This window comes from Stegostoma tigrinum, chromosome 10 (assembly GCF_030684315.1).
Source record: "Stegostoma tigrinum isolate sSteTig4 chromosome 10, sSteTig4.hap1, whole genome shotgun sequence".
Lineage (NCBI taxonomy): Eukaryota > Metazoa > Chordata > Chondrichthyes > Orectolobiformes > Stegostomatidae > Stegostoma > Stegostoma tigrinum.
In genome coordinates this window covers 91,229,533-91,294,733 of record NC_081363.1, presented here as the reverse complement: position 1 = coordinate 91,294,733, position 65,201 = coordinate 91,229,533, and the positions used below count along the sequence as shown (strand labels likewise).

Genomic DNA, 65,201 nt, shown 5'->3' with positions numbered 1-65,201 from the left:
TTTGTCAAACATTAAGATTGACAAGTCGCCAGGCCCGGACCAGATTTGTCCTCGGCTGCTTTGGGAAGCGAGAAATGCAATTGCTTCGCCACTTGCGAAGATCTTTGCATCCTCGCTCTCCACTGGAGTCGTACCTGAGGAGAGAGGCAAATGTAATTCCTCTCTTCAAGAAAGGAAATAGGGAAATCCCCGGCAATTATAGACCAGTAAGTCTCACGTCTGTCGTCTGCAAGGTGTTAGAAAGGATTCTGAGGGATAAGATTTATGACCATCTGGAAGAACATGGCTTGATCAAATACAGTCAACACGGCTTTGTGAGGGCTAGGTCATGCCTTACAAACCTTATCGAGTTTTTTGAGGATGTGACTAGAAAAGTTGATGAGGGTCGAGCTGTGGATGTGGTGTATATGGACTTCAGTAAGGCATTTGATAAGGTTCCCCATGGTAGGCTCATTCAGAAGGTCAGGAGGAATGGCATACAGGGGAACTTAGCTGCTTGGATACAGAATTGGCTGGCCAACAGAAGACAGCGAGTGGTAGTAGAAGGAAAATATTCTGCCTGGAAGTCAGTGGTGAGTGGGGTTCCACAGGGCTCTGTCCTTGGGCCTCTACTGTTTGTAATTTTTATTAATGACTTGGATGAGGGGATTGAAGGATGGGTCAGCAAGTTTGCAGACGACACAAAGGTCGGAGGTGTCGTTGACAGTGTAGAGGGCTGTTGTAGGCTGCAGCGGGACATTGACAGGATGCAGAGATGGGCTGAGAGGTGGCAGATGGAGTTCAACCTGGATAAATGCGAGGTGATGCATTTTGGAAGGTAGAATTTGAAAGCTGAGTACAGGATTAAGGATAGGATTCTTGGCAGCGTGGAGGAACAGAGGGATCTTGGTGTGCAGATACATAGATCCCTTAAAGTGGCCACCCAAGTGGACAGGGTTGTTAAGAAAGCATATGGTGTTTTGGCTTTCATTAACAGGGGGATTGAGTTTAAGAGTCGTGAGATCTTGTTGCAGCTCTATAAAACTTTGGTTAGACCGCACTTGGAATACTGCGTCCAGTTCTGGGCACCCTATTATAGGAAAGATGTGGATGCTTTGGAGAGGGTTCAGAGGAGGTTTACCAGGATGCTGCCTGGACTGGAGGGCTTATCTTATGAAGAGAGGTTGACTGAGCTCGGTCTCTTTTCATTGGAGAAAAGGAGGAGGAGAGGGGACCTAATTGAGGTATACAAGATAATGAGAGGCATAGATAGAGTTGATAGCCAGAGACTATTTCCCAGGGCAGAAATGGCTAGCACGAGGGGTCATAGTTTTAAGCTGGTTGGTGGAAAGTATAGAGGGGATGTCAGAGGCAGGTTCTTTACGCAGAGAGTTGTGAGAGCATGGAATGCGTTGCCAGCAGCAGTTGTGGAAGCAAGGTCATTGGAGTCATTTAAGAGACTGCTGGACATGTATATGGTCACAGAAATTTGAGGGTGCATACATGAGGATCAATGGTCGGCACAACATTGTGGGCTGAAGGGCCTGTTCTGTGCTGTACTGTTCTATGTTCTATGTTCATGCATCTTTTCATTTACCCCTCAATTCTTTGCTGTTTCCCATTACCTAGTTTGACGGGATACCTTGATGGGTGGTGACTGTCTAGTAATATTATCGCTAGACTATTAATCTAGGGACCGAGGTAACATTGTGGGCGGGTTGAATTAAAACTCACTCAGAGATAGTAGGAACTGCTGATGCTGGAGAATCTGAGATAACAAGGTGTAGAACTGGATGAACACAGCAGGCCAGGCAGCATCAGAGGAGCAGGAAAGCTGACCTTTCGGGTCTGGACCCTTCCTCAGGAATCCAGAATTCAGAAATTCTGAAGAAGGATCCTGCATAAGACTCCAGACTTACAGCAGTGTGGCAATTAAGGAATGGACAATAAATTGTAGTCTAGCCAGTGATGTTCCGTTAATGAATATATATTTTAGAACTCCTCTGTCAAAGCCCTTTCTCACCCTGAGAAGACATGATGCAAATTAGAATGTCTTCCATCGTCAAAATGCCATAAAGAGGGAGAACAGCAATTTAAACCAAGGATTTGGCGTATTCTCAGAGTTTGAGGTACTGGAGATTCTGACTTTTTTTCCTCCTTCAGACATTCCAGTTAGAAAGTATTCTTTTATTTGAGTAATTTTAAAATGTTAAAACCATTCTTGGTGTTTCTTAATGGCACGAGTTAAAGCTCTCATCAAACAAATGCAGTGTTTTAAAAATGTTTAAAGATTCCATAGTAATATTTAATTCTAAAGTGTGAAAAGGGGAGAACCTCAGTATTATTAGAATACTTTCAGGATTACATTTACTCGAGAAGACACACAAAATGCAGGGAAAAAACTAATCGTTTCTGGTATAGTAGGAACTGCAGATGCTGGAGAATCTGAGATAATAAGGTGTAGAACTGGGTGAACACAGCAGGACTCAAACACGTGCCTGAGCCTTCAATTCAATATACAATCTGAAATGTTTGAAGTACAGTGTGGTTTGAAGAAGAAAATTGCTTGGTCGCACATATTAAGCATTTTAAAGAACATTCATCAACGTATGCCTTTCTCAGACCTTCCAGTTAACTTACTTCAATACAATTCTCCACATGTTCCGTTCGTGATAATGACATTTCTATCCAAAAAGAGAAAACTGTCTCCAATATAATGAAATAATAGGAACTGCAGATGCTGAAGAAGGGTCTAAACTCGAAACATCGGCTTTCCCGCTCCTCTGATTCTGCTTGGCCTGTTCTGTTCTGCCCATGGATAATGATGGGATAGTGTAGGGGGAGGGGCTTAGATTAGTTCACAGGTCGGCCAACATCGAGGGCTGAAGAGCCTGTTCTGTGCTGTATTGTTCTATGTTCTATGTTCTATCCAGCTCTACACCTTGTTATCTTTTAATAGTTTCTGGTGGTTTTTCCCCCTCCGAAATGAAGGTGTTCTGATGAAATGTGCCGTCCTTTTTACTTGCCAAGGATTGTCTCTATGACGTTGGATAGGACCTTAACCAAGCGTGCCTTATTTTTAACAATGCTGCTCTTACACCATTCGTACATCTCTGAGCCACTTTCTTGTTCCCTTTGTCACCACTTCCCTCACCAGCAGGTTCATTTATCAAATTATTCTTTACCAAAGTATTCTTTTGCAGCTAATTCCAACATGACACCACAACAAAACAAATTTTGCTTCCCGTCAGGTTTCTGAGAGGTAATTTTGTTACGCAGCAGCATATCAACGTCTCAAATATCCCCATATCTCATTTGTATCATGTTAAGATTTCAATACCATTCTGTTCATCAGAATGTTCATGTTGTCGGAGGACTGATAGAATTGGTCATTTTTCTCCTCCTCCTTCACAGTTCAAGGCTCCAACTATCGCTTACAGGTGATTCGCTGCTTGGCGTATACTTCAGCTAAGCTAATTTACTGTTCTCCCTGCTCACTGTCTCTTCTGCACTGGGGAGACAAACACAGACTGGGTGATAACTTTTTAGAACCTTGACTTAATTGCAAGCATGAACAGTAGCTTTGTTTCTCTCCCCTCACACTACTGTGTATTTCCAGGATATTGTGTTTATTTTTTAATTTCAGATTTTCACTACCTGTAGCATTCTATTTTTGCTCAGCAGATAACATGCAGGAAGATACAGAAAAGACAATGCCAGATTACCTGTTTTGATTCTGTGAGCTACAATTACAGTGTTTGAAGGTGAGGATGGAGCAGACAAGGAACGATGCAAGCCCTTCAAGAAGAATTAACTTGATTTTGACATATTAAAGAGCTTCAAAACATTTTGTCTTGAATAAACATCTGATGTAATTGATTCATCACTGAACTGTACTCTATTAACGGCAGCAGAAACAACCCAAATGAAAATAACCCAGTCCTGGATAAGATTAGCAGTAAACTCTCACCCAAATCTTACTCCTCGTTGAAAAATGCCTCTCCTCCATTGTTGTCAATTTCCTATTGGTTACAGAATGCAGTGAGATTTCTTGACCTATACACCAGGGAATTTGAACTACAGACTCGTAAATTGTTCCAAACATTGCATCTAGATTTTAGCTCAAACTTGTTACGTGTCTTCTTCCAACGCATCTGCTACACAAGATAGGTTTATCATCACCATCATTCTGGTACAAGGAAAGCACATGCAAGGTGCACTAATAACTATATCCCAGTGGCCCTGACCTCCCTAATCGTGAAATGATTCTGGAGGTCATGGTCTACATGAAAAATAGCTTCATAACCTGCCTTGATCCCCTGCAATATGCTGACAGATGGAACAGATCCATAGCAAACACCATTTCCCTCACCCTGCAATCATTCCTGGAAAATCTGGACTGCAAGGACAACTATGTCAGACTCATAGACTAAAACTCCACCTCCATCACCATAATACCACGAGGCATCTCAAATCTCCGTGACCTAGGTCTCATCTCTGCCCCCTGCAACTTGATCTTCAGCTTCCTGATCCACAGGCCACAATCAGTGAAGAAAGACAACGGCACCTACTCGATGATAAGACCCAGCACTGGAGCCCTACAAGGACATATTCTCAGCTCCATACACTACTCTTTGTACAACAACGATTGTGTCGCCAAATTTGAAATGAATGGCATCTACAAGTTTACTAATGATATCACCGTGATAGAATGGATCTCAGACAAAGGTGAGTCAGATGCAGAAAGTTGTTGCAATGCTTGGCGAAGTCGTAGAATGACAGCAACATCTCTTTCAATGTTGACAAAATAAAAGAACTGATCGTCGACTTCAGGAAGAAAGGAGAAGGATACTGCCCCATCTTCATCAATGGATCTGAGGTGGAGAGGGTGGAGAGTCTCACGTTCCTATCAGCGATGATAACCAACAGCCTATCCTGGACCTCCCATGTTTTTAGGACGTTCAAGAAGGCACAACAACCATTCTTCTTCCTCAGGCAGCTTAGGAAATTCGGCATGATCATAAGGACTCACACCAACCTTTACAGGTGCACCAGTGAAGTCCGAAGTAAGTGACTCCTGACACTGAGATCATGCCCTCTCTTCCTAAATTATTACACAAAGAGGAAACAACCACTCCACATTTTCTCTAAGAATTCCCCCTAAGAATATTAAATGTTTCAACATGGTCTTCTCTCATTATTTCAAAGTTCAATGAGGACTGGCCCGACCTACTCAATCTCTCATATGAAAATCCATCCATTCCCAAGACAACCCTGTGAACCTTTCTTGCACTGCCCAACTGCCAATACATCTTTCCTTTGTGTGGGTTCCAAAAGTGTTCACCATATTCTAGCTGTGAGATGTTAATGTGATAACATCCCATTGATTCCTATACTTCTATAAATTAAAGTCTTTTATCTACCTACATATAGGTATGCAGGCACTGCCCTGAAGCTTCCTGCCCAGCTAGGAATTCAGTGTAAAACTTTTGTAACTCCTTAGCTTCCCACACATCGGCATGCAGACACCGTCTTAAGCTTCCTGACTGAATAAAATTAGAATTAAACTGTTTCAAATAGGGTTAAGTGGGGAACATTTGTAAAGGTGTGAGACCTCTAAAGCATGTAACTTCTGTCGCTGACGAAGGGGCCAAGACACTGACTTTGTTCTGGCCAGACACACTGGCAACTTGAAATCACAATATGACCCCTTGAAATCGCCTCCGGCCATTAGCAGCCACTTCACTAGCAATCGATACTATATCCTGGTCTTTTATGTTGTTGATGTAATAACTGTTTGGTATTCTGTCTTTGCGTGTTGTAGTAATTGTTTTATGTATCATGCCATTGTAAATTGTGAAATCGTTTTATCTATCATGTGTTTTGTAAAGTATAAAAAGCGGGGAATGCCCGCTGCTCGGGGAGAATTACTTGCGAGACTCTGCACTCTGTGCCCGGTTGAGTACAGTGATTCTCCACAACTTGTACTTGCTTGGTAATAAAAGGATTTGTGTTTTTCTAAACAGGTCAGTGTGTCTTGTTGTTGCAGCAAGTCCGTGAGGGTCTCCGAAAATGAACCTGACAGCTGTACCTTGTATAATTACAGCAATCTCTCTCTACAGTTGTTGGTTGGTTCGCCGAGCTAAATGGTTTCCATGCAAACATTTCGGCCCACTTCCAGGTGACACGTTCGGTGCTGCTTAGCCTCCATTGAAGTGCTGTTGTTCTGTTTTGTTCTGAATTTGTACGGTCCGGTCGGATTTGGTGGGCAGTTCTATTTCCGATTTTGCTCCTTAATGGAGCATGTTTGTTTATGGTAATACCGGTTGAAAACCCCCAGGCTTCCAGAAATTCTCATGTTTGCCTTTGTTTTGCTTGCCCTAGTACCGTTAAGTTGTCCCAGTTAAACCGATGTCCTTCATTGTCGGATTGAATAGAAGAGAGGGAGAGCTGACCGGGCCGTTCTGCTGCGAGTTGCTGTCCGTGTTTCCTGGTGGCGAGTTTCCTGCCTGCCCTAAGTATCCTTTCTCCCAGTTGCTGTGTGGCATTTTGTATATCACATTTGTCGTGCTCATTGTAAATGTGGGGCCTTTCGTCTTTGAGAGTACAGATCTTCGCTAAAACATTAAATCCTTCTCTACTTTATCGTCCATTCTTTTTGAGATGCAGGTCACGTTTCATTTGACTTCACTATTGAACTCTGATGCTAACTTTTGTAATTCATGCAGGAGCACCTCAAAATCCCTGTCTGCCACGGATCTGTGCAGCTTTTTCCCATTAAAATTGTATCTCGCTTTTAAAAAAAACCCCAAGTGCATACCCTCAAATTTTGCCACATGATATTCCGTTTGCCAACTTTCTGTCACTCACAACCTGTTCATCTCCCCTGATAGACTCATTGTGCTATACTCATTATTTAGCTTCCCACTTATTTTTGCGTCATCCACAAAGTTGACAATGGTACATTCTCTTCTGTCATTTAAGGCATTGGCTATGTCTGTGGGGAAATAACTGAAATGAAGCGATATTGAAGCTTCCACGATTCACCCAACCCGCAAGAATTCTGAACTATGTTCCTGATTCTCTCGTGATGTGGCTTCGGCCAGAGTACGGTCCCTGGTCAAGAAATGATGTCTTATTTGTTTTGTGCATATTTTCTAAAGGAATGTGACTAACACAGTAGGGGGATTGAGTTTAAGAGTCGTGAGATCTTGTTGCAGCTCTATAAAACTTTGGTTAGACCGCACTTGGAATACTGCGTCCAGTTCTGGTCGCCCTATTATAGGAAAGAAGTGGATGCTTTGGAGAGGGTTCAGAGGAGGTTTATCAGGATGCTGCCTGGACTGGAGGGCTTATCTTATGAAGAGAGGTTGACTGAGCTCGGACTCTTTTCATTGGAGAAAAGGAGGAGGAGAGGGGACCTAATTGAGGTATACAAGATAATGAGAGGCATAGATAGAGTTGATAGCCAGAGACTATTTCCCAGGGCAGAAATGGCTAACACGAGGGGTCATAGTTTTAAGCTGGTTGGTGGAAAGTATAGAGGAGATGTCAGAGGTGGGTTCTTTACACAGAGAGTTGTGAGAGCACGGAATGAATTGCCATCAGCAGTTGTGGAAGCAAGGTCATTGGGGTCATTTAAGAGACTGCTGGACATGCATATGGTCACAGAAATTTGAGGGTGCATACATGAGGATCAATGGTGGGCACAACATCGTGGGCTGAAGGGCCTGTTCTGTGCTGTACTGTTCCATGTTCATGTTCTATGAAAGTTCACAGCAGTTCTCGCCGAGCCAGTGAAATGAGAGTTGAAATTTCACATTAGTGCTGGAGATTCAAGTCAGATTCAACAGGGATGAGAGGCTTAGGAGTGAAAGAGGAGGAAAAGAGAGGGACAAGAGAGTGTTGTAAAGCAGCACATGGGAATTGTAGAATGAGAAGGGGCTTGAAGTCTTAGTGTGAGTAGTAATTGGTCAGATCTTTCTGCCTGCTGAGTAAATGGACCCACAGAACAGCCCCGTTTATACAATTATAACTCGCTTCAAAGGAAACGTTGATGAATGTTACTGTCCCAAAATGGTTCAAACATTACCAAGTCAGGGGCATCTTTGGTTTCTGGGTTCTGGGTGATTGTTACTCCTGGGGCCTCTGTCACTCTGTGGATGTATATGTGTGATACCCTGTGCGGGTATCAATGACTTTCAGTTCCCCGTTTTTACAAATCCGAACTTTTCTCACGAGTTATAAGCCCGCATATTAAAATAAAAAGAACATACAGATTTGAAAGATAAAGGAGGGAATTTTTTTGTATTTCATTTTTGGAGACTATTCAGCTGCTCTGTCCCCATTTGATATGAAGTGTCGAATGATGGGAATTGTGACTGAACAGTTCCTGCAGTCAGTATTGGTCCAGGTGCCAGTTTGGTCCAGTTGTACCAAACCACTCCACTAATGTTGGCTGTTTAAGAGAGTATATACTCAATTATATTTATTTATATTGAAGTTAATTTACGTCGAAATAAATTTATATCAAGGAAGTGTAGAAATACATTCATTAAGAAGTGAACTTAATGGAGTTAACCATCAGATATAATACATTTGAGGAAAAGTTCAATGCATGGGTATTGATATACAGTTATAGAAATTAACCGGTTTAGATTGATCCCATTACAACGACTGATTCCTTTGTTTCTCTACCTTCAGAGGTGGATATACCTGCTGATCCAATCTCTCAGCCTCCATTGATATTAACTGTGTCAGAAGAGGTTTCCTGAGGTTAGATTGGAAGCACACAGCCCTGCATTATGCTATTGTACAGACAAAAAAAAGTGGAACAACCCCTGAGCTGATCATTAGCAAAGCTGTATGACTGGGAAAAAGGACGAAACAGGCTAATTCTACAATATTGGGTCATCTCAGTGCAAACAGTCTGAGTGTGGAGGACTGGGCGATCTATTACTGCACAGCGGAGCATCCATCAATTAAGAGTCACGAGCGCATTAAAAGAAACACCTCCATGAGTGGTGACATCTGTCTACATCAGTGCCTTTATTAGCAGGGGTGGTTTTAAAAGGGAGCCCACTGAGAATAAAGATTTACAGAGTCCTTTGTCCTTTCAAATCTTCACGACAGTACTGTACTGCACTGTACAGAAATAGATCGCTGACTCTCAAACTCGAGCATTAGTAACACCAAGAGTGCAAGACTTAAAGGCTAAATTGAACAGATCAATGATCCGGTCTCTAGAGGATGCATAGACCCGTCAAGGGTATTGTATTTAGCAAAGTAGGGATTTTCCCGCTACTGAAGTGGCATCGGCCGATGACGTTTAGTCTCCATTTGTAACAACCAGCGGCTCTGACGAATTTGATACCACTTCATTGCTAGTTGCATTTTTGGAAGTCTGTCCATGTACAGGAAAATCATAAACTTGATATGAAAGGTAAAGTCGCCACAGACTTAGTAAAACATAGGGTTGCTTTCTGATTACAGACTGACGACTTGTGGTTTTTGAACCCGAGGGTGTGAGAAAGACAGTCTTTCATGGTAATCCGAGTTAGAGCAAGATTTGGAAAGGAACTGTTGGCATCACTCTATATCACAAATGAGACATTCGGCCAAATGAACTAACCCACATATAAATTTAACATGTCAGAAAGTTCAGGCCAAGGCAAATTCCTGGAAAAGGCAGCGCTGATTTAACTGAGCTCTGCATTAGGTCGGCTGCCACCGCGAGACCAATGTCTGCGGCATTAGTGATCACAGTATTGGAGGAAGGGATGATGGGAACTGCAGATGCTGGAGAATTCCAAGATAATAAAATGTGAGGCTGGATGAACACAGCAGGCCAAGCAGCATCTCAGAAGCACAAAAGCTGACGTTTCGGGCCTAGACCCTTCATCAGAGAGGGGGATGGGGTGAGGGAACTGGAATAAATAGGGAGAGAGGGGGAGGCGGACTGAAGATGGAGAGTAAAGAAGATAGGTGGAGAGAGTATAGGTGGGGAGGTAGGGAGGGGATAGGTCAGTCCAGGGAAGACGGACAGGTCAAGGAGGTGGGATGGGGTTAGTAGGTAGATGGGGGTGTGGCTTGGCGTGGGAGGAAGGGATGGGTGAGAGGAAGAACCGGTTAGGGAGGCAGAGACAGGTTGGACTGGTTTTGGGATGCAGTGGGTGGGGGGGAAGAGCTGGGCTGGTTGTGTGGTGCAGTGGGGGGAGGGGACGAACTGGGCTGGTTTAGGGATGCAGTAGGGGAAGGGGAGATTTTGAAACTGGTGAAGTCCACATTGATACCATTAGGCTGCAGGGTTCCCAGGCGGAATATGAGTTGCTGTTCCTGCAACCTTCGGGTGGCATCATTGTGGCAGTGCAGGAGTCCCATGCTGGACATGTCATCTAGAGAATGGGAGGGGGAGTGGAAATGTTTTGCGACTGGGAGGTGCAGTTGTTTGTTGCGAACTGAGCGGAGGTGTTCTGCAAAGCGGTCTCCAAGCCTCTGCTTGGTTTCCCCAATGTAGAGGAAGCCGCACCGAGTACAGTGGATGCAGTATACCACATTGGCAGATGTGCAGGCGAACCTCTGCTTAATGTGGAATGTCATCTTGGGGCCTGAGATAGGGGTGAGGGAGGAGGTGTGGGGGCAAGTGTAGCATTTCCTGCGGTTGCAGGGGAAGGTGCCGGGTGTGGTGGGGTTGGAGGGCAGTATGGAGCGAACAAGGGAGTCACGGAGAGAGTGGTCTCTCTGGAAAGCAGACAGGGGTGGGGATGGAAAAATGTCTTGGGTGGTGGGGTCGGATTGTAAATGGTGAAAGTGTCGGAGGATGATGCGTTGTATCCGGAGATTGGTAGGGTGGTGTGTGAGAACGAGGGGGATCCTCTTAGGGCAGTTGTGGCGGGGGCGGGGTGTGAGGGATGTGTTGCGGGAAATACGGGAGACGCGGTCAAGGGCGTTCTCGATCACTGTGGGGGGAAAGTTGCGGTCCTTAAAGAACTTGGACATCTGGGATGTGCGGGAGTGGAATGTCTTATCGTGGGAGCAGATGCGGCGGAGGCGGAGGAATTGGGAATAGGGGATGGAATTTTTGCAGGCGGGTGGGTGGGAGGAGGTGTATTCTAGGTAGCTGTGGGAGTCGGTGGGCTTGAAATGGACATCAGTTACAAGCTGGTTGCCTGAGATGGAGACTGAGAGGTCCAGGAAGGTGAGGGATGTGCTGGAGATGGCCCAGGTGAACTGAAGGTTGGGGTGGAAGGTGTTGGTGAAGTGGATGAACTGTTCGAGCTCCTCTGGGGAGCAAGAGGCGGCGCCGATACAGTCATCAATGTACCGGAGGAAGAGGTGGGGTTTGGGGCCTGTGTAGGTGCGGAAGAGAGACTGTTCCACGTAACCTACAAAGAGGCAGGCATAGCTGGGGCCCATGCGGGTGCCCATGGCCACCCCCTTAGTCTGTAGGAAGTGGGAGGAGTCAAAAGTCAAAAGTTGGAGGAAGGGATCCCAGGTTATTTGCAAAGATGTGGAAAGACCGTCAGAAGACAAACTGCCTGGCAATGCACCACAAAATAGTTTATATTTATGAAATTAATTCTATTTTAGCGTAAAATCAAGTAACATAATTCTGCATTTGTCCCTAATGTATGTATACTTGTTAGGTGTTTTGTATTGTTTTGATATTTTACTGATAACTTTCACTCTGGTGATCTAATTGCGGTTAATTTTTCAATGCGATAGCACCCTTTGGACGATACTAGCTGAAACTCTCAGGCTGGGTTTTTGTGCAGGATCTGCTATGTCTCTGCTATACTGTAGGTTTCATGGCACAGACATACGCAGTACAATCGGAAAAAGCCCCAGCGATAGTCAAATGAACCGATTTGTCTTCTTTGTTGAAAACAAAACAGAACCTGTCTGGGAAATCTTTGAGCATATCACCCTAACTGTATATCATCAATATATGTCCCTGCTATTCCCGGGAAAATGAATGTACCAGAGCAAAGTTGGACTAACAGCTGCTGAGGAACTGCAGTTCATCACTGTGGTTTGTCCTTCTGGAACCATTAATTCAGAATGATCCTGGAACATCTCAGCTCTGCTATTAGACCCTGCAAAGAACATATCGAATCGATCAAAGATGTGGCATGAATATACTCAAAGACACAGAAACCGGTCCGTTAAAGATAGACTTAACAGGTAGCGTGATTGACCATGATTGACATAATCAGGAAAGAAAATTGGGTGAAAGAATATGGTCCGTGGTTTAGATCGCACGAATGACAGAACGCTTTAGTAAAAATGACATTTCCGATCTGAAATTTAAAAAAGCAAATTCAGGTGAAGGATAGATTTCAATTAATGGCACACTGAGGGGCGTATCCCAAGAAACAGGATTGGTTGGCCTCTCAGATCTGACGAGGGTTAGATGCCAGTCAGAGTTAGCTGCAGCTCAATAACCGTATCAGATTGCTTCTTTGTCTCCCCTGTCGGTATTTCTCCATGTCTCCTGCTCTCTTTTTGTCTTCGTTTCGATGCTAATTTTATTCTCAGGCCTTTGGCCTCTCTGCTTCTCCCAGTTGGAGGAAAGTGCAAATTGTTGTAAACCCAATACCTCCCACATTTGTATTTTATCGACTTCCCTAAACACAGTGCAGTTTTCATGGGAAGAGCTTTAATAGTCAAATTATAATAACCATTCCGTCAGTGGTCAAGTTTGAAACTCAAACAGCTAATTTGAAATCCCGTTGTATTTGGAGTTAGTGTGAATCAAATAGTGTAGTGATAATGTCTCTGGGCGATTAATCAGATTTCTTCGCTGGCTTTCTGGGACTTGGGTTTGAATGTCAGAGTTGGAATTTAGTGAAAATCTAAGATGAAAGAAAAATACATCCTAAGGGCAGCTATGTGATTGCTGTTGATTATCATCAAAATCTTTTTGATTAATATGTTTTCAGCGAAGGAAGTCCGCCATCCTACTACGGTTTGGAATACATGTGACGAGATGGCTTTCCGGTGTGAACCTGTTATACTTTGGTCAGAGTTTCATTTAAAGAGGGCGTACATATTCACTCTACATATGACGTGCCACATTGTTTTTTTTAGACTTTTCTTCCCTTCTAAGCATGCTTGCTTAATTTGATAGCATGGAGGATGTCTGTTTCTATCTCCCCTTTACTCACTGTCTTTCTGTTTGTATCCCTTGTTTCTCAGTCTCTACGATTCCACATTGCTGCATCTACGTCCCTGATTGAGATGAAGCAGAGTTTTCTGAAACCAATTCTTCTGCAGAGCTACAGACTGAAAATAAATTCACCAGTTTAACCATTTCACATTTGCAGTTGATTGCCATTTCCATGTATTATTGCACTCTCTTCGACACACGGTGTTAAAGTATGGTTTACTCTTGTTCAAAAACTGTCTTTGAATTGTACATAGCAGGCCTTGTTTTGTGGTGTTAAGTAGAATCGCAGACAGATGCACTTCCAATGTGCAAGACGTTGTCAGACGTTCAAAATCTTATAAGAGGAAGCCAAATTAACTTCACGTCAAATTATCTATCAACAGTTATCCAGAGTGTCCAGGCGGTGGTATGTATTTCTTTCGTTCTTTCCACCCGTCTGATTGACCCTGTTTACGAGACAACATGGTTTTTATTCTTCCCTGTCTCTTGCTCGGAGAACGTATTGATTTTGTTCCTGCGCCCCATTCATTAGTCGGAAAAATACAGTGGATTACTTGCAGGGCGGTGCATGTCTATTGCATCTCACATTCAGCTTCTATCAAGAGAGATATAAACACGTTTACCATCTCTTTACTCACAGAGTAGTAAGGGTATGAAATGCTTTGCCTGCAACGGTAGTAGTTTTGCCAACTTTAAGTACATTTAAGTCGTCATTGGACAAGCATATGGATGTATATGGAATAGTGTAGGTTAGATGGGCTTCAGATTGGTATGGCAGGTCGGCACAACATCGAGGGCCGAAGGGCCTGTACTGTGCTGTAATGTTCTATGTTCTAAACAGCGTTTAGTCCGAATATGACTGAACTTTCATCAATATCTATTCAAAAAGTAAAGCTATGGATGGGACCAGTTTGTTTTCAAATACAGTATCATGTGTCCGTAAGCATCCTGGGCCTGTGATGCTGCATAGCCATCGCAACTGCTGTTCTGTTCACTGGTAAATTGAAAAGTTATTTAACTCTGCATTTAATATCTACATCATGCATAATTTTCAAACGGAAAGCAGAAATATAATTAAGTCTATCCAAAATGAAGAAAACTCATTTGAATGCCTCTTCCATATTACACCGAAGGCCGCTTGGGGTCTTTAACGTGATTCCCACAGTCGCTGAGATTGAGAGGCCAGATATGGTAAAAGACAGGCAGACAAACCTCATTATACTAGGTTAGCAAGGTGTACGGCTGGATGAACACAGCAGGCCAAGCAGCATCAGAGGATCAGGAAAGCTGACGTTTCGGGTTTAGGCTCTTTTTTAGCATCTGCAGTTCCTACTGTCTCATTATACTGGGAATGGTTTTCTCTTGAATAGAAATGTCATTACGACGAACGGAATGTGTGGAGAATTGTATCGAAGTAAGTTAACTGGAAGGTCTGAGAAAGCCATAGGTTAATGAATTTTCATTAGGATGCTTAAAGTGTGAGACCAAGCCATTTTCTTCTTCAGTCCACACTGTACTTGATACATTTCAGTTTGTATATCGAATTGAAGGTTCAGAAACTTGTTTGAGATAAGATGTCAAAATGCAGGAGAGAAAAATGTTGCAACCTGAGATTTTTCTAATTATCTAAGCTCCTGCAGAACATGGCTGTTTCGCAAACAATGAGTGAAACCAACCTCAGGTATTGAAGAACATGATTTTGAATAGTGTTGTAAACCCACTGTTAAAACCAATGATCTTCCTGACATTTTTTAATACCAATGGTATGTCAGCCCGTCGGTAAATATTTTAAAGAAGGGTCACTGGATCTGAAATGTTGATTCTGCTTTTGCTTCACAAAGGTTACCAGACCTGCTGAGTTTCACCAGCAGTTTCTGTTTTGTTTCAGATCGCCTATCCCCAGTTCTTTGTTTTTTTTTTGCTTATTGGCAGCGGTTCTGTTGAAGGGAAATAAATACAGTGGACACAAGAATTTTGAAGGAAATGTATTTCGGCAAAGCTCAATCAATCAGCCGATCAGTCCTGCTAAAAGTCGCCAAAGCACAACTCACAGACTGCAGCGTCTGAAACTCACAGAAACGTAGAACTGGACTAACTCTGGGCAAAAGCTGCTCCTCTATTTTGCCCAAATGTCACAGCATTAAACTTATTTTGATCGCATCGTGTCCAGTTGATTCCCACTTCCTTGGTGATATCTTGTGCTTTTGTTTTTAAATTCTAAACATATCATGGTTTTATTAATTTCAGCAGAAAGTTTCTTAATAACAAAGAAATGCACAAACACAAGTGACAATGCTAAGTAGTTTTACTAAGAGCCATAAAGAAAAAAAACTAACACCTTAAGAGATGAACAACTTGTATGCGTGGGATAGGGAGGCAGGGGTGGCCTGCAATACGTGCAACAATTCACCTGCACCATTCGAACTAAACGTAAATTCTGTGAATTGTCGTTGGTTGTTGTTGTTCTTCGGGCGTGTGAAAAGGGGCAATATATAAAAGCAGAATCTATGAATTTTCAAACTCCAATTCTTCTGACTGTTACTTGCTTCGGTGTAAATCTCGTACAGCCTCAAAATTCACCATCAGCATCATCACAAAGCTTTTACTTTTTCTAATGCACACTGCAAACGACCCCTCTGTTAATCTGATTTCCTGATTTAGTCCATATCAGCAATGCGAAAAGTTCTCATCGTGTCCATCGGCGGACATTTCTCCGCACTGCTTATCTAGACTCAGTCTACGTGTATGTTACTTCAGTCTGAAGCTGATCATTGAATCAGAAATAAGTAGGACAGGAAAATCTTCAAAGTGCAACGTGGCAAAAATAAGAATAATAATCAGGTGAGGAGTTTCTGTCATGTAACTGAACGCTAATCTCTTCTGGAATTAATTTCTACGCACTGGGTGGCGCATCCGACCTGATTCATCCAGACATTTGTTGATTGGCTAAATTTAGATCTGAGATTCAGGCTCAAAATCGCTTCTGAGACGTTGCCAACACTTTCAGAAGATGGGCATCAAGATACCTCAAACTGTCAAAACGCAATAAAATGTATGGAATATATTCCATTGTTGAGGGATCCTGTGAGATGAGCTCAGGAAAGAGATGAAAGAGAAAGTACAAAGGTTTTTAATGTAGGATAATTAAGATCATTTCACCTGTGTTCTGTTGTAGCACTGGATTATTTAAATCCATATGTCTCGCTTCAATATAATGATTCTGGGAGACGTTCACTCCAAATAAAAACTGCCTATATGGAATACAATCTCACATGCACCAAACTGAATCAGTAATGGATTGCATGAATTTTTCGGTTCACTGGGGAATTTCCAATTAAACGTTCCAGATATTAATTAGCAGACAGCGACCATAGCTATTCCTCCTTTTATTCTGTCTTTTATTTCCCTCCTGAGCTCATCTTATATTAGCCCTCAATAATGGAATATATCCATACATTTCACTTTTTTGACAGTTTGAGGTATCTTGATGCCCATCTTCTGTAAGTGTTAGGCTTTAGTGAGGCACTTGGTAAAGTCCCATGTGGCAGATTGGTACAAAAACTAAAATCACATGGGGTTCTGGATAGGCTGACTAGACTGATACAAAACTTTCTTGGTCATAGAAGGTAGAGTTAGCGGTGGAATTGGTATTTTTCAGAATGGAGAATGATGACTAGTGGTGTTTCACCCGGATCAGTCTAAGATCTTCTGTTGTTTGTAGTATGTATAAATGGTCTGGAGGAAAATGTGCATCGTCTGATTAGCAAGTTTTCAGATGACACCGAGATTGGTGGAGTTGTGAAAGTGCCAACAGTTGTGAAAGGATACAACAGGATATAGATTGATTGACGACATGGGCACAGAAATGGCAGGTGGAGTTTTATCCAGACATATGTGAAGTGATGCATTTTCTAAGATTAAATTTAGGCATGAATTATACCGTACATGGCAGAACCCTTAGGAACATTAACATTCAGACTGATCTGAGCGTGCAGGCCCATAGTTCACTAAAAGTGGTAACACAGGTGGCCAAGGTGATTAAAAAGGCATATGGCATGCTGACCTTCATTAGCCGGGACATGGAATACAGAAGTTGGCAAACCATGTTGCAGCTATATAAAACCATCGTTAGGCCGAATTTGGCGTATTGTGTGCAGTTTTGGTCGCCACATTGCCAATAGGAAGCGCAAGCTTTGGATAGAGTACAGAGAAGGTTCACCAGGATGTTGCCTGATCTCGAGGGCATTGGCTATAAGAAAAGATTTAAAAGAGTAGGACTGTTTTCACTGGAAAGACGGCAGCTGAGATGAGACTTGACAGAGATCTACAAAATTATGAGGCATAGATACAGCGGATAGTCAGAGGCTTATTTTTCCCCCACCGTTGAAGTTTCAAATACAAGGGGGCACAGATACAAGGTAAAGGGGGGGCAGTTTTATTCTTTTATAATGCGGCACTGTTACTATCAGATATGACGTGGTGCTCAGTCACTTTCAATTCTCTCTTTATTACTGAGTTAAACAGTTCAGGTTTTGCAATGCCAATGTGACCATTGTGTGTTCTGAAGGCACTCATATATCTCGCTGTTTATTTCAGTCTACTTATGATTCCCTATGTGCTAAGTGTATGCCCAAAAGCAAAAAAAAACACTGATAGATGCAGTTACTGATTCATTCATTTACAAGTTTTCCATTTCTCTGTTGGTCCACTTTTATGGTGAACTGTGCTTCATGATAAGCACACACATACAATGATATACACCTACAAACTGTCAATTCTGATTTTAACCTATCGCAATATGCACAATATATCATCCTAACATTCGTGTCCTAATGTACAGCAGTCGCCTATTCCGGTAGAACTCAACATGGCCCATTTGTGTGCTTCTCTGTGGAGATTCAGCGAGATAGTGGACATATCATCACTGCTCTCCCTCTGGAATAGATATGATTCTTCCTCATCTGATGTTTCTCAATATCACGGTCACAATCTCTCTTCTATTTGCCTGCCCCCATTGATACCTCTTGATATCACTTCCTCTGCTGAGTCCCATTCCTATCCTCCTCTATTAGGATCTCTTTATGTTTAATCTATTCTCATCTTCAGTGTCTTCCTAGATTGTGGTTTATATATTATTTTGACTGCATATCTTTTGTGAGTGATGGGACAATGGAATCTAAACGGTGATTATTACTTCAAATGATCTTTTCAGTCCATCACATTGAAATAATTGTCATATGTTGCTGTGCCAAAACCCCCTTCTGCTGTCCGCCACCCTGACTGCAAACATTGATCCTATGTGTTTATGCCTGAAAAGCTCACAATAACTGGATGAGTAGAAGTAGCACCACACCACCCTCTCTATGATGCTAGCCTCATCCGCCCTCCAAAATTAGCCAATCAGTTATTTCAAATATTTCAGCTGTAAATTAATTAAAATTGTTCAGTAACATTAAAACATTACACAACAATACATTTTCAATAAATTAAATGCATGAACTAATCTGAAAAGTAAATAACTGCGAATGTGAGTGAGTTGGAAGAGACGATTTTAGGTTAAAGATAAAACCTTGGCACAATATTTACTGTCAGTGGCTCCACTTGCAAAGCCAAAGGTAGAGGATGGGGGAGGAACCACAGGAGTTATATTCAGTAGTTCACCCATGTGTATCATTGAATTATCCACCTGGCTGATGTTATTAAAGAAAGGCATGAGAGAATGATGTAACCTGTTAGTTCACTGAACTGCAACTGAACTGCATGTTGAAACCCATGTTCTGTCGAGGGACTCACAGTTAGAATAAATTGAGGCTGATTTGAACGTGTCACAGATAGAAGCAGTACGATTTAAATGTGTCATGGAGATAAACCTCTGGAATTATGTTGTTTCTGAGGAGAAATGCACGAGCCAACCATCGCTCCAGTCTTCGCCATTTTTTATCCGATTCTCGCTATTATTGGTGCCCCTGGTGAGAAACGGGTGTCAGATAACTCATTTTTTTAATTGTAGGTCTGCAGAAATTCTACCTCTCCACTTTCCGGTTTGGGCTGAACTTATCTTTTACTCAGTGCATTAGACTTACGACGGATTTGAAAGTGTTCCATGGATATCAGTGCATTTAATGTTACGGTGAATTATTGTGTGTTATTTGCAATTTTATTGTGGAACATTGCAAACTATTGTCCTGTTCATTGTCCTTAACGTTCCTCGAAGTGTTGTTTACTGCCTTGGCGAAATATAAAGCTAATATGTGATATTGCTTGGAAAACAATCTATTTTATAGTTGAAAACGAAATTTCAAAATGCAAATCGCGTTTTTAGTGTCTGGAATAATATCACAATAAAATGGAATTTATGATATTTTGTGCATTAGTTATATGACATGTACGATCATTAAGTATAAGGATGTAATAACTATATTAGGTACGTTTCAAAATGAGTACACCTTCAGTATTTACATCACTCTACATACAACATAGTAAAGGATGCAATAGTTTCCACACAGAGTTCACACTGAGCGCTTCCCACTGGCAACGTGGACTTATGACTTAATTCTAAACAAAAAAACGATTTGAGGGAAAATGACGGATTATTTTTAGTTTGTTATGCATTTCTTTTCTTCCTTTGAAAGGTTTTATATGTAGGGAAATTATTTTGAATATCTATACTTCTTGAACCATTTGAAAGTTCTGAATATCCTTGCCCACGATCAACAATTCATGTTTATCTTTGGTTTTCATTTATGTTGGTGGAGTTCGCTTGTTCCCTGTTATATTTGGTGCAGGTGTAGGGATGTTAGTTCACAACAGCTTTAGCAGGTGCGTTGTTCAATGACACAAGGAGATATTCAGGCAGACGACTTAAAGTTTAATGGAATACTGATGTCACATGAAGAGTCTTCAGGAAGGAGAATACAACCAAAGAAGGGGGCATGAAAAATAATCGAATGACATAAGAGATCAAGGCAAACAACCAAAAAGATTATGAAAGAGTTAAAGCGTAAGGACTGTTGTATGAAAGGAAGGAGTGACAGAGCCCTTTTGGAACGATTTCCAGAAACTGGGTGTCAGTAGCTGAAGGTGCACGCTGAAAGGGCGAAGTGATTATATCAGGGATAGGCAGGAGAGAAGCATCGGAGGCTGTGAACTCAGATGGTTCCATAATATTGCAGAAGACAGGGGTAAATACAATTCGAAGAATGGGGTGATTGCAACACGCACATTGCTATAAAGTGGTCAGCTTAGGTCAGAGACTAGAGACTTGAAAGGGGCTTGGCACAGCAAACAACTGTTTTGCATGAGCACAAGTCGTATCATTAACTTAATGGATTGACTTAACGCGTCGAGTGCGGAGCTAGTGGCAGTGATAGATTGCAATGATTCCTGTATAGTTTAACCCAGTTTGTATGTTGAACAGCTACTGGCGACCGTGGAATTATACCTGCTTGGCACTGGCACTGGGTGGAACAGAAGCAATATACCAACAAATGAGATGTCGCAAAGCCTGGTATTTGATGTTCCAACATCTCTCTCTCCCTGTATTTCCCATAGCCAACTTGTTGGTCATCATAATCCTATCCTGAGGACGGTGTGGTTGTCACAATGCATTACCTACTACCTGGTGATGATTGCAGTGGCTGATTTCCTTTTCATTATCACTGGGTGCATTTTCAACCGGATTCTCCGGTAGTGTCCTGTCCACCACCCCTGGCTGCAGCCTCAGCACTGTGTTGGTCTATGCTACTCAAGATGGCTCGGTCTGGTTGACCGTGGCCTTCACCATCGACCGTTTTGTGGCAATCTGCTGCCAGACATTGAAGAACAGATACTGCACCGAGAAAACTGCATCTCTGGTCATAGGAGTAGTCTGTGCTCTGAGCTGCGTCACGAACGTGCCGTTATACTTCGTGTACAAACCCTTGTTTTCCATTGATGGTGTGCCCTGGTTCTGTGATATCAAGGCCGCCTTCTACACATCGCCATTCTGGAAGGCGTACCACTGGCTGGACCAGGTCCTAACGCCGTTTCTCCCATTCTTCCTCATTCTACTGCTCAATATCTTGACTATCAGACACATCGCAGTGGCCAGCAGTGTTCGCATGAGACTCCGCAGTGCTAAGCCTGCTGAAGATACTGAGTTAGCAAGTCGCAGGCGGTCCATTGTCCTGCTCTTCGGCATCTCTCTCAGCTTCCTCCTCCTGTGGGTCACCTATGTCGGACATTTCATCTATGTGAGGGTTACCGGAGAGCGTTACATCACGACCCTGGAGTTCAATGACCCTGAATACATCTTTCAAGAGATGACCAACTTGCTGCAGTTACTGAGTTTCTGCAACAACGTTTTCATCTACGTGGTTTCCCAGAATAAGTTCCAAGAGGAGATGACGAAGCTGCTGATGTCTCCCTTTAAGATGTTCATTGTTTTCTTTAAGCAATTCCATCAATAAAACATCTTGGCTTCCTATTTTTCCCTCCTTTCTTTCAGTGTGGTACAACGTGCAGTACTGTCTCACATAAAATAGTAAATTGTGGTTTCAAGATCCAGTGCTTGATAACTGTAGAACCCATATAACAACACCGGCATTTTCCTGTGTGCAACACTGAGACAATGTCGAAATATCGGAGGTGCTGCCTTCCCAGAAGAGGTGCTGAAACAGCTTTTTGTGCACTCTCTCAGAGGAAGTGCAAAATATCCGACATTCGCCATTTAAACAACAGTAAAATTTCGTGCTGCGAAAAATTTCAGCCACTGGTTAGCTGACCTTGAAAATAACGTCAACTTATTTTAGAATTTTGAAACATCTTTGCATTTACAAAATCAATCTTCCTTTTTGTTTACGCTGTCTCCTTCATTTTCTTTCTTCTTTCTTACTTTCTTTCCATTTTTTTTCTTTCTTTCTTTCTTCCTTCCTTCCTTTCTTCCATTCCATTTTTCCATCTTTCTTTCTCTCTTTCTTTCTTGCTTGCTTCCTAAGGATCAATTTGTCAGTTTTGGCCAAAGCTGAATTTTGGGAGGTCCATCAAGATGAAGCCTATGAAAAGTCAACGATTCTTAAATTTATTTGCAAACTATTCTACAGGGATTTATTGCTGAATTGTCACTACAGCAAAATACAATTGTTGTTACTTCTTTATTATTATAAGCATTGTTTTCATTGTATTACTTCCTGTTGGCTGTCATTGATCTTTTGTAACAATTCTAAGGTTATTTGTTCTCTACTCGGCCACGGGCGCAACGTTGAAATTTAAACAATCTGTATTAGACTGTCTGTGTCGCAAAGTGTTTCTAACATTCTCTCCTCCTGTTATACGACATTATTGCAAGTATATATCAGTGGATATCAAACAGGCCTTTCATCCAACAGAAAGTCAAGATACTTAAAGTTCACGAATTCACTCCCGCCCTTTATTAGTTTCATCCCCACCCAAGCATTCCTCTCCATTTTCCCCACCATTTCTTTCTTTACTGCATATTGACCGGCTCTCTGCCCGTATTTTGTAATCGGATTTGCCTCAATATCCAATGCAAATTGAATTACAAACCTGACAGATAAACAATGGCAAACAAGTCACTCACCCGTACAAATCCCATTCAACTCATTTTCAGATTCGCAAAGATCAACTTTTGCCTAAAATGAAGGAATTTTGACGGGAAACGTTTTGGAAAGTTGGTATGTCTTTTGTTCGAGACTCTCCACACTGTAGGTAATCTAATCTAATCTAATCTAATCTCTCATTGCGGAGTTTGCGTCACTGCTGCACAGAGGTTTAGTGAGTGCAATATAATCGCGCTGCATTCCTTTTGCACAGTCATTGGACAAGGCCAGCATTTTTGCCCAACGCAAATTGCTCAGAGAGCTGTTAAGAGTGAAAGACACTGCCGTCGGTCAGGAGTCGCATGTAGGCCATACCAAGTAAGAATGACAATTTCCTTCCCTCAAGGACATGGACGAACCAAATGGATTTTCATGACAACTAACAACGGATTCAAGCATGTCATTAATTGCAGATTTTTATTGAATTCAAATTCCACCATCTGCTGTGGTCGGATTTGTGGATTACCTGGGGTCTCAAAATAACAGGCAAGCAATGGTACCATGAAGCTTTCATTTCCCCAATAGAAGGACGTACTGGGCTGAGCCTGTGCTCAATGTATTGGGAGGTTTGGCCCGTAATAACGGATTTTGTGTCCCAGGGATGGGTGGAAATCCACTAATTGAAGTGGCAGTGGCTGCCTTCTGCTGGAAGCAGGGGATTGAAGATTGGGGCCCAGGTATCTTGTTGCTTTTCCTGCTAACACTCACCTTGGAGCTGAGGAAGAGCGAATCATGGATGCGTTTGAATCCAATCACTGGATAGATTTCGTAAGGGCTTGATGTAGGTACAGAATGTATCTAGAGAATCAAAAGATTTACGATTGATATTCACTTAAAATGGATTAACATTTATCTGGTTATTCCCCTTACGCAGTCTGTCAGTGAGTTCAAGCTTGAGAATGCCGCTTCCACAATGCAAGTGTGTCTATCAGTTTATGTTTCTAAACCAAATGTTGGAGCTTTTATTGTGGAGACGTGCGAACAGTCAGATCCAACACACTGCAGACACATCCATGGCACAGGGACCCGGCTCTCCTCCTGCCTTCGAGCCTTTCAGTGTCTTGTGTGTTCCCGAATTTTCTTATTTTTCCAAAGCTATGAGGTTTGAATTGCTTTCAATGTCTCTAAGCAAATCATGTCCCTGAGATCATTGGAGTCGATGTTCCAGTCTCTTAAAGAAGGGGACGGGGCCTTGACTGTTAAAGAAGGGGAAGGGGCCTTGACTGTCTGCTCATTCGTGAAATGGAGTTGCTGGTGTTGCACTTGGCTGAACAAAGTCAGATGTCATGTGATACCAGGTTACAGTCCAACAGGTTTGTTTGAAACCACAAGCTGTCAGAGTGCTGCTCCTTCGTCGGATGAAGACGAACAGTTCACTCTTCAGTCTCCTCTAGTTCCAGTTCTCCAAAGAGTTGTTAAAGTTTCACAAAGCTGGAGATTGGATTTTCTGTTGTGCTGTCTGGTCATTTAGAGGAGCCACAAAGAATGGGCCGCTTGGTTTGGGCAATTGGAAGTTACGTATAAGGAGCTTGTGGGATTATTTAAATTCACAGCTCATAACAACGCTTATCATTGTCTGGAGAAATCACTTTTGTTCCAACTAAAGCCACGTTTTGTCAGAGAAATTTATGTCTGGTGACAGTGAATCAATGTGAAGAAATTGTGCAAGTAACGGTACAATCCGACTTGTAATCAGGGCTGTCAGCTTTCCAATTGGTTAGGATTTAAAGCTACAACTGCCGCGGACCGGGTTTGATTCCCAGTAAGAGAAGGGGTGTAACGTTTATTATAATAAGTACGTAATATTAGTAGGCTTCAATAGCTTTTAGAGTTCCTTATCAGAGTCATAAGCTGCAAATGCCAGACTTCTAATCGCCTTATTATCAGAACAGAGGGCGTTAGATTCAAACATTCCAGGCTGAGGTGAGGATAGTTCCCATTAACAGGAGATCAACATCAGGAGAGCACGAAGAACAATCTATATCCCATACTCTCGATGTGAATATTTCTGTTATAAAATCGTTTTTAAGGATTTGGCGTCTAACCATTGGTTCATTAACTGAGGGACGTTTTGGAAATGTCTGCACACTGTACATAGGCATAGCAGAACTTTGGGAACCTCTTCTGTCATAGAGTTCCTTAACTCCGAGTTTTCGAACAGGATTTGGGCAATGTCATGTAAAGGGAAAATCCATTGTTAAGTCAGAGCTATTGTGAGGAGAGTTGGAAAGGATGAATATAACTATTGAAACATTGGGAGGATGGAGAACTGCAACATGCTGACACCGATACATGTCACAAGGTTGCAAAAGTATTCACAACCCAGAAAGCCAATCGTACATTTCAACACAACAAAGTGTGAAGCTAGATGAACACAGCAGGCCAAGCAGCATCTCAGGAGCACAAAAGCTGACGTTTCGGGCCTAGACCCTTCATCAGAGAGGGGGATGGGGAGAGGGTTCTGAAATAAATAGGGAGAGGGGGGAGGCGGACCGAAGATGGAGAGAAAAGAAGATAGGTGGAGAGGTGGGGAGGTAGGGAGGGGATAGGCCAGTCCAGGGAGGACGGGCAGGTCAAGGAGGCGGGATGAGGTTAGTGGGTAGGAAATGGAGGTGCGGCTTGAGGTTGGAGGAGGGGATAAGTGAAGAGGAAGAACAGGTTAGGGAGGCGGGGACAAGCTGGGCTGGTTTTGGAATGCAGTGGGGGAGGGGGAGTTTTTAAAGCTTGTGAAGTTACTTTGGCTGAGAAAAAAATGTTTCAATCCGCTCGAGGAATTTTAGCAAATAATTGATCGTTGATCAATTCCCACCCAGGTAATCGTACACGAACAGCGCAAATCGATGATCCACAAGTGTGAGCAGTGTGAAGGTGATAGGACCCCTCTCCTTGAATTGAGCTGTAAGAGCTTTGCGCAGTGCATATCATAGCTTATAAAGTTTAACTGAGTGGCGATTATGCTTGTTGAAAACTTTACCCAATACCAACTGTGATGACTTGTAGTCAAGTCAATCATGGCAAATTCTGATAGTCTGTTAGGAGGCTGCTTATTTCCACAAAGTCACATGAAATCAGGAAAATGTGTACGATCAGGTCAAAGGAATGCAGAGAAATGAAAATAGAAACAAAACTGAATTTCCCTAACTCTGAACATGGTGCAAGTCGGAGGATTAATAAGAGATTTTGGGAAAATACTGTCAGTTTGCGGATGGGAATACATCAAGGAAACAAAACATGCATACAAACAACCGCAATTTTTGAGAGTCTCTAGAAAGTCTTTGGGAACCAGACATCAGAGGAAAATGAAGGGTGAGATGTCTTTCTCAGCAGAGAGCTTCCCTTTCATGAAGAACCTGGGATATTGATTCTGATGTTCCCAGGGACATTAACTGATTTGAGATAATGAAAGGATTCTCGCTCGTGTATATCAGGAATTCAAACCTCATCTCAGCTTCAGGAAAATGAGAAAACTCAGGAACAAACAAGGCACTGAAAGGCTCGACGGGACATTGGCTCTGGTTGTAGGAGAGCTGGCTCTCGGTGACATGGACATCAGAGTTTCCTATGTCCCCACAATGAATGTCCCAGCCTTTAATTTGGAAAAGTAAAAGTCTTAGTGTCTTAATTGTCATTCTAAAGGAGTCAATCTGAAGCCTAAGCTTACTGACATCCTGCTTTAGAAATCCATGTGCATTGCCAGTTCCGGAAGTACGATTGGTCAGCACGTTCGGCTATTAACCGCAACGTTGGTGGTTAGAGACACCCTGGGGCGAACCTCTGTTGTTTACATTCCATCAGCTTTATTTGTTGCACAGTTTTGGGTTGTCGTGGGGTCGAGAAAATATTCCCCAAACAGAACTCTTAGACATTGAGTAATTGCAAAGATGTTTGCATACTATTCAAATGACTAACATGAAGAACTGTGGAGCGGGGAAATCTGAAACAAAAACATAAATTGCTGAGGGAACTCAGCAGGTCTGGCAACATCAGTGGAGAGAAAACAATTATCTGATAACCGTTTGAAATTATGACTGTGTTCCTTTTTCCAGATGCTGCCAGAGCTGTGTTTCTTAATTTATGTTCATTTCATATACCACAATGGAACAATCGGACTCACCATGTAACTACATTTGAAACCTTAGACACCTGCAAAGTGATTGACTTCAAACAAGTCCATGAATCATTTGTTCTTCCTCATCTCACAAGGAGAGAGTGGAATCGATAATTCCCTGATCTGTCTGTCAGATGCATTATCGTTTTAAACATTATGACTGGGGCTAACTGGTGCTCTGCACCTTCCTGGAATAAATGTATGGGAGAATCAAGAAGCTGAGACCCCGGTATCTCTTTACTGAAACTCTGCAACGCGGTTGTTTCTCAAATACCTTGTGGATAACATTAGCTGTCCCCTCTTTCCGGGTAATGATTGGCATCACGGCCTGCACGTGTTTGCATCAAACAGCTCATTGACCTGGGGGTTGGATGATCAGCGGGAGATGAAGCCGAGACACAGACAGAAGCAAGACAGTTCGAGAGTTGCAGCAGCTGAAAGTTTTTTTTCCCAACTGACAGGAGTGTCTACACTGCACTCCCATTCTCTGTGAGCCTGCCACTTAGAACTTATTGAAGAGACATTCCTTCACTGAGATAATGAACCTTTAGAATTAGAAATTGAATGCCCAATTCATCACTAATGCAATTCCAACACAAACAGGATTTATCACGACATTTGGACCGTTGTATAAAATTAGTGAATAGCCATAGCAGAGAAAGAGAGTGATCAGCTCATCCTGTCTGTGTCATTACCATAACATTCCCCACTCATTCTACAGCTCATCCAGCCTCTCCTCGTTACTTCTACCAAACTGAGAGTGAAGGAGTGAAAATAAAAGAACATAGAACATTACAGCACAGTACAGGCCCTTCGGCCCTCAATGTTGTGCCGACCTGTCATACCGATCTCAAGCCCATCTAACCTACACTATTCCATGTACGTCCATATGCTTATCCAATGACGACTTAAATATACCTAAAGTTGGCAAATCTACTACCGTTGCAGGCAAAGCGTTCCATTCCCTTACTACTCTCTGAGTAAAGAAACTACCTTTGACATCTTTTTGAGTGCGAGCAGCAGCGGAGGCAAGACGGACCCGGAAGACTGCAGCTAAGGTAAAGCAGTTTATTTTTAAAATTACTTACCGGTAGCGGGCAGCGGTGTTTTTTTTTCCTCTTTCAGAGAAGGAGCGGGAGCATCAGAGGAAGTGACGAGGACCAGAGGGGCAGCCGGGAAGGAAAGCAGTGACCATATATATCAGCAAGGCGGCTTGTGGTGGGAGAGCATTTTGGTGATAGTGACCATAACACTCTCTCATTCTACATAGCTATGGAGAAGGAGAGGATTAGGCAGAATGGGAGGATATTTAATTGGGGAAGAGGAAACTATGATGCGATTAGACACGAGTTAGGAAGCATGGACTGGGAGCAGTTGTTCCATGGTAAGGGAACTATAGACATGTGGAGATGGTTTAAGGAACAGTTGTTGGGAGTGATGAGTAAATATGTCCCTCTGAGACAGGCAAGACGGGGTAAGATAAAGGAACCTTGGATGACGAGAGCGGTGGAGCTTCTAGTGCAAAGTAAGAAGGTAGCTTACATAAGGTGGAGGAAGCTAGGGTCAAGTTCAGCTAGAGAGGATTACATGCAGGCAAGGAAGGAGCTCAAAAATGGTCTGAGGAGAGCCAGGAGGGGGCACGAGAAAGGCTTGGCAGAAGGAATCCGGGAAAACACAAAGGCATTTTACACTTACGTGAGGAATAAGAGAATGGTCAAAGAAAGAGTAGGGCCGATCAGGGATAGCATAGGGAACTTGTGTGTGGAGCCTGAGGAGGTAGGGGAAGCCCTAAATGAGTTTTTTGCTTCTGTCTTTACGAAAGAAACGACCTGTGTAGTGAATGAAACCTTTGAAGAGCAGGTGTGCATGCTGGAATGGATAGAGATAGAGGAAGCTGATGTACTGAAAATTTTGTCAAACATTAAGATTGACAAGTCGCCAGGCCCGGATCAGATTTGTCCTCGGCTGCTTTGGGAAGCGAGAAATGCAATTGCTTCGCCACTTGCGAAGATCTTTGCATCCTCGCTCTCCACTGGAGTCGTACCTGAGGACTGGAGAGAGGCAAATGTAATTCCTCTCTTCAAGAAAGGAAATAGGGAAATCCCCGGCAATTATAGACCGGTAAGTCTCACGTCTGTCGTCTGCAAGGTGTTAGAAAGGATTCTGAGGGATAAGATTTATGACCATCTGGAAGAGCATGGCTTGATCAAATACAGTCAACACGGCTTTGTGAGGGGTAGGTCATGCCTTACAAACCTTATCGAGTTTTTTGAGGATGTGACTAGTAAGGTTGATGAGGGTCAAGCTGTGGATGTGGTGTATATGGACTTCAGTAAGGCATTTGATAAGGTTCCCCATGGAAGGCTCATTCAGAAGGTCAGGAGGAATGGGATACAGGGGAACTTAGCTGCTTGGATACAGAATTGGCTGGCCAACAGAAGACAGCGAGTGGTAGTAGAAGGAAAATATTCTGCCTGGAAGTCAGTGGTGAGTGGGGTTCCACAGGGCTCTGTCCTTGGGCCTCTACTGTTTGTAATTTTTATTAATGACTTGGACGAGGGAATTGAAGGATGGGTCAGCAAGTTTGCAGACGACACAAAGGTCGGAGGTGTCGTTGACAGTGTAGAGGGCTGTTGTAGGCTGCAGCGGGACATTGACAGGATGCAGAGATGGGCTGAGAGGTGGCAGATGGAGTTCAACCTGGATAAATGCGAGGTGATGCATTTTGGAAGGTCGAATTTGAAAGCTGAGTACAGGATTAAGGATAGGATTCTTGGCAGCGTGGAGGAACAGAGGGATCTTGGTGTGCAGATACATAGATCCCTTAAAATGGCCACCCAAGTGGACAGGGTTGTTAAGAAAGCATATGGTGTTTTGGCTTTCATTAACAGGGGGATTGAGTTTAAGAGTCGTGAGATCTTGTTGCAGCTCTATAAAACTTTGGTTAGACCGCACTTGGAATACTGCGTCCAGTTCTGGGCGCCCTATTATAGGAAAGATGTGGATGCTTTGGAGAGGGTTCAGAGGAGGTTTACCAGGATGCTGCCTGGACTGGAGGGCTTATCTTATGAAGAGAGGTTGACTGAGCTCGGTCTCTTTTCATTGGAGAAAAGGAGGAGGAGAGGGGACCTAATTGAGGTATACAAGATAATGAGAGGCATAGATAGAGTCGATAGCCAGAGACTATTTCCCAGGGCAGAAATGGCTAGCACGAGGGGTCATAGTTTTAAGCTGGTTGGTGGAAAGTATAGAGGGGATGTCAGAGGCAGGTTCTTTACGCAGAGAGTTGTGAGAGCATGGAATGCGTTGCCAGCAGCAGTTGTGGAAGCAAGGTCATTGGGGTCATTTAAGAGACTGCTGGACATGCATATGGTCACAGAAATTTGAGGGTGCATCCATGAGGATCAATGGTCGGCACAACATTGTGGGCTGAAGGGCCTGTTCTGTGCTGTACTGTTCTATGTTCTATGTTCTATGTTCTATCTGTCCTATATCTTTCACCCCTCAATTTAAAGCTATGCCCCCTCGTGCTCGCCGTCACCATCCTAGGAAAAAGGCTCTCCCTAACCACTCTATCTAACCCTCTGATTAGTTTATATGTTTCAATTAAGTCACCTCTCAACCTTCTTCTCTCTAATGAAAACAGCCTCAAGTCCCTCAGCCTTTCCTCGTTAGACCTTCCCTCCATACCAGGCAACATCCTAGTAAATCTCCTCTGCACCCTTTCCAAAGCTTCCACATCCTTCTTATAATGCGGTGACCAAAACTGTACACAATACTCCAAGTGCAGCCGCACCAGAGTTTAGTACAGCTTCACCATAACCTCTTGGTTCCGGAACTCGATCGCTCTATTAATAAAAACTAAAACACTGTATGCCTTCTTAACAGCCCTGTCAACCTGGGTGGCAGCTTTCAAGGATCTGTGTACATGGACACCGAGATCTCTCTGCTCATCTATACTGCTAAGAATCTTACCATTAGCCCTGTACTTTGCCTTCTGGTTACTCCTACCAAAGTGCATCGCCTTATACTTGTCTGCATTAAACTCCATTTGCCACCTCTCAGCCCAGCTCTGCAGCTTATCTATGTCTCTCTGCAACCTACAGCATCCTTCGTCACTATCCACAACTCCACCGACCTTAGTGTCGTCTGCAAATTTACTAACCCATCCTTCTACGCCCTCATCCAGGTCATTTATAAAAATGACAAACAGCAGTGGACCCAACACCGACACTTGTGGCACACCACTAGTAACTGGTCTCCAGGATGAACATTTCCCATCAACTACCACCCTCTGTCTTCTTTCAGCAAGCCAATTTCCAATCCAAACTGCTATATCTCCCACAAGAAGAGGAGGAGCATAATTGCTTCTGGAACAAATTTATTGTTACAGTTCACAAAGTGAAAAAGAAATAATATTCGCTGATGAGGGCTAAATCTGGAAACAAAAGTGGGAGCAATAATAACAAGATTTAGTTCAAACACAGAGAATGTGTTCACTCAGTGAAAGTTTCAAGAGTCCTGGACATAGGTATGAAGTTAACAGTGAGGAGGAACAGTGCCACAAGTTGCAAATGGGCAACTTACAGTTTCCAAAACCAACCATCATCGTAAGAGCTTAAGCAATTGGAACAGGAGCAGGTGGCTCATTCCCACGAGCCTGATCCATGATTCAAAAATAGTTGATCTGACACTCATCATGTCCCCTTTATTGTCTATTCTCCATTAACTCTGTATCTCCATCTGATGAATAGTCGATCAGAACCTGAAACAAACACAAAGGCTCTGCCCCCATATCTCTGTGTTACAAAGAGTTTCAAAGACTCTCAACTGTTGGAGAGAGGAAATTTCTCCTCAGCTCACTATTAAATCGGTGTCCTTTTATTCTGAGAGGATATTCTCTGGTCCCAGACTCTCTCAAGATGGGAAACACCTTCTCAGCATTTAACCTACAAAACCCTTTCAGAATCCTGCATGTTTCAATGAGATAACCACTCGTTCTTATAATTCCAGTGGACAGAGTCCCAACCAGATTAATGTTTGCTGAGAAGGCTAATCTTCCATACCAGGGCTCTTTGCAGCTGTAGTGAAAGAGTGGCACTAATAGAGGTGTCATTCAAATCATCTGATTCCAGATCCCGGGCTAGAAATGACTGGACGCTTCCTGCTGAATTTATCAGGATCCTGACTAGAAGAGACCATGATTCAAAGCATGAAAGTCCATTTCACTGGAAGGGGTAATAAAATTATGGAGTGACTGTGAATAAAATGATTTGAAGCACCAGAAGAGATACTGAATCAGCCGCATGTTTTATTTTCCAGTGAAGTACAACCTCTCTCAAAGTGAGATTCATTGAAGTGAAGCAGTGATGGTTAATATCATTGCCAGTTGTTCACCTTGTTAATATTCCCATTCACACTCATGTCCCTGTTCACACCATAACTCTGCATCACGTAGGTCAAAAACATGGACCAGGCCATTAAAGCATTAGAAGTGTGTGTCTGACTACAGATCAAATGATTGTAAGCTAGATTCCAACCTAAGTGAATTACAGATCACATCTTTTCAGCGCTACTGACGTTATACTTCCTGATTGCCCGAGATAAGGGTTGAACTCCTGGTATGCAGGAACAAGTATCTATTTAACATCACAGTGTCACCGAGAACATCAGAGTCAACATCCGAGCATCATCTGTCAAGGAGAAGTTGAATATTCACCCTAGCTGCTCAAGAGCAACTTCCATTTTCTCAAATCCACTGACGTAATCACTGCTGCTCCTGGGCATGGAAAGGAAACAAAACAGAAAAGCCAGTCTCAACTTTGTGAATTTTTCAGTAACTCTTGGGGAATCTGAATCAGAGGAGAATGAAGGGTGAACTGTCAGTCTGAGCAGAAACTGTCAAGGCACCTTCCCCTTCTCTAAGAGGCTGGTGCATTGACTCTGATATTCTCAGTGAGATCACAGCACATAGATGCACACAGCATGGAAAGAGACCCTTTGGTTTAATTCGTCCAGGCTAGCCAGATATCCTACCTTAATTTAGCCCAATTTGCCAGCATTCGGTCCATGTCCATCTACATTCCCATAATTCATGTATACATCCAGATATCTTTTAAATGTTCTAATTGTACCATCCTCCACCACATCCTCTCACAGTTCATTCCATACACTCACTACCTTCTGGAATTACTGTTAGAAAAGTTGTAAATTACATCCAAGCTTTAAAACTACAATCATTCTGACCTAAAGTCAGATGCTTTAACCATTATGTCTCTGATCCTGTCCATGCCCAGTACCTACCTGCTGCAGAATTGTGGTGTTAAGGGGACATTAACGGGAATGGGAACATTGACAAAATGAACAATTAGCAAAGATAATCACCTTTACTGCTTCACTTCAGTGGTCTCCACTTTGTCAGATCGTGAATTTCACTGACAAAACAAAAACACATTTTGTGACCCACTCATGTGAAATGTACTTTCATGCTTGGAGTCATGGTTGACCATGTTTGATCTGATAATTCTCAACTCCATGTGCCTGCCTTTCTCCAGAGCTCTTGAGTCTATGACAATGCTGTCACCTTAAACAGTTATTTTGTTCTGTTTTTATTTAAAGACAGTGCAAGGCAGAGGTGATGAACTGGCTACTGAAGATCACTTGAGTGTACAGACTGGGAAGCCTTGCGTTTCTCTGTTGTAGCAGCCTGAATGATTGCGGCCAGCTCCAACAGATCCAGATTTTGGGATTTTGGATTTTTTTTTCAGTTACATCAGAAGCTCTCAAAAGGGTTCTCATAAGAGCTGAAAGATTCAATGAATGTATCCTGACTGCTACAATGTGAAATTCCTCTTGATGATGCTTTTTTTTTCTCTCCTGGTTATGATAAGTGCATGTAAAAATCCGTGTCTGAATTTTCCTTTTTGCCAAGGGATGTTTTGATGGGATGTTACTATATTGGAACATTTAATCAGTAATAGTTACTATATATATTATTCCAGTAAGTTTCCAATGTGTTAATTTATTCTAAATTCCACTTTCTTTGGTGTACTTCAATGACAGTGTTTAAATAATTTGGATTTTGCTTAACTTTGAGTAGTTTGACTAGTCGCATTGCATCTGAGACACTTTACGCTTGACCCTAAGAAAAGTTTGGGTTTAGTTTACTTTCCTAAAATATTTTTGAGGTAGTCTAATTTGGTCCATAACAGATTTCCTTTTGATTAAAAATCTGTCAATTGCATCCTTGTATACATTTGATGATCCAGCATTGACAGGCCTTTAGTGTAAAGAATTCCACAGACTCACTACCCTCTGAGAAAAGAAATTCCTCCTCATCTCTGATTAAATGTGAGATCCTTATTCTCAGAATGTGCCCTTTGGTCTACCATTATTCCAGTGGGGGAGAGAACTTCTATGTATTCAAGCTTTCAAGCCCCCTGAGAACCTTATGTGTTTCAGTAAGGAACGGGGTTAATGTAGACCTGCAGCTAGCACTTAGGAAGGCCTAAATACTCAAGAGTAGACAAATGTGTGATTTGTCAGTAGTCCCGTGCTTGATGCTTTCATGTTTGATGCAAAATGCTTAGTGATTCTGGCAGGCCTGCTCTGTTTTAGCAGTTATCACTAGGAGGAATCCCTGGTCATATCAAACAGTTCATGCAAGAGCAGCAAACCGACCTTCCCTGACCAGGAAACGAACATGAGCCAATGGTGGTGAGAATACCAAATTCTAACCACTAGACCACCAAGGAAGATAACACCACTATTTGTATCTTTCCATATAGCATACCTTTTGACTTGTTGTATCTCAATTATTTTCACTGGAGATATTTCTACTCCAAAATGATCAAGTTGTTGAGTACTTTTACAGCATGGAAAGAGGCCCCTCAGACTATCTTGTCAGTATCAGTCATCAAACGTCCATCTATTCTTATCCCAGTTTCGAACACTTGGCCAGTAACCTTCAGCGCTCTGACATTTCAAATGCTCATCTAAGTAGCTCTTCAACGACTTGAGGGTTTCAGTGGAACACAAACAGCTCCTTCGACCAATAACAGGAACCATTGATATGCACTGGAATTTGGAATTCACTCTTCTTGAAGATAGTTCAGAGAACCCAAACTCATTTTCTGGGCTGTTATTTCTCTTTCTCAAATGTGACTCAACATCAGACTTGTGCAGAATGTCCCTGGGAAGTGCCATGAGAGGTTTGCTTCTATATTTTCTATATTACAGATATGTCATTCTTTGTAGGAGAGCAGTAGGAAGACACAAATCTCCTTTGCATCTTCTCAACCTGATATTTTGCTGTCTGTAACTTTAACTTGAAACAACATAACAAATCGGATTGAAGTTTGAGATGGTGTAACTGTTCACATGCTTAGCACATAGGAAAAAAACACCAACTCATTCCCCTGGAGAGTGGCAGAGGCCTCAGGAGAGAATTAGCCCCATATGCAAGGATTTCACTCGCTTGGCTCAATACCGTCCCATTTCCTGAATGTCAAATTTCCTGAATGCTGACAATAAGGATAGGATTCTTGGCAGTGTGGAGGAACAGAGGGATCTTGGTGTGCAGATATATAGATCCCTTAAAATGGCCACACAAGTGGACAGGGTTGTTAAGAAAGCATATGGTGTTTTGGCTTTCATTAACAGGGAGATTGAGTTTAAGAGTCATGAGATCTTGTTGCAGCTCTATAAAACTTTGGTTAGACCGCACTTGGAATACTGCGTCCAGTTCTGGGCGCCATATTATAGGAAAGATGTGGATGCTTTGGAGAGGGTTCAGAGGAGGTTTACCAGGATGCTGCCTGGACTGGAGGGCTTATCTTATGAAGAGAGGTTGACTGAGCTCGGTCTCTTTTCATTAGAGAAAAGGAGGAGGAGAGGGGACCTAATTGAGGTATACAAGATAATGAGAGGCATAGATAGAGTTGATAGCCAGAGACTATTTCCCAGGGCAGAAATGGCTAGCACGAGGGGTCATAGTTTTAAGCTGGTTGGTGGAAAGTATAGAGGGGATGTCAGAGGTGGGTTCTTTACACAGAGAGTTGTGAGAGCATGGAATGCGTTGCCAGCAGCAGTTGTGGAAGCAAGGTCATTGGGGTCATTTAAGAGACTGCTGGACATGCATATGGTCACAGAAATTTGAGGGTGCATACATGAGGATCAATGGTCGGCACAACATTGTGGGCTGAAGGGCCTGTTCTGTGCTGTACTGTTCTATGTTCTATGTTCTATGTTCTAATTCAATGAATATAAAAGATGCAGTGCTTGGGAGTGGTTCTTTTTTCTTGAACTTGGGCAATTATTTCTGCAGTCAGAAGCAGTCAGTAACAGAAACCACTCTGGGAGTCAGATCGTGTTTTCCACTCAGTTGTTCACAGGCTCCAAATAGAATGCAATCTCGTTTGTGCAAAACTAGAAACTGCTCAAAACAAAGGAAAGAAGCATTCAGCAGTTTTCCCTGTCCATGCTATCCCCCCCTCCCACTCCCAATGTTTCCCCATCACTCTACATTTTATACTGTCTCACCATTTTCTTGCTGCCAAACTAGAAAATTTATCACGCCAGCTGTTTTTTGTGTGTACAAACAGTTTGGAATGAGAAACAGGAATGTGGGATCTGAACCATATGCAGGTCATATGCTCAGAAATTTAAGTCATTCCTTTTGTTGTTGAAGATAGCAGGGATATAGAACATAAAACAGTATTGCACAGTACAGGCTCCTTGGCCCACAATGTTGTGCCGACATATTATCCTACTAAGATCAATCTACCCTCTACGTTTTGCTATCCCCCCCATGTCTATCCAAGAGTCATTTAAAAGACTCTAAAGTACCTGACTCCACTACCACAGCCGGAAGCACATTCCACATGCCCACCACGCTCTATGTATGACACTCCTCAAAGCTCCAGTGAATGTTACAAGATCAGTGCTCTAATCAATGAGCTCTGGAACACGAGAGACAGCTTAATCCTTAAATTTGAACAAAAATTGAGTGTAGTTTGACATAATTAGATCCAGAGAACAAGTGTATTACAACTCAAAACAAGGTCTCCAAGTGTACCCACTGAAAACACGGTTCCCTGAAATATAAACTGCAACATGATAGGTGACTAGATCGCCTGGAGAGCATTAACCAAGGCAAAATGATCAATTGTTTATTGTCACATGCACCAAAGTACAGTGAAAGTTTTGTTTATGAGCAGTACAGGCAGATCATAGTAAGCACGGATGTACATATGAAAAAGACTTAGAGGCATACAGTTTGCATTGCATGGGTCAGATCAATGTTAGTGAGATCAGCACAATTTGAGGCTAGAGAGTCCATTCATCAGACTAATAACAGCTGGGAAGAAGTTGTTGCTGAAGCTGCTCATATGTGTGTTCAGGCTTCAGTATATTCTCCACAATGGAAAAGTTTGTAGGAGGTCATTACCAGGGTATGATGGGTCTTTGGTGATATTGGCATCCTTTCTGTGGCAGTGAGCCATGTAAATGGAGTCCACAGGTGGAATGTTGGCTTCCATCATGATTTCAGCTGTGCACATCACCTTCCATAGTTTCTCATGGTCCTCGGCAGAGCAGTTGGATATCAGGCTATTATACACAATGCATTCAATGTTGAATCTGTAGAAGTTGGTGAGTGTCCTAATGGACATGGAAAATTTCTTGAGCTATCTGAGAAATAACAGGGGTTGTTGTGCCTTCTTGACTGTCACATCCACATGACAAGTTCAGGACTGATTGTCATTTATTGTCACTTCAAGGAATTTGACGCTGTCCACCCTCTCCACCTTCAGTTCCATGTAGATGGGTTGTCCTCTTTTCTTTTTGAAGCCAATGATCAGTTCTTTAGGAATAAAAACAGAAGTTACTGGAAAAGCTTAGCGGGTCTGGCAGCATCTGTGAAGAAAAAGATCAGAGTTAACATTTCAGTTCATTGTTTCAGATAGAGTCTATTTTCTTGGTCAGGGACAATGTCTGGGCCTGTCGTTTTTCTTTGATTGACTCCTAGGAGGACCTGCAATGGTAACCAAGGGAACAGATGTGTCTGGGGCTGTCAGGCCAGGTGTCACTGCGCTACTGGCATTCTGCTTAAACTAAGCACAGAGAACAATAAGCTCATCCAGGAGGGATGTGTCTTCATCTCTTATCTTGATCTGCTTCATTTTGCATCCTGTTATGTTGGTTAGGCCTTGCCAATAGGTTTGAGCCTCTGACATGATCTGGCACTGCCTATTGGCATCCCTGGTAGCTTTGCGGACATCATATCTGGATTTAAGATAACAAGGTGTGGAGCTGGATGAACACAGATTTTTCTGAAGAAGGTTCCAGACCCAAAACATCAGCTTTCCTGTCCTCTGATGCTGCCTGACCTGCTGTGTTCATTTAGCTCCACATTTTGTTATCTCAGACTCTAGCATCGGCAGTTCCTACTATCTCTGAGTCTTATCTGGATTTTTTGTATGGGTTTAACTTGAATACTGCCTGTCTGGACTTCAGTAGGAAGTGGATTTCCTAGTTCATTCAAAGTTTACAGATGGGGACCGCTCGGATTGACTTCTATGGTATGCAGTCCTCCATTGCATTTGCTAATTCAGTCCGTGATGAGGGTGGCATATCGGCCGAGATTTTCTGCTGAGTCCCTGAACATGGTCCTGTCCACCAATTCCAAGCAGCCGCAGAGATGGCCTTCCACAGCCTTGGGCCAGTGTTCACTTCCTTTTCTGAAGGGTCCTCCTGTTTCAGCTTCTGGTTGTAATCTGCGAGGAGGAACACAGCATTGTGATCTGATTTTCCAAAGTATGGGCAGGGAATGGAATGGTAGGCGTCTTTAATGGTTGTGTAGTAATTTTCCAGAACGTTTGGTCCTCTGGTGGGGCAGATGTATTGCTGGTACTTTGGTGGCACACACTTGAGGTTGGCTTGGTTAACAATCATGTCTCCCTGTTTATTTTGTAAACAATTTTGTTTCTTTTTGCTCTGTGTTCAAGACTTACTAATCCAAATGCAATAACAAAAGAACCAATTAGAAGAATGAGTATTATCAAACCTTCAGCTCTATTTATAACAGTTTGCTCCAGATGGGTCTGAGACTGAAACTGTCCGATGATCTTTTACAAACCCATGGCTGTGGGCTTGTGGGCCACCACAATTCCTAGTGGTCTTAGAAGTCTGGTTGTCAGTTTCAATACATTTCTGATGCATGGAAGTGTGGTAAGTATGTTAGGTAACCTAATTGTGGTGGCCCACAAGTCCACTGCCACTTTATGACAAACACTGACCAGGCTTAAAGATCACATTCCCACAACATGCAGAATGAACGTAGTTTACAAAATACCATGTAACGACTGCCACAAACGTGACATAGGACAGACAGGAAGGAAACTAGCCATTAGAATTCAAGAACATCAACTAGCAACCAAACGACACCATGAACTCTCCCTAATATCTATACATTCAGACAATGAAGACTATCAGTTTAACTGGGACAAACATAGCCACACATCAGAATTCCTAGAGGTATGGTTCTCCACTCATATTTCAATCAACAAACATATAGACTTGAACACCATGTATAAACACATAAAATCTAAATGGGAAATGACAGTACTCACCTTAATGGACCGTACATTATAAATTTTAATCAGAGTAGAGTAAAATCGCTTCATCGGGGGCTCCACTGATGATGTTACCTAGCATGGTGATGAAATGTCTGAACAAGAGCAAGCCAGCTGGGCAAGCAAGTCAAAAACCTCATCCACAATCCGAGCTAGAGATCTTTGCCAACACTGTAAATCCCTACAGTGTGAAAGAAGGCTATTCAGCCCCCCGAGTCCATACTGACCCTCTGAAGAGCATGCTACCCAGGTGCACCCTATCCCTGTATTTCCCATTGATAACCCACGTAGCATATACATTTCCTGAGCACTAAAGGCAATTTAGTGTGGCCAATTCACTTAACCTGCACATCTTTTGAATTTGGTGGGAAACCAGAGCACCCAAAGGAAACCCATTCAGACACAAGGAAAATGTGCAAACTCCACACAGTTGGCCGAGGATGAAATTAAAACCTTGTCCCTGACACTGTGAGGCAGCAATGCCAATCAAAGTGTCACTGCTCTGCATGATAATTGAATTATATTAATAGATTAATTTTATTGTGAAGTGCACAAATGTGCTGGTCTGGACGTGTGAAATCAAAAAGGTCTATTTAGATTAGGAGAGAGCTCAGTAAAAAGTGTTGTTACATTTAAAGTGATTGGCAGAAAGCTGACAGGGAAGATTGAAGAAGAAAGGGTATTTGAGGCAGGAAGATTCAAATCATTTAAAATGTGCTTGGGCATATATGTCAAGTGCCATAGCCTGCTGGGCAACAGACCATATGCTACAATGTAGGAGCAGGCTTGAAGACAAAAAGAGAAATTGCTGCAGAAACATCATGGAACTGGCAGCATCTGTTGGGAGGAAGTAGAGTTAACATTTTGAATTCAGTGATAGTAGGTTATAAGGCAGACACAATACCGAAGTGATCCTTTTCAGTGCTGAAACTCTTTTGCACTCTAAAGAATCACCAAATCTCTACAATGTGGAAATAGGCCATTCAAGTTCACACTGATCCTCCAAAGAACATCCCACCTCGACCCATTCCCCTACGCTGTTGTTGTAACCCTGCATGCCCATGCACCTAATCTGCACATCCCTGAATACTATGGGCAGTTTAGCATGGCCAGTCCACCTAACCTGCACGCCTGTGGACTGTGGGAGGAAATTAGAGCACCCAGCAAGATCCAATGCAGACAATAGGAAGAACATACAAACTCCACATAGACAGTTGCATGAGGTTGGAATTGAATGCAGGTCTCATGCCACCCTTTCTATGCTTTCTACTTTGTCTAACTTGGACGCTTTTGTTTACTGGAAATTCCCCATGTTTTTATTGTAATAATATCACAAATCAATAATCTCCACCCACACTCTGTCTGATGAAGTAGAAATTAATCTTCATGTTCCCTAGACGATGCTCACTGCAACATTCCTCTAAACAGGCAAGACAGCAAATGAATTGAAATGTTAAATACACACGCCTTTTCTTGAGTTAAAGTTGCACAAACTAATGATGTTCATCTGTGATTAGTTATGGCTTAAATTTTAGAGCTTCTTATAGAAGATGATGAGTTGCCACATCATTGGAATTTATTTGTTTGATGCAAGAAATCATTGTAGATTTGCTGAGGGCAAATTGCATCAAAACGTTTGCTTGAGTTTTCTAGTCGGGTAACAAAAATGTTGATCTAATTTGGCTATGTGATCCATCTGCATCTCAACTGAGTCGCTAGCAACTTTTTGGGATGATGATTAAGAAAAAAAGTTAGATTTATTTATTTGTCACATGTACTGAGTGTAGGAATATACAAGGACAGCAAAATATGTATAAAGCTACCATTCGCTGCTGCCCACTTGGTTACAAAAACTGGAATTAAAAGATTTTTAAAAGCCTAAAAGTAAGAAAAAAAGTCCAAATCTCAAGTCCCATCTCCACAATGGTGCAAGCACTGCTCTAATCGCTAGGACACCCAGAAAGCCACCACCACCGCCATGCTGCACTAGTATAGAAATGAAATTGACCAAGTGATAGGAAAAAACAAATGTTGGTGAAACGTTCAAACACTGAGACCTGCATAATAACATAATGAATGGCCTTTGAATCCAAAAAGTAACCTGAGACTGTTACCACATTTATTTATAAGATTATAAGTTTTAAAAACAGACTTACACTATTCAGCCCATTGAGTCTACTTCGACATTTGATCATAGCAGGTATGTTTCACAATCTTGTTCTTTCACCATCTTCCCATAATCCTTGATCTCCTTACTAATAAGGAGACTATCTATCTTTATCTTAAATGCTCTCAATGCCTTGGCATCCACACCACCCTGTGCAATAAGTTCCACTATCTGATGAAGAAATCCTTTCTCATTTCAGTACTAAAGGTTTGTACATTCAGTCTTGAGGTTGTGCTCTTGTGTCTTACTCTCCCCTGCTAGTGGAAACATCTTCCCTATGTCCAAGCTAAATTTCAGTCAGATTACCATCTCATTTTCAGAATTGCATCAGACCCAGATTCTTCAACTGTACCTCATATGACAAGCCATTCATTCCCGGGATCAATTTTGGAAACCACCTCTAGAACCCTTGCAATGCCAGCATATTGCTAAGATACAGTGTTCAAAACTACTCATAATATTCAAAATGCATTCTGGACTAAACCTTTTACAGCCTCACAGTACATCTCTGTTGTACATTCCTACCTCTTGAAATGGAGGTTAAAATGACATTTTCCTTCAGATCGATGAATTGAACGTCTTTGCTAACAGAATCTTGAAATAGGAATCCTAAATTCTTTTCCCCATAGGTATCAGAAGCCTCACCCCATTTCGAAAATAGTCTACATCTCTATTCTTCCTGCTTAGGTGCATAACCTCACACCATCCCACATGATATTAAACTAACCCTTTCTTTATCCTCTCATGGAGAATTTCCTAGGCCTTTTGCAGCCTCCCAGCTAGCTCAACACTTCCTGCCCTTCCAATTTATTTATTTCTTTCATCTGCAAACTTAGCAACAATGTCCTCAGTTCCTTCACCCAGATCATTAATGTATGGTGTGAATAGTTATGGCCCAATACTGACCTCTGTGGATCTTAGCTATTCACCGGCATCATCATGAAAAATACCACTTTTTCCTTAGTCTTAATCTTCTGCTAGTCATCCAATCCCCTACCCATGCCAGTATATTGTTCTCAACACCACAGGCACATCTTATTTAGCTGCCTCCTGTGTGGCACCTTGTCAAATGCCTTCTCAAAATTATTTGTAACTTAGACATTGATTCACGGTGTACAATTTTACAATTTGTGATCGTATGAAACTTGGAAATATTGTGAAAGGCATGATGGCCAGGACAGGTTCGTGGAACAGGTCAAGAACTAACACATGAAATTTAGTGCACAGACTTTTAACACGATGCATTTAGGTGAGAAGACTTCAGAGAGATGCATGAAAAGTTTGGGCCAATTAAAATGCATAATATAATGGAAAAGCAATCCATACTATACAGTTGAAGTCTGAATTCAATTTTTGGCATAACATTAAGACATGGCATAATTTGCAAACCAAAAATTGAAGGATATAAATCCAATATTGAGGAGATTACATTGTGTTGACATATTTTAGACATTGGGAGTATTTTCTTTGAAGGAAAGTTGTACCAGAGGCAGTTGATAGATATATTCAACATAACTAGAGGTATGGCTCAGGAAAAAAGCGCATTGTAGTAATGCACAAAAGAGACCATGGCAACATGGGGAAGGAAAACATAGCACCACAACATGTGACTACTATCTGGAAACAGACTGATTGAGAGTGTACTGCAGGTTGGATGAATTTAAAGTTCCAGAGAGAGATTCGATCATTGTTTCAAAATCGATCAAGTGAACTGAGCTTTCAAAGTGTCAGAAAACATACGACCCGCCGCAAGCGTCAGATTATTCTATTCATTCAGTGTTATTAACAGAAAACAGTACACGACATGGGGCAATAGCCATATTTCTTAGGTAGATGGCAATGACTTTTTTTTCACAACTCATGAAGCCATCATGGTCTTTTTTTTGTTAATGTGGGATCTGTCATTGTTCATATTAAATGAGGCCTCATCCGTTTTCATGCTCCACCGGGTTATATCTTTGATCGTATTAAAGCATTCCCCATATTAGTTGTTTCTGTAGTGTGCTCAGTCTCAGGTGATAAGGTAGTGAATCAAAATTCTCTTTATTTTTGTTCAGCATTCTGGCTTAAGTCTGTGTTGAACTATGTCACATCGAATATTCGCAATGTCACTTCGAGATGTAAATCTAAACCATCACTTTTTTTATGTCTGTCATACTTCCCATTGCAAGAGGTTCTGTCACAATTATTGCTCCATAATCTCCTACATTCTAAGAATCTTCCTTAGAGAAATCAGACCACTTTTTCCAGTAAGTCACCTTCATTTTATTTATCTTTGATATCAATCAGTCCATCTCTGTTTTCGATTAATGTATTGAAATCCAAAACAGTCGATGTATGATGTTGATGGTAGTTTTATAACGTAAATGTATAGTGATAAACATCTACAATGTGCTACTGTTTTATAGTGTGATCAGATTGACTATTTCATTTCCAGAGTTACATGATTTACATGAGTTACATGATCAACTGGCAGCTTTGACGAGACTATGTCTGTAGCTGATGTAAGATTAATACTGTGATAATCATCTGATTTACAGTTTCTTTTTATGTAAGGATCTCTTTAGAATGATTGGATAAACCTTCATTGAATATTTTATGTGAACACATGTAAAGTGCGTAGGGCCCTAGAGTAACATCAACTGAAAAATTGGCAAACACTCTTATAACAGTTGTAAAATCTGGTGTTGTTCAACCAAATGTATAGGCGAGTCCAATATGTACATACAATGAATTTGTGTAACATAAGTTGAGATTTTGACTATGCCAGTAACAACAGAGATAGGATCTGGTGCAGTTTAGACAGAGAAATTTGTCAGAGCCGTATTGAAGCACAAGTTTTTCTGATAGGAAAAGAAAATCAGATAAACTGACTATTCCAGGAATAGTAATATCAGGATGACACTGCCATTCGGCTGGTGCATGGCTCAGTCGTTAGCACTACTGCCTCAAAGTACACTGGACCTGGGTTCGGTTGTAGCTTCAGGTGCCGACTTGCCTGCATCTTCCCCCTGTGCCTTCATGGGTTTACTCCCACACTGCAAAGATGCACTGGATAGGTGGTTTGGTTAAGTTATCCAGGGATGTGCAGGCTATCAAGATTTCATGAGAAATGGGCGGGATGCTGGTCAGAGGGTCAGTGTGGACTTGCTAGGTGGCTTTGAATATTGTCACACAAGTGTTTTCCTGTTGAATCTGACATGGACCTTAATAAGTGTCTGTCGTCACATTTGTAAAGGAGGTTTTATCATACCATAATCTTCATAGAACAAGAGTCACAATAAGAATAGATGCATATAACAATAAAGTTGTGCAACGTACATGAGTTATTAATAGAATAGCAGATGATTTGCCCAATAAAGATTCAAATGCCATTGCAACATGAAGGGAATGGAGATAATATAATAACACAGCCAATGTTCAGGGTACTGGAAGACAAAATGCAGCAATTTATTGGCAGGTTGCCGTGAAGACTGGGTTAGTGAAGATATTCAAGGCTGAAAGTAACTGATCTTTGAAGGACAATAGATTAAATATTTATTGGGAAAGGGGTACTCGGTTACAGTCAGATCAGCCATGAACATTCAGTATGGTGCTGAAGTCTTTTTAGCTTTCATTAATAGAGGGATTGCATTTAAGAGCCATGAAGTTATGCTCTAGCAATACAAAAGCCTGGTTTGGCCACATCTGGAATATTGTGTCCAGTTCTGGTTGCCTCATTACAGAAAAGATGTGGAAGCATTGGAAAAGGTGCAGAGATGATTTACTAGGGTGTTGCCTGGAATGGACGGAAGGTCTTATGAGGAAACATTGAAAGAGCTAGGGCTTTTCTCTTTGGAACGATGAAAGATGACAGGTGATTTGACAGAGATGTACAAAATGATCAGAGGTATAGATAGAGTGGGCAGCCAGAGACATTTTCCTGGGGTGGAGGTAGCTATTACGAGGGGGCATAGTTTTAAAGTGAGTGGAGATAGATATAAGACAGATGCCAGAGGTAGGTTCTTTACTCAGAGAGTGTTCGGGGTGTGGAATGCATTGCCGGAGAGGGTAGTGGAGTCGGCATTAGGGGCATTTAAGCGGCTATTAGATGGGCATATGGATGATAGTATAAGGAAAGGGGTGGAGGTTATATAGACCTTAGATTTTAGGTTAAAGCCTGGCGCAACGTCGTGGGCCAAGGGGCCTGTACTGTGCTGTACCATTCTGTGCTCTATGTATTACATTTTCTAAAGGAAGAGTTAACAATATAGACATTGATTCTGTGGAATTTGAGTCAGTCAAACCAATGAATTGATCCGGTATTTGCATCATTACTTACAATAGAGGTTGTAAGTTACACTTCAGAAATAGCTAGTCGAGCAGGAAAATGAAAAGAGGTTAAGATATCAATAGAACTAAAAACCAGCAGAGAAGTGTTCATGACCAAATATCTGAAATTCCTTGTTGACATCCCAGGGTTGCAGTCAACTTCATTTCCATTTTGTGAAATTCCAAGCGATTAGAAAGTTGTGAATCTAATTCCATTGACAACTGTAACTGCACACCATGCAGCAGAACGGTCCCAACAAGCTCTCATACAATTCTTGCAAGGCTTCACCACCCTGAGCTCAAATGTGGAGGTGCGGTGTTTGACTGTGGTGGGAAAAGTCAGAAGTCACATGACATCAGGTTGTAGCCCATCAGGTCTATTTAAAATTATGCTTTCAGGGTGCTGCTCCTTTACCATAAGTGTGTCTTCTGACTGTACTCGAATCACCTTGTGATAAACTCTAACATTCCATTCACGTTCCTAAAAGGCATTGAATAATGTGTCATTTCAAAGTTTATTGTGGAACATAAAATGTTCATGGAGAAGAGGTAATATTTTTGAATAGACAGAATATTGGTCAGTGAATTGACAGCAAAGACAAGCATATATTAATTTTCTGATTGTCAAGTGGCAATGGGCTATGCAACAAAGCGAATACAATTGGCGCCTTAAGGTTTTACAGCTTCTGTAAATTACTTCCATGAAGGGGTGAAAAGTATAGTTCTTAAACATGCTGGCAATACACTGATAGGTCGGAAAATTAGATGTGAAGAGGGCATGATGAAGCTGCCAAAGATAGGTCAAGTAATTGGGGAAAGAAATGGCAAATTTAAAATCATGGGGAAAATCTGAATTCACCCTTTTCGCCAGTAAATGTTCGATACGTCTCTGAGATGGAGAGGGATCAAAATATCTTTGTGCATCAATCGCAAAAGACGACAATGCAATTCTTTAAAAAAACTAAAAGCCCATTATGGTGCAGTTTGGAGGTAATTGAACAAACACATACAGAGGTAATGATGGATGTATACAATGCATTGATGAGATTGCATCATTAATATGTATGAACTGATTCTTGTGTAAGGAAAGATGTAAGTGCAATTGACAACAGTTTAAGGATGATTTACGAGACTACTAACTGGAGTAGAAGTTATTGACGAATTAGCAATGTTTGTATAGGACAGGATTGTAACTAGCAACATTTGAACATTGCATCAATCAAATAAATAACATTGTGAGCAGACTTGACATGGTGAAAAATGGAAAAGTGTTTTCACTTTTGGGGCAGTCAAGAACTAAGGGTCATAGTTGAAAATCAAGGCAATGCACTTTTGAAACAAAAGTAGGAATATTTATTCTTTCTCTAAAATAAAGCATTTGAAGTCAAAGCCTTCAATATTTTAAGGCAGTGGTAGATAGGCTTTTAGTAAACAGGGGAGTAAAAGGTTGTTGGAGATAGGTGGGAATGTGGACTGCACATATCAGCCAAAATTTTACTGAAAGGCTGAGCAAGCTCAAATTCACCATATCAATACAAGGGCTACAAAAACACATCAAAAATAAAGAATACTACGTGCAAGTAACTCAACTCCTGACTCTTCAATGTTGGTGGACCATCTAAAAGGTGTAAGTGGCATGGTGGCTCAGGTTGGAAGAGACCATTAACGGGGTGGGAAGGATGTTTGGTAACGTTAGCAACCTTACTGTAGCAACAAGAAGTGTAAATGGAGTCCTTGGACGGGAGGTAAGCTTCCGTGATAGTCTGGGCTGCGCACACAACTTTCTGTAATTTCTTACAGTCTTGAGCAGAGCACTTGCTGTATCAGGCCATTATGCATGCAGATAGGATGCTTTCTATGGTGCACGTATGAAAAGATGGTGAGGATCCTGATGAACATTATGCATTTTCAGACTCCCCTGAGGATGAAGGGACTTTTTTGTGCTTTCTTGACCATCGCATCTACATGGAGGGCCAGGACAGATTGGTGGTTATTGTCGCTGCTAGTGACTTGACTCTCTCAGATAAGGGCGTGTGTTCCTCCTTTCTTTCTGAAATCAACAGTCAGTTTCTTTCTTAGGATCGTGTAGAAATATTATCCACTTGCCTGGATGAGCGCAGCTCAAAGAATATTTGGGAGTTTTATAAATCAGCCCACTTGATTTGCTCATATGCCCAACATCCAAGCGCTCCACCGTGGAAAACCAGCTGCAGCAGCATTGAAGAAATTCACCAGAGCTCCGTAGACACCATTTTCCAAATCCACAACTATCTCAACGTAGAAGGACAACAGCTGTGGATACATGGCATCAGTGCAAGTCACTCCCACCGCGCCCCACCACACCCCCCCCCCCCCAAACACTCACCATCATAACTTGGAAATATATTGCCATTTGTTCACTGTAGCTGAGTCAAAATTCTGGAAATCCCTTACTTGGGATTGTAAATGTTTCTTCCTACATCACAACGACTGCTGCAGTTCAAGACATCAGCTCATCAACATCGTTCCAAGGGCAACTAGGAATGGAAAATAAACATTCAACCAGTGGCACCCATGACCCATGATTGGATAATTTTTAAAATGTTATTTAATGCTGGATCTAATTGCAGGTAAATAAGCCAGACAAGTCATAGAAATGACACTTGGAAAGAATTTCGGTTACCCTCAATATCCTTAGCCCAGCAACCTTTTATGTAGTCATGAAAAAGGACAAATAAGTAAAAATATAGATCTGTGGGATGACTGAGTTTATTACAGCCTTCATCTGGAAAAAAAATGGATTGGGAGCAGCATATGCAGGTACAATTGCATCAGAGCCCTGGGAGTCTTTCAAATGGAAAATAGTGAATGTGTAAGCTAAAATATTTCTGTATTGGAGTGGTGACAAATAGAATCAGCAGAATTCAAGAAGAGAACATCAAACAAAACATACCGTAGACAGCAAGGGCCCAGGATATCAGAAGCCCTTTCCATTAAATGTATGCCACCTGGTCATTCAACAGATTTTCCAAGGGGAAAATTTCTTCCTGTCTACCTTTATAGGCCCTGCATAAATTTATTCCTCAAAGTCATGTCCCTGCTCAGTCTCCTCTGTTTCAAGGAAAATAATTCCAGACAATTCCTTTCTTCGTAACAAAAACTCACCAGCTAAGATAGGGCAGAATTAATTTAAAAATTGGTGGTCTGATTACTAAGTTTGAAGGTGACATGAAGATTGGTAGAGTTGCTAATAGTGCTGATGATAGAACAGGGTTTCAATAGATTAGTGACTTGGGCACAGAAATGGCAAATGGAATTTAGTCCAGCAAAATGCGAGGTGATGCATTTTGGAGGATCAAATGTAGGTGTAAATTATATAGTTAATGGCGTGCATGTCCACAGTTCACTAAAAATAGCAACACAGATGGCCAAGGAGGTTTAGAAGGTATATGGCATGCTTGCCATCATTGGCCAGGGCATGGAGTACAAAAGTTGTTAAAACATGTTGCAGCTATATAAAACCCTTGTTAGGCAGCATTTGGAATACTGTGTGCAGTTTTGGTCACCACGTTACCAGAGGGATGTGGAAGCTTTGGAGACAGTGCAGAGAAGGTTCAGCAGGATGTGTCGAGGGCATTGACTATGAGGAAAGGTTAAATAGACAAGGACTGTTTTGACCAGAAAGATGGCAGCTGAGAGGAGACCTGACAGAGGTCTACAAAATTATGACAGGCACAGATAGGGTGGATAGTCAGGGGCTTTTATCCAGGGTTGGAGGATCAATTACAACGAGGCACTGGTTCAAGGTGAGAGGTCAAAATTTTAATCAAGATGAGAGAGGAAAGTTTTTCGCACACAGAGTGGTAGGAGCCTGGAATGTGCTTCTAGAGGAGGTGGTGGAAGCAGGCACATTGATGACATTTAGGAGGCATTTGGATGGTTACATGAATAGGGAGGGAAAAGAGGGACATAAGCCAAATAAGGGCAGAAGGTTTGTCAGTTCAATTTAGACAAGGCATGGAGATTGGCACAGGCTTGGAGGACTAGAGGGCCTGTTCCTGTGCCAGCCTTCTCTTTTGTCCTTTTGTGACACATTATCCTGGTAAATCTTCTTTGCGCTGTTTCCAGTGCAATCATACACAATCACATGGGTTCTGGAATTGTAGACAATACCGTAGCTGCAGCCAAGGCAACAATTTATGTATTTCCAGCATAATCTTCCTTCTCTTAAATTATATGTCTCAGTGAATGGAGGCATGTATCCCATATGTTCTTTTCACCATTTTGCCTACTTGCTAAACTAACTTAAGGAACCATGCTGCACTGATTTTTTTTTAAACTTGCAACTATATCTTTAGAAACATTTAAAACTGAAACTTCTGGCTCTTAACCACTTACGAGTGGGTACTGTTCATCTGTGTTCATTCTCCATAGACTATTCACGATTTTGAAAGTTTGAACTAAGTTTGCCCAAGTCTTCTCTTCATCAACGAAAACAATCATAATATTCCAAGTTAACAAAGTGTAGAGCTGGATGAACACAGCTGGCCGTGCAGCATCAGAGAAGCAGAAAAGCTGACGTTTGGGTTTGGGACCCTTCTTCAGAATTGGGGGAGGGGAGGGGATTCTGAAATAAATAAAGAGAGAGCGGCAGGTGGATGGAAGATGATACAGGAGCGGACAGGTGAAGAGGAGACAGACAGGTCAAGGAGGTGGGGATAGAGCCAGTAAATGTGAGTGTAGGTGGGGAGTTAGATTAGATTAGATTCCCTACAGTATGGAAAACAGGCCCTTTGGCCCAACAAGTCCACACCAGCCTTGAAGCATCCCACCCAGACCCATCCCCCTATAACCGACACACCCCTGTACACCACGGGCAATTTAGCACGGCCAACCCACCTAACCTGCACATCTTTGGACTGTGGGAGGAAACCAGAGCACACGGGGGAAATCCACGCCAACATGGGAAGAACGTGCGAATTCCACGCAGACAGTTGCCAAGGCGGGAATCAAACCCAAGTCCCTGGCGCTGTGAGGCTGCACTGCTAACCACTGAGCCACCATGCCATCCCCCACTGAGCCACCTAGGGTGGGCCTTGGCCAGTCAAGGGAAGATGGACAGGTCAAGGAGACAGGGATGAAGCTGGAAGGTAGGAGGTGGGGGTGGGGTTGAGGTGGGAGGAGTGGATAGGCGGGAGAAAGGACAGACAGGTTAGGGCGGCGGGGACAAGCTGGGATGGTTTTGGGATGCGGTCAGAGGCAGGGAGATTTTGAGGCTTGTGAAATCCACATTGATACCATTGAGCTGCAGGGTTCCCAAGCAAAATATGAAGTGCTGTTCCTGCAACCTACGGGTGGCATCGTTGTGGCACTGGAGGAAGCCCAGGATGGTCATGTTGTCCAAGGAGTGGGAGGGGGAGTTGAAGTGGTTCGTGACTGGGAGATGCAGTTGTTTGTCATGAACCGAACGTAGGTGTTCCACAAAGCGATCTCCAAGCCTCCACTTGGTTTCCCTGATGTAGAGGAGGCCACATCCGGAACAACGGATACAGTATACCACATTAGCAAATGTACAGGTGAACATCTGTTTGATGTGTAAGGTTTTCTTGGGGCCTGGGATGGGGGTGAGGTGGGAGTGTGGGGAGAGGTGTAGCACTCCCTGCGGTTGCAGGGAAAATTGCCAAGGGTGGTGGTGCTGGTGGGGAATGTGGAGTGGACAAGGGAGTCATGGAGAGAGTGGTCCCTCTAGAAGGTAGATAAGGGTAGGGAGAGAAAAATGTCCTTAGTAGTGGGGTCAGATGCAGGTGGCGGAAGTGGCAAAGAATGATGCGTTGGATCTGAAGGTTGGTGGGGTGATACATGAGGATGAGGCGAATTCTTGCGGGGAGGGGGTGGGATGAGTTGCACGAAACAGGAAAGATGTGGCCGAGGGCATTTTTGACCACTGAGGAGGAGAAGTTGTGATCCTTGAAAAACTAGGACGTCTGGGATGTCCAGGAGTGGAATGCATCATCTTGGGAGCAAATGCAGCGGAGGTGAAGGAATTGGGAATAGGGATGGCATTTTTGCAGGAAGGTAGATGAGAGAAGATGTACTCTAAGTAACTGTCGGAGTCGGTCGGCTTGAAATGGATATTGATTGCCAGGTGGTTGCCAGAAATGGAAACAGAGAGGTCCAGGAGGGGAAAAGAGGTATCAGAGATGGTCCAGGTGAACTTAAGGTTGAGGTGAAAGATGTTAGTGAAGTGGATGAACTGTTCGAGCTCCCCATGGGAGAACGACACAGCGCCAATACAGTCATTGGTATAATGGAGGAAGAGGTGGGGGAGAGGAAGAGGAATACTTCCACGCATCCTACAAAGAGGCAATCATGGTTTGGGCCCATGCAGGTACCCATGGCCACCCCCTTCGTCTGTAGGAAGTGGGAGGAATTGAAGGAGAATAATTCAATATTTCAATCTCCTTTCATAAAGTAAGTGATTCATCTCAGAAACCATTCTTGAAATCTCTTTTGCACTCTTTCCAATGCATTTTCCTCCTTTCCATAGTGTGATATACTCAACTGTACACAATACTTCATCTAATGTCTGACCACTGTCTTTTGAAAGTTAACCATAGGCTTTCTCTTACTTTGTGTTTCTTTATGAAGCCTAGAATATTTTGTTAACAGCTCCCTCTTACAGTTCTGCCACCTTTCGTAACTTATGTAGTCATACACCCAGGCCTATCTGTTCTAGCACACTCGTTATAGTATTATCATTTCCTTTAAATAGTCTCTCCACTTTCTTTGCACCAATTTGCATCAACTCACACTTCATTGCACTGAACCTCCACAGCCACATGTACATCAATTTCACCAAAATGTTAATGTACTTTTGGAGATCTACGTTGTCATCCTCAAAGGTTACAGTTCTCTGGTGTTTTATGTTGTGTGCAATTTTGAAATTGTGTCCTGCACTCAAAGTTATATATTATTTTAGTGTCATGAAAAAGCAAATATCCAAATACATAACCCTGAGAAATTCCACGACAAACATTCCTCCAGCCCCAAAAGAAACAATTAAGCATTAATCAGTTTCCTATCAAGAAGTGGATTTTCACATGCCCCTCTGCTTTCCATCTGTTCCACGACCTATGGTTTTGCTAACAGGTCTAATGTGTAGCATTTTATCAAATGCTTTCTGTAAGCCCATCTAAACATATTAACGGCCTTCCCTTCATTTACATACTCTGAAGCATGCTACCAAGTTAATAAGACACAATGTTACCTTTACATGTGTTTAGAAACGTCGTCTAAATTAATACATATTTTTCCTATGTGACTAATAATTCAATCTCTAATCCCTTTACACTGCTTCTCAGCATGTCGGAAATTTCCTAGTGCAGATATTGTTAGCTAACACGTGGAAGAGGAGGCTGTCAAAACAAGTTCACATTTCTTCTGATAACAAGGTGTAGAGCTGGATGAACACTGCAAGCCAAGCAGCATCAGAGGAGCAGGAAAGCTGACATTTTCTTCTGATAACAAGGTGTAGAGCTGGATGAATACTGCAAGCCAAGCAGCATCAGAGGAGCAGGAAAGCTGACGTTTTGGGTCTCAACCCTTCTTCAGAAAAAAAGCCCTCCCTTCGCATTTCCTATTATCCTTTTACTGGACAATATTAAGGAAATTTGCAGCAACAGATGAAACATTCAGTCACGAAGTGGGTAAGCTCTTTGCTATATGGATTTTTTGTTCAATGCATTCATGGGACATTGGCATCGTTGGCTGGCTAGCATTAATTGTCCATTACAATTGACAATGGATTCATGGTCATCATTAGGTTCTTAATTCCAGCTATTTTTATTGAATAAAAATTCCACCACCTGCCGTGTGGGATTAAAACCCATGTCCCCAGAACATTATTTGGGTCTCTGGATTAACAGTCCAGCGATAATATCACTGGGCCATTGCCTCTCCATATCTGTTGCCCAGAACTGAACACAATACTGCAAAAGTGATCTAATGGATAATTTGTCAATGTATAGCATTACTTCCTTGTCTTTACAGTCTATGCCTCTAGTTATAAACCAAAAAAAATTCCCTTTCGCCTTAGATCCCTTTTAAATCATTCCCCTCACACCTTAAACCTATACTCTCTAGTTTTAGACTCCCCTACCCTGAGGAAAAGACCCTTTCCATGTCCCTCATGATGTCATAAACTCCTTTAATTCACAGTTGCATCTCCGATGTTCCAGGGAATATAGCCCCAGCTTACTGATCCTCTCCCTAGCTCAAAACCTTTAAACCTGGCAACATCTTTGCAATTTTTTTTAAAACGCTTTAAAATTTCTCAACTTTCCAATAGAAGAGAGACCAGAATTGAATGCAGTATTCCAAAAGTTGCCAAGCCAATATCCTGTATGGCCACAACATGACCTCCCAACTCATATTCTTAGTTCACTGACGAATAAAGGTAAGCATACCAAACACCTTCTCACTGTCTACTTGTGATTCTACTCCACTTTCAAGTGAATATGAACCTGCACTCCAAGATTTATTTGTTTGGCAACACTCCCCAGGACCTTATTATCATGTGTAAATGTCCTATACTGATTTTTCCTATTAAAATGCAGAACCTCTATCTAAATTAAACCTTTTATTTTATTATCCTTTATCTAAATTAAACTCCACCTGCATCCACATGGGATAACTGGATAAATTCCAGCCCAGTAAGTAATAGGACCCAAAAGCAAGCTATTCCAACGGCATCTAACCCACAGAATGCTGTGACAATGTTCTGTACCTGCACAATCCCCTGCATGGGGCTGAAAAAGCTTCTCCACAGATCCCATTTAAATCATTCCACTCTCCCCTAAAACTTAGATGCTCGAGTTTTGAACTTCCTTACTCTGGGGAAAAGACTGCGGCTATTCACCTTATCCACTTCGCGCATGATTTCATAACCCACTGTAAGGTCACAAATCAGTCTCCAACTCTCCTAGGAAAAATAGCCCAAGCCCATACAGCTGCTGCTTATGTTTCAAACCCTTCAATTCTGGCAACATCCTTGTAAGTATTTTCTGAACCCTTTCAAGTTTAACCTGCATCCTGCCAAAGGCAGAGAAACCAAAGATGTATACAGTATTCAAAATGTGGCCTCACCAATATCCTCCACAGCGGCCCAATGATGTCTCAACTCCTATACTCAATGCACTGACTAATGAAGACATATGTCAAACGCCTTCTTCACCACCCTGTCTAACTGCGACTCCACTTTCAATGAACAATGAAACAGCACTCCTGGGTCTGTTTGTTTGACAAAATTCCCCAGACCCCAGCATTAACTATGTAACCCCTGCACTGGTTCACCTTACCAACTTGCATTTATTTAAATTAAACTCCACCTACCCCTCCTTGGCTCATTGACACATCCAAACACCGTCCTGTTATACTCTGAGATAACCTTCTGCACTGTCCACTACAGCACCAATTTTGGTGTCATCTATAAACTGACTAACCATACTCCAATATTCACATTCAAATTATTTCCCTATATGATGAAAATCAGTGGACCCAGCATCAATCTTTGTGACAGACCACTGGTCACAGGCCTCCAGTCTAAAAAGCAACCCTCCACCCCCACCATCCATCTCCGATGCTCAAGTCAATTTTGTATGCAGTTGGCTAGCTGTCCCTGGATTCCACGTGATCTAACCTTGACAGTCAGTCTACCATGAAGGAATATTGTCGAATGCCTTGCTGAAGTCCATTGAGAAATGTCTCCTGCGCTGACTTCATCAATCTCCTTTGTCATCTTTTCAAACAATTTAATTAAGTTAGTGAGACACAATTTCCCAAGCACAAAGTCATATTGACTCTCTCTACCTGTCCTTGCTTTTCCAAACGCATGTAAATCCTATCCCTCAGAATCCCACCTATCACCTTGCATGCCACTGACAACAGTCTCACTGGTGTACAGTTCTCTGGATTTTCCTTACAACTTTTCTTAAATAATAGCAACATATTAGCCACCCTCCAGTTTTCTGCAACCCATGGCTGTCGACGATGCAAATATTTTAACAATGAGCCCAGCTATCTTTTGCCTAGTTTACCACAAAGCTCTGAGATACACCGAATCAGGTCTTGGGGATTTATCTAACTTTATGTGTTTTAAGACCTCCAGTAAAATGGACTCTATTCAAGACATCATTATCTGTTTCCACAAATTTCCTCTCTTCCATGTCATTCTCTACAGGAAATACTGCAAAATATTCAGTTAGTATCTCACTGATCCCCTTTGGTTCCACGCTCATTGATCTTTATGGAGCCTATTCTCTCCCTAGTTACTCCTTTGTCCTTAATGTATTTCTGAATTGCTTTGGATTCTCCTTACCCTTATTTGCCATAGTAATCTCATGTTTCCTTTCTGCTGTCATGGTTTTCCTCTTAAGTATACTCCTACTGCCCTTATACTCCTCTCGGAATTCATTCAATCCCAGCTATCTACACTGCCTTCTTCTTTTTCTTGACCAAATCTTCAATTTTTCTAGGTATCAAAAATTCTTTACACCTACCAAGCTTCTCCTTCACGCTAACAAGAACATATTGTCTCTGAACTCTCAACATTTCACTTTTGAAAGCCTCCCACTCACCCACTTTACATGCAAAAACATTCATCCAATCAACTTACGAAGGTTCTGGCTTAATACTGACAAAATTGACCTTACTCCTATTTAGAACTTTAACTTTTGGGTCAGGTCTATTCTTTTTCATAACAACTTTAAAAAAGGATAGAATTATGATCATTTACCTCAAAATACTCCCCAACTGGCATCCCAGTTACTTTCACTATCTTATTTCCTAAGGGAAAGTCAAGCCTTGTTCCTCCTTTAGTGGGTACAGCCACATATCAAATCAGAAAATTTTCTTCGGCACAATTAACAAAAGCCTGTCAATCCAAGCCCTTAATATTATAATAGTCAAAATCTATACTTGGAAATTTAAAATCCCCTTACCATTACAACCCTATTATTCTCATGGATATAAGACCATAAGACATAGGAGTGGAAGTAAGGCCATTTGGCCCATCAAGCCCACTCCGCCATTTAAATCATGGCTGATGGGCATTTCAACACCACTTCCCTGCACTCTCCCCGTAGCCCTTGATTCCTTTTGAGATCAAGAATTTGTCGATCTCTGCCTTGAAGGCATCCAACGTTCCGGCCTCCACTGCACTCCGTGGCAATGAATTCCAGAAACCCACCACTCTCTGGCTGAAGAAATGTCGTCTCATTTCAGTTTTAAACTTACCCCCTCTAATTTAAAGGCTGTGCCCACGGCTCCTAGTCCCTGCCTAACGGAAACAACTTCCTAGCGTCCACCCCTTCTAAACCATACATTATCTTGTAAGTTTCTATTAGACCTCTCCTCAACCTTCGAAACTCTAATGAGTACAATCCCAGGATCCTTAGCCGTTCATCATTAAACCTACCATTCCAGGGATCATCCGTGTGAATCTCCGCTGGACACGCTCCAGGGCTAGTATGTCCTTCCTGAGGTGTGGGGCCCAAAACTGGACGCAGTATTCTAAATGGGGCCTAACTAGAGCCTTATAAAGCCTTAGAAGCACATCACTGCTTTTATATTCCAACCCTCTTGAGATAAACGACAACATTACATTCGCTTTCTTAATTACGGACTCTACCTGCAAGTTAACCTTTAGAGAATCCTGGACCAACACTCCCAGATCCCTTTGCACTTCTGATTTGCAAATTTTCTCTATTTTAGAAAATAGTGCATGCCTGTATTCTTTTTTCCAAAGTGCAAAACCTCACATTTACTCACATTGAATTTCATCAGCCTTTTCCTGGGCCAATCTCCTAAACTGTCTAAATCTTTCTGCGGGTTCCCCACCACTTCAGTACTACCTGCCTGTCCACCTATCTTCGTATCATTGGCAAACTTCGCCAGAATGCCCCCAATCCCTTCATCCAGATCATTAATATATACGGTGAACAGCTGTGGCCCCAACACTGAACCCTGCGGGACACTACTCGTCACCGGTTGCCATTCCGAAAAAGAGACTTTTATCCCAACTCTCTGCCTTCTGTCAGACAGCCAATCCTCAATCCAAGCCAGTAGCTCACCTCGAACACCATGTGCCCTCACCTTGCTCAGCAGCCTCCCGTGAGGCACCATATCAAAGGCCTTTTGGAAGTCTAGATAGATAACATCTACTGGGCTTCCCTGGTCTAACATACTTGTTACCTCTTCAAAGAATTCTAACAGGTTTGTCAGGCATGACCTCCCCTTACTAAAACCATGCTGACTTGTTTTAATCTGACTCTGCACTTCCAGGAATTTAGAAATCTCATTCTTGACAATGGATTCTAGAATTTTACCAACTACCGAGGTTAGGCTAATTTGCCTATAATTTTCCATCTTTTGCCTTGATCCTTTCTTAAACAAGTGAGTTACAACAGTCTAGTTACTTTTTTGTCCTTAATGTATTTCTGAATTGCTTTGGATTCTCCTTACCCTTATTTGCCATAGTAATCTCATGTTTCCTTTCTGCTGTCATGGTTTTCCTCTTAACTATACTCCTACTGCCCTTATACTCCTTATATCTCCGATCTCCTGCCATCACCTCCTTCCTCTATCTCATATCTCTCACCAAATTACTCCAACATCTACTCCACTTCATCTCTCCTGCAGCCCCTTCAACACTCCCTATTTCCATAAACTTCTCCAGCAACTACACTCCTCTACATCTCTGTAACCTCTGATGGCCTCAATATCCCATTGTATCTCTATGGTGTCCTCCAGCATTTACTCGCATTCCTATCCCTACACCATTCTCCAGCACCTACAGTACTCTGTATGTTTGTATTCTCCTTCAGCACTTGCAACTCCCTCTACCTCTGTAACCCGTTCCAGCATGTACATGTGTCCTTAACTCTGTGCCTTCATTTAGGCCACAATATCTTTTTATCCCTGTAATATCCTCCAGACTTCACTTCACCCTACCTTTATAACCTCCTCAAGCCCCTATAACCCTATCGATTTCTGTAACCTGCTCCAGCACCTATACCCCTCCTTATCTCTGTAACATCCACCAAGTATGCTAGCCCTTCCCATGCCCATGAGCAACTCCATCCCTGACAGCTCTCTTCACCTCTCTTCATCTTTGTAACCTCCACCAACTATTCTAGTCCTCCCTGTCTTTGTAAGTTCCTCCATCACTACACCCTTCCCTATCTCTCTGACATCCTCCAGCACCTACACCATCTCCTGTCCATGTACCCTGCTCCAGCACCTATATCCATCCCTATATATTCAACGTCTTCCAGCCCCTAGAACTCTCCCTGTCTCGGTATTCATCTTCAGTATCTGCACCCATCCCTTTCTCCATAACGTTCTCCATCTCCCGGAGCCTTTGATAATAAAGAAGTGACTGAGATGTCAGTGGGGGAGTATTTTGAGGCAAGTGATCATAATTCTATTTTTTTAAAACAGTTATGGAAGAGTCTAAACCTGACACAAAAGTTAAAGATTGTCTTTGTCCTATGACAGTAGCGTTGACCCCGTTGAAAGTATTTTTTTTCTCAGTTGTGTGGATTGAAACCTAGAAGATCTGATTGTGTCATTTAGTTGCTAGCTGGTGTTCATGGATGATGATTGCTTTGTCTGCTGGTTTGTCACACCAAGTCCTCTGCATGGTATCCTGTAAACCACATTTGTCTTGTCCATGGTATTTATTAGGTCAGTTGCTGTTTTACTGTAGCTAACTATTTGCGTGCTCTCCTAGCGGTCTGAGTGGTCTGGCTGTCCTCAGAACTGACTAACCACATTTTCAACTGCGACAACACTAGTATCATAGGACAAGTCAATTAGAGGACAGCCAGGGAATTCTTGGAGGCTTGGCATTCATCCACAGAGTGTATCAACAAACACAGTGAATTAGACCCAATATACCAATTATTACAATGCACAACTAGAACTGGCACCTATCGGAAGGAGCAAAAACCAAATCATATAAATTTGAACTGCCACAAGACAAAAGCATTTCACAGGAGACTCCAAAGCACTGAGGATGTCACCTAGTGAGAGGATCAAATATCTGCAATCAAACCTCCCAGCTCAGCAAACACACAAGTGCATCAACAACCCTCATGGAAGACGAATACTAAACATACTAAAACCCATTGAGTGAAGTGTTTTCACATCATCTCTCCTCCAAATAAGCTGACCCATTCCTAGGATTCTGTTATTGTATTTTGGACTCCTAAGACCAACAGAAATAATTTCTCAGAATTTGCCCCATCAAGCCCGTGCCGGTCACAATCTTTTATATTTCAATGAAATCACTTCTCAATTTCCTTAAACCCAAGAATATAGTGTGTTGTTGGCCTGGACAAGGTGGTGATGCACCGCCTATTTGAATTGTAGCAGTCAGTTTGTTGCAGGTACAATAATGTGGGGGAACAAAAGCCCAGATTTTCATCAAGTAATAGTTTTAGAACAGGGATTCAGTAACTTACAAATGGAGTTGTTCCCATTAATCCGTTGCTTCACATTCTAGATGGTCAAGGACTGGAAAGTGCTGCCAAATAAACTCCGGTAAATTTCTGCATTGTATGTTATTGCTGGTGCACACAACTTCTATTGACAGTTGATGGTGAAAGCAATGAATGTTTATGGATTTAGTGGCAATCAAGCTGGTCTGCAAATATAGCCTTTCTTATGCATGGAGAGCATACTTCTAGATATGGCCTTAGTCTTTTGAGGCAAGACGACATTATTTTGTTAGAATGAGTGACTACATGTAATTTAATTAAATAATCTTCTGTTTAAATGAGATTGTAATTTGCTGCAGGGCCACCATGCCATTGCAACGTGAAACAGAAGAATATAAGAACAGGGCGAGGTCAATGAGTCCCTTGAGTCTGTTTCATAATTTAAGGAAATCATGGCTGATTTGTTGTCTAACTCCATTTACCTGCCTTTGGCCCACATCCGTTATGACCTTTCCTTAGCAAAATACATCGATCTCAGATATTAAGGCATAAACAAAGAACTAAACAATATAACCAAAAGAAGAAGCAAGATGGATGCAGATAACTTAAAATCGGTCAACTCACTGGTGACTATCAAAATCTGTTGAGTGCCAATTTGAAGGATGGGCCGTTGTATTTAATTGAAAATAGCAAATGCTGGGGATCACAGTGGGTCAGACAGGATCAATGCAGAGAGAATAAGCTAGCATTTCCAGTCTAGACGACTCTTCATTAGAGTTGTGCTTACTTCATTGCTTTTATATTTGTTGAGGCAACTTACTCAGAGGACAGAGTAAGTTCCAAAGACAGTTACACTGCATTTCAAAATTTTAAAAAAATGTAGATTGTGTTTGTGATGAGTCAGGAAGGGTGTGGAGTAAAAGCAGGATATTGGGTTAAAGTGATTATGCTCATTTGAAGAGCCAGTGAAAGCACAATGGACCTCTTGCACCCTCAAAATCCCATCATTTCGAATGTACTTGTATGGATTAATTATTCATAAAAAGGCAGTAAACAGGGTGTGGGATTATTCTTGTGAGAATGTGTGTTGTGAGGACATGTAAATTTAAAGATTCACGAAGATTGAACAGTCCTCCTTATTAGCAAGATCAGGACAGATGACATATGATGTGGAAACATGTGAGGTTATCCACTTCGTTGGAGCAATTGGCATGCAATGTATTTCTTAAATTGTAAGACATTGAAAAGTATATATGGTAAAAATAAGAGGTGTCCTTCTCTGTAAGCTACTGACATCTAACATACAGGTGCGGCAAGCTATTTGGAATGCCAGTGGAATGAAAACCTTTATTGTCAGAAGATTTGATCACAAGTGTAGTGAAGTCTTTCTTCAATTTTACAGGAGCTTAGTTAGATTGCACCTGGAGTACTGCATACAGTTTTGACTCTTTATTTCAGGAAATATGTTAGTATCATAAAAAGAGTTCAAGGAGTTCACTATGCTACCAAGAGATATTTGGTATTTGCCTGTATTCCCAGGAGTTTCAAAGAATGAGAGTTAATTTCATTAAAAATTACAAAATACTGATTGTATTCCTACCTGTAGCTTACTTCTGGGTATCAGTGTCACATTTATAAATTCCTTGACTTCATCAATTGCATTCCAAACTGTGCCTCACTTGAGGGGGAGAGAGGTTGATGTTCCTGGAAACACAGGGGAAGTAGCAGACTCGATTTCTTAAGACACAGGAGCAAAAGTATGCCCATCTGCTCAGCCAGTATGCTCTGCCTTTCAATTAGATTATATTTTTTCTGATAATCCTCAACTGCACTTTCCTGCATTTTCCGTGTAAACCTTGATTCCCTGACTGATTAAAAATATGTCTCCCTCAGCCTCGAAGATACTTGATGATCCAATCTCAACAGCCTTCAGAATTTTCTCCAATTGTTTCTCTCCACCGATGTGGGACTTGGTGGTATTTAATCCCCCGGGTTATTTACATCACTCTTCATGAAAGTTGAACTGACATCATGTCTTCCTGTACTATCACATCTCTTCTTAGACCAGGGGCAAAATTTTTTAAAAATGGGTCAGACCAATGTAATTTTCTCCCTCATTTCCCTTATCAGCCAACGATACAGCTATCCGGAAGCTGAGCATTTGTCCACTCTTTATTCTACCAAAATTTCCAATTCTTCCTCACTCTCTGTATCAATCTGTCAAGGATCAGGCTGTCACTCTCCCTGTGAACCCAGTAACTGCTTCTACAAAAGTGAGAACTGATATGAAGTACTTGTTTAATATATTCTCCGGCTTGTTGCACAGCCTGCTTCCCTGGTCCCTGATAAGCCCATTCTTTCCCTTGTTATCCTTGTCCACTTGATATACCTGCTTTAAGCTCCTCTATATATTTTTGTATTCCATTCTGAATATTTGTAGACATTCAAGGTTCTCTAGGCTTATTTTACCAAACTTGATCTTAGACAAATCATGCTGGGCCTACGTTCTCACTGGTTGCTTTTTGTACATGCATTCTCCCTCCCGTCCTCACTCCATGCTGTTCTGCTACAACTTTACCCAGAGGTAACTGTTCCCAGATCAGTTCGGCCAGATCCTATCTTTTTTTAAATAAAGTCTGCCTCTTCAATCCAAAAAGCTTTTATTTTTATACTTTCTTTCTGTCTTTTTCTAACAATCTTAAAATGTATGATGGTATGGTGACTGGTCCTAAAATTCTAGCCAAACACTGCCTAGAACAACTGACTGGATTCATTCCCCACAATGAGGACAAGCGCTGAACCCTTATCCCTTGTTCTATCTTTGACATTTCGATATAAAATGCTCCCTGCAAAGAATTTCAACACATCTGTCCTCTTGACAATACATGACTGACCCACTATTTGTTTTTACAATTTTTTTACTCGTCTGAGTGAATTGGTTACACATTTGCTCCTGTATTTTCTTCCCACTGGACGTCTATAATGCATCCCTAATGGACTGTGTGTCAATTTTTTGTTCCTAAGCTATATCCACAAAGCCCCATTGAAGACCCTTCCAAGCTATCATCCCTCCTTACTGCAATAACTGCCTCCTTAATTAATAATGCAACACCATCTCCTCTTATACGTAAATGATTTGGAGGAAGGTGTAGGTGGTCTGATTAGCAAGTTTGCAAATGACACAAAGATTGGTGAAGTAGCAGAGAGTGAAAGGGACTGTCAGAGATTACAGCAGAATACAGGTAGATTGGAGAGTTGGGCAGATAAATGGCAGATGGAGTTCAATCCGGGCAAATGAGAGGTGATGCATTTTGGAAGATATAATTCAAGAGCGAACTATACAGTAAATGGAAAAGTCCTGGGGAAAATTAATGTATGGAGAGATCTGGATGTTCAGGTCCTTTGTTCCCTGAAGGTGGCAACACAGGTCAATAGAGTGGTCAAGAAGGCATATGGCATGCTTTCCTTCATCGGACGGTGTATTGAGTACAGGAGTTGGCAGGTCATGTTACAGTTGTATAATACTTCGGTTTGGCCACATTTAGAATACTGCGTACAGTTCTGGTACATTACCAAAATGATGTGGATGCTTTGGAGAGGGTGTAGAGGAGGTTCACCAGGATGTTGCCTGGTATGGAGGGTGCTAGCTATGAAGAAAGGTTGAGTAGATTAGGATTATTTTCATTAGAAAAATGGAGATTGAGGGGGGACCTGATTGAGGTCTACAAAATCATGGAGGGTATAGACAAGGTGGATAGCAAGAAGGTTTTTCCCAGAGTGGGGGACTCAATTACTAGGGGTCATGAGTTCAAAGTGAGAGGAGGAAAGTTTATGGGAGCTACACGTGGAAAGTTCTTTATGCAGTGGGTGGTGGGTGCCTGGAACACGTTTCCAGCGGAGGTGGTAGATGCAAACACGATAGTGTCTTTTAAGATGTATCTGGACAGGTACATGGATGGGCAGGGAGCAAAGGGATACAGGCCCTTAGAAAATAGATGACAGGTTTAGACAGAGGATCTCGATCGGTGCAGGCTTGGTGGCCGAAGGGCCTGATCCTATGCTGTAATTTTCTTTGTTCTTTGTTCTTTACACCCTCTGCTATCCTGCCTATAGTTCATATACCACAGAATATTAAGTTGCTAGTCCTGACCTCCCACGACCATGTCTCTGTGATGGAAAAAAAATGAAATAATTCCACATATTAATTCACTCCTTTATCACATCTATCTGACCTAGTACACTGTCAGCATTAAGGTAAGGACATCCAGCGTGGAACATATCATGCGGAACATTCTGTACCTCAGACTTCTGCAGTCATTCACTGTTTGTTATCAGGCTGCCAAACTATGAATCAAAACTGTGACTCTCAGGCTGAACAAAAAATTGCTGAATCATCATTTCTTTTCTAAAATTTATTTATCAAATGCAGCTTTCCAGAGCTGAGCGATTATCTACTCATATCTTGTGTTTCCGGTGATTAATTCATCACTCAGTGTGGAGAGGGAACAATCCATGGTATATGCACCATTGTTTGTGTCTCCCCACAAGTGGTCCCAGCAATGCTGCTGGAATATATACGCAATAAACAACTGCACCTCCCAGTCGCGAAATATTTTAACTCCCCCTCCCATTCATTAGACGACATGTCCTTCATGGGCTCCTGCAGTGCAACAATGATGCCACCCAAAGGTTGCAATTTCTGCTTGGGAGCCCTGCAGCCCAATGGTATCAATGTGGACTTCACAAGCTTCAAAGTTTCCCCC

The 65,201-nt window shown here is 42.1% G+C and overlaps 1 non-coding gene across 1 annotated transcript; it reads left to right on the top strand.

Moving 5' to 3' along the window:
* The first annotated feature begins 25,646 nt into the window (after positions 1-25,646).
* Positions 25,647-25,783, top strand: LOC125455973 (U4 spliceosomal RNA). The gene has a single exon (XR_007248359.1). It is a non-coding gene; the product is annotated as a U4 spliceosomal RNA (small nuclear RNA).
* Positions 25,784-65,201: the final 39,418 nt, after the last annotated feature.